Here is a 72,089-nt window from a genome sequence, read left to right as displayed (position 1 = left end):
ATTTTGCATTGTACCTTTTTTGGACTGATTCGAATTCAAGATGGCCGATGGGCGGCCATGTTGAAGTTTGAAAGTAAAAGTTTGTTACCGTTATTTCTGGGGAAAGTACAGTATGTATTTTTCTCAAATTTCATATGCAAGTTGCCCTTGGTCCCTTATTATGCATTTTACCTTTTTTTTTGACTGATTCGAATTCAAGATGGCCGACGGGCGGCCATGTTGGAGTTTGAAAGTAAAAGTTTGTTATCGCTATTTCTGGGAATATACTTGATGGATCTCTCTCAAATTTCATATCCAGGTTCCCCTTGGTCCCTAGTTGTGCATTTTACCTTTTTATGGACTTATGGACCGATTCAAATTCAAGATGGCCGACAGACGGCGATCTTGGAGTTTGAAAATAAAAGTTTGTTACCACTATTTCTGAAAAAGTACTGGATGGATCTTTTTTCAAATTTGTACCGCGTTTAGATTTGTTTTGATTAACTGAATAATTGGTGGCCTGACAAAGGTGTTCAATTTGATCTCGATGAATGTCAAATTGTATGAATGTTTTGTTGAAAAATCTTCTAAAATCATTTGTGTGTGATTTTGTTAGATTTTTTGTCGAAATAATCACCATGGTGGTAGAGTATCACCAATTTCACCAAAACTGGTGGGTATTGAGTGTTTTTGTTGATAATCTAAAATATTAAATCCTCTCAGAATAATATTTTACAGCTAAATCCTGGAATGAGCTGACCACGCATGGCTGTACTGGATTGGAGGATCATGGCTGTAGGTTGCAGTGAGGTACATTTGTACCGAGTTTAGGTTTGTTTTGATTAAATGAATAATTGGTGGCCTGACAAAGGTGTTCAATTTGATCACGATGACAGTTGGACCGAAAATATTGGATGGATCAAAAATTTCATTTGATTTTGCATTGTACCTTTTTTGGACTGATTCTGCCATGTTGGATTTTGAAAGTAAAAGTTTGTTATCGCTATTTCTGGGAAAATATTGGATATTTCTTTCAAAAATTTCATTTGCAGTTCCCATTGATCCCTTTTTGCATTGTACCTTTTTTGGACTGATTCGAATTCAAGATGGCCGATGGGCGGCCATGTTGAAGTTTGAAAGTAAAAGTTTGTTACCGTTATTTCTGGGGAAAGTACAGTATGTATTTTTCTCAAATTTCATATGCAAGTTGCCCTTGGTCCCTTATTATGCATTTTACCTTTTTTTGGACTGATTCGAATTCAAGATGGCCGACGGGCGGCCATGTTGGAGTTTGAAAGTAAAAGTTTGTTATCGCTATTTCTGGGAATATACTTGATGGATCTCTCTCAAATTTCATATCCAGGTTCCCCTTGGTCCCTAGTTGTGCATTTTACCTTTTTATGGACCGATTCAAATTCAAGATGGCCGACAGACGGCGATCTTGGAGTTTGAAAATAAAAGTTTGTTACCACTATTTCTGAAAAAGTACTGGATGGATCTTTTTTCAAATTTGTACCGCGTTTAGATTTGTTTTGATTCATTGAATAATTGATGGCCTGACAAAGGTGTTCAATTTGATCTCGATGAATGTCAAATTGTATGAATGTTTTGTTGAAAAATCTTCTAAAATCATTTGTGTGTGATTTTGTTAGATTTTTTGTCGAAATAATCACCATGGTGGTAGAGTATCACCAATTTCACCAAAACTGGTGGGTATTGAGTGTTTTTGTTGATAATCTAAAATATTAAATCCTCTCAGAATAATATTTTACAGCTAAATCCTGGAATGAGCTGACCACGCATGGCTGTACTGGATTGGAGGATCATGGCTGTAGGTTGCAGTGAGGTACATTTGTACCGAGTTTAGGTTTGTTTTGATTAAATGAATAATTGGTGGCCTGACAAAGGTGTTCAATTTGATCACGATGACAGACCGACAGACTGCCATGTTGGATTTTGAAAGTAAAAGTTTGTTATCGCTATTTCTGGGAAAATATTGGATGGATCTTTCAAAAATTTCATTTGCAGGTTCCCATTGCTCCCTAGATTTTGCATTGTACCTTTTTTGGACTGATTCGAATTCAAGATGGCCGATGGGCGGCCATGTTGAAGTTTGAAAGTAAAAGTTTGTTACCGTTATTTCTGGGGAAAGTACAGTATGTATTTTTCTCAAATTTCATATGCAAGTTGCCCTTGGTCCCTTATTATGCATTTTACCTTTTTTTGGACTGATTCGAATTCAAGATGGCCGACGGGCGGCCATGTTGGAGTTTGAAAGTAAAAGTTTGTTATCGCTATTTCTGGGAATATACTTGATGGATCTCTCTCAAATTTCATATCCAGGTTCCCCTTGGTCCCTAGTTGTGCATTTTACCTTTTTATGGACCGATTCGAATTCAAGATGGCCGACAGACGGCGATCTTAGAGTTTGAAAATAATAGTTTGTTACCACTATTTCTGAAAAAGTACTGGATGGATCTTTTTTCAAATTTGTACCGCGTTTAGATTTGTTTTGATTAACTGAATAATTGGTGGCCTGACAAAGGTGTTCAATTTGATCTCGATGAATGTCAAATTGTATGAATGTTTTGTTGAAAAATCTTCTAAAATCATTTGTGTGTGATTTTGTTAGATTTTTTGTCGAAATAATCACCATGGTGGTAGAGTATCACCAATTTCACCAAAACTGGTGGGTATTGAGTGTTTTTGTTGATAATCTAAAATATTAAATCCTCTCAGAATAATATTTTACAGCTAAATCCTGGAATGAGCTGACCACGCATGGCTGTACTGGATTGGAGGATCATGGCTGTAGGTTGCAGTGAGGTACATTTGTACCGAGTTTAGGTTTGTTTTGATTAAATGAATAATTGGTGGCCTGACAAAGGTGTTCAATTTGATCACGATGACAGACCGACAGAATTGACTGCCATGTTGGATTTTGAAAGTAAAAGTTTGTTATCGCTATTTCTGGGAAAATATTGGATGGATCTTTCAAAAATTTCATTTGCAGGTTCCCATTGCTCCCTAGATTTTGCATTGTACCTTTTTTGGACTGATTCGAATTCAAGATGGCCGATGGGCGGCCATGTTGAAGTTTGAAAGTAAAAGTTTGTTACCGTTATTTCTGGGGAAAGTACAGTATGTATTTTTCTCAAATTTCATATGCAAGTTGCCCTTGGTCCCTTATTATGCATTTTACCTTTTTTTGGACTGATTCGAATTCAAGATGGCCGACGGGCGGCCATGTTGGAGTTTGAAAGTAAAAGTTTGTTATCGCTATTTCTGGGAATATACTTGATGGATCTTTGTTATCTCTCAAATTTCATATCCAGGTTCCCCTTGGTCCCTAGTTGTGCATTTTACCTTTTTATGGACCGATTCACATTCAAGCTGGCCGACAGACGGCGATCTTGGAGTTTGAAAATAAAAGTTTGTACCACTATTTCTGAAAAAGTACTGGATGGATCTTTTTTCAAATTTGTAGTTGCCCTTCCGTTTAGATTTGTTTTGATTAACTGAATAATTGGTGGCCTGACAAAGGTGTTCAATTTGATCTCGATGAATGTCAAATTGTATGAATGTTTTGTTGAAAAATCTTCTAAAATCATTTGTGTGTGATTTTGTTAGATTTTTTGTCCACCATGGTTTATCACCAATTTCACCAAAACTGGTGGGTATTGAGTGTTTTTGTTGATAATCTAAAATATTAAATCCTCTCAGAATAATATTTTACAGCTAAATCCTGGAATGAGCTGACCACGCATGGCTGTACTGGAACTGTTGTAATCATGGTTGTAGGTTGCAGTAGGTACATTTGTACCGAGTTTAGGTTTGTTTTGATTAAATGAATAATTGGTGGCCTGACAAAGGTGTTCAATTTGATCGCCATGAATGTCAAATTTTTGAAAGTAAAAGTTTGTTATCGCTATTTCTGAAAATGTTTTTCAAAAATTTCATTTGCAATTCCCATTTGTGTGTGATTTTGTTGACCTTTTTTGGACTGATTCGAATTCAATGGCCGATGGGCGGCCATGTTGAAGTTTGAAAGTAAAAGTTTGTTACCGTTATTTCTGGGGAAAGTTTTTCATATGCAAGTTGCCCTTGGTCCCTTATGATGCATTTTACCTTTTTTTGGACTGATTCGAATTCAAGATGGCCGACAAAAGTTTGAAAGTAAAAGTTTGTTATCGCTATTTCTGGGAATATACTTGATGGATCTCTCTCAAATTTCATATCCAGGTTCCCCTTGGTCCCTAGTTGTGCATTTTACCTTTTTATGGACCGATTCGAATTCAAGATGGCCGACAGACGGCGATCTTGGAGTTTGAAAATAAAAGTTTGTTACCACTATTTCTGAAAAAGTACTGGATGGATCTTTTTTCAAATTTGTACCGCGTTTAGATTTGTTTTGATTAACTGAATAATTGGTGGCCTGACAAAGGTGTTCAATTTGATCTCGATGAATGTCAAATTGTATGAATGTTTTGTTGAAAAATCTTCTAAAATCATTTGTGTGTGATTTTGTTAGATTTTTTTGTCGAAATAATCACCATGGTGGTAGAGTATCACCAATTTCACCAAAACTGGTGGGTATTGAGTGTTTTTGTTGATAATCTAAAATATTAAATCCTCTCAGAATAATATTTTACAGCTAAATCCTGGAATGAGCTGACCACGCATGGCTGTACTGGATTGGAGGATCATGGCTGTAGGTTGCAGTGAGGTACATTTGTACCGAGTTTAGGTTTGTTTTGATTAATTGAATAATTGGTGGCCTGACAAAGGTGTTCAATTTGATCTCGATGAATGTCAAATTGTATGAATGTTTTGTTGAAAAATCTTCTAAAATCATTTGTGTGTGATTTTGTTAGATTTTTTGTCGAAATAATCACCATGGTGGTAGAGTATCACCAATTTCACCAAAACTGGTGGGTATTGAGTGTTTTTGTTGATAATCTAAAATATTAAATCCTCTCAGAATAATATTTTACAGCTAAATCCTGGAATGAGCTGACCACGCATGGCTGTACTGGAACTGTTGTAGTTGATTACCTTCGCCTTGCTGCCCTGGATTGGAAGATCATGGTTGTAGGTTGCAGTAAGGTACATTTGTACCGAGTTTAGGTTTGTTTTGATTAAATGAATAATTGGTGGCCTGACAAAGGTGTTCAATTTGATCACGATGACAGACCGACAGACTGCCATGTTGGATTTTGAAAGTAAAAGTTTGTTATCGCTATTTCTGGGAAAATATTGGATGGATCTTTCAAAAATTTCATTTGCAGGTTCCCATTGCTTCCTAGATTTTGCATTGTACCTTTTTTGGACTGATTAATTGGTGGCGAATTCAAGATGGCCGATGGGCGTTGAAGTTTGAAAGTAAAAGTTTGTTACCGTTATTTCTGGGAAAATATTGTATTTTTTCAAAAATTTCATTTGCAGGTTCCCATTGCTTCCTAGATTTTGCATTTTACCTTTTTTGGACTGATTCGAATTCAAGATGGCCGATGGGCGGCCATGTTGAAGTTTGAAAGTAAAAGTTTGTTACCGTTATTTCTGGGGAAAGTACAGTATGTATTTTTCTCAAATTTCATATGCAAGTTGCCCTTGGTCCCTTATTATGCATTTTACCTTTTTTTTTGACTGATTCGAATTCAAGATGGCCGACGGGCGGCCATGTTGGAGTTTGAAAGTAAAAGTTTGTTATCGCTATTTCTGGGAATATACTTGATGGATCTCTCTCAAATTTCATATCCAGGTTCCCCTTGGTCCCTAGTTGTGCATTTTACCTTTTTATGGACCGATTCAAATTCAAGATGGCCGACAGACGGCGATCTTGGAGTTTGAAAATAAAAGTTTGTTACCACTATTTCTGAAAAAGTACTGGATGGATCTTTTTTCAAATTTGTACCGCGTTTAGATTTGTTTTGATTAACTGAATAATTGGTGGCCTGACAAAGGTGTTCAATTTGATCTCGATGAATGTCAAATTGTATGAATGTTTTGTTGAAAAATCTTCTAAAATCATTTGTGTGTGATTTTGTTAGATTTTTTGTCGAAATAATCACCATGGTGGTAGAGTATCACCAATTTCACCAAAACTGGTGGGTATTCCACGTGACAAACAGCGGAGCTTTTTCAAATCGGCCTGCAAATCACAGGGAACTCTAGCAATTGACCGAGTTAGGACTGTGACGAAGTTGGTGTGAAACAGGAGTAAATGATTATATTCTTCCGATACGGTACAAAACTCGTTATTCCATACATTTAGACCCTACACTCATGGGGTGAGAATCTTAGGCTGTGATAGATCGACCGAGTTCATAATTCCGGTTGTACTAGAAGAAGGGCTGTGCAGCGGCCCACCCAGGCAGCAGAGAGGGCATCCTGTTGGGTTTGGATTAAGATGGACGAGAGTAGCTGGAGACCCACCACCGACGCGCAGTGACTGATCACCACTGTGGACCCCCTCCACTCACAGAGTGTACCGAGTAAGGTGTCGGTCGAAACACGCGATGAAGGATGGCCTCGGCTGAGGACGTCGGCGGTGTAGCAGGAATTCCATCTAGCTGGTTGTACGTACCAGAACTGAGGTAAAGATAATTAACAAACCAGTTCATGAGACAATGATGAATGGTAACTCTTTCCTACACCAGGGAAGATCTGAAAAAGATCAAGGACATAAGAACCTATAACTGACCACCTTAGGCCGGAGGATCTCAACTGAAGGAAAGATTGTGAATATGACAATGACATACCCCTTGTATAGACTACTGATATTAACACCTGTGGTGTAATTTGATGTAACACATGTAAAAATGATGTTGCAGAAATATATTATGTAAATTAATGTGATTGTAATTATTGTAGGTGAAATAAAATGTCCGGTGGAAGGACAGAAATCTCAAATCCCGTGTCGGCGAGTCACACTTGGCACGTTAAATAGAATAGGCTAGTTAGGTATATGATAGTTGTAGTGGTAGGTTAGGAATTCTGTGACACTCCAAATGATTTTTTAGATTTTTTTCTCCCTTTCTTAAAGATAAATTGTTTTGGGCTCCAATCTTTGTAATAAAACAAAATCGGTTATATCATTTCTGTGAGAAATTGTAAAGCACTAAAATTAAGCAATGGCAGTTTGCCTATAATTTTGCCTCTCCTTCTAATAAAAAGATCTTCTGTATTTGTTTGGGTTTGCATGAAACTGAAATGATATCCATGTTTGCTACTAAAAAAGCATGCCATGTAGTAAAACTTTTGAAATTAATAAATCAAAAATAGTACCGGTTATATCTTTGTCTTCGACATTGCGTAAGCAGTGAAATAGATTGAATTCAACGTGATCAATGCCACAATGTCATAGGTCAAATAATGGCAAATGTTTTATTTCTTTAAAACTTTAGAATACTTACAATGTTATAGATAATTACAGAATCATTTGGGCAGCAAATGTGATAAAAAAAACTCGCATAAAGTACAGGCATATGCTGCACTGCAATCGGGTTTCAGTAAAAGGAAAATTAGGAACCCAATTTACAAATGCAAAAAAAGTTCTGAAATATTTGTTAAATTCATATTTAGATTAGAATAGAATATCATTTATTTTAGAATAGATTAGATGAATAAAACTTTTTTTTTAATGTTGCTTTTTTTTGCTAGCTTAAAGTAGTGGTCCTTTAATGAGGAGGCCTCCACGTGGCAAGGACTGGAAACAGCTTACACTCATTATTGTTAGTAGGCTGGCTGACATCCTCATGCAATATGTTGAATTTTAGGAACAACTATAAATGTAAGTAGTTTCTATAGACATGAAATACTGGGATACATTTGACCCGAGGATGAATTGCTGCATAGATCAAACACCAGACTGATAAATTGCAGTTGAGAAAGGAAATAAATTAGCTGGTTTTTCATGCTGTTGGTCAAAATAGAATGAAACGACACCAAAATGGTATACTCTTTACTTTGAATTTCAGGTAATATTTTCAATAGTAGATATTTCTGCTTCAGGAATCATGGTTTTATTTCAGGAATTACATCCTTTACTAACAATCAATACACACAGCATTCATCATACATATTTCGATAGGTACATTAAGTTTCAACAAGAGGCCCATATGACCTGTATCACTCACCTGGATATATATATATGCCTACAGGTTGGATACTTGAATTATATATATTATATATTAATCTATTCAACTTATTGTAGGATTAGTATTGGGAAGTAGGACACTGTAGCTAAGTCATGGTTCTGTAGTAGATCAATTAAATAGGCTAATTATTATTGGTGATAGGCGAGGAGTGCAGTAGCTCAGAGTTTGTAGAGCATGTGGTGTAAATTATACTATCAGGCGGAACGGGAGTAGCTTCCTTGATAATCAAACTTATGCAATTGCCCATTCGGACAGTGACCACTAGGTGTTAGAGTAATTATCAAGGGCTATTTCCAGTAACAACCTAAGTAGGGGGAATCTCAACCTCGCACCTCTCGAGCGTGGATGGTTATACTTCCAACAATCATATCAGCTTGCAACAAGTGAAGTCTATATCAAGGGAGAGCGGGACAGAATCGGTAGATGTTATACATAGATAGGGTCAACCTTCTGGTATATATTATACATAGATAGGGTCCATCTTCTGGTACATATTATACATAGATAGGAATCCACGTCCTGGCACATCTTACACATAGGGGTCCACTCCCTGGTATATATACATAATAGTCCATCCCTTGGTACATAATTATAGAAAGGTGTCTGTCACCAGGAACACATTATGGATAGATGTCTACCCCCAGGTACATATTATGGATAGGTGTCTACCCCCAGGTATATATTATGGATAGATGTCTACCCCCAGGTACATATTATGGATAGGTGTCTGCCTCCAGGTACATATTATAGATAGGTGTCTGCCTCCAGGTACACATTATGGATAGGTGTTTGCCTCCAGGTACATATTATAGATGCTAGGTGTCTGCCTCCAGGTACGTAATATAGATAGGTGTCTGCCCCTAGACACATATTATGGATAGATGTCTGCCTCCAGGTACACATTATGGATAGGTGTCTGCCCACAGGTACACATTATAGATGCTAGGTGTCTGCCTCCAGGTATATATTATAGATGCTAGGTGTCTGCCTCCAGGTATACATTATAGATAGATGTCTGCCCCTAGGTACATATTATAGATAGGTGTCTGCCTCCAGGTACATATTATAGATAGGTGTCTGCCCACAGGTACACATTATAGATAGGTGTCTGCCCCTAGGTACACATTATAGATGCTAGGTGTCTGCCTCCAGGTACGTAATATAGATAGGTGTCTGCCCACAGGTACACATTATAGATGCTAGGTGTCTGCCTCCAGGTACACATTATAGATGCTAGGTGTCTGCCTCCAGGTACATATTATAGATAGGTGTCTGCCTACAGGTACACATTATAGAATTATTGAAGCACCCTTTGTACATATCATAGACCAGAGTCAATTCCGTGATACGTTATGCATGTATTCTACTTTGGTGTCTTGGTGCTTGAGGGATAGCGCCTGAAAAATAAACATACAGCACAATTCTGTGATGTGCAGGTTTGATGACGATTATGTGAATGTTTCCTGGTCCTCACCATGTGCAATATGTAGCTGGATGTGCTTAAAGCTTGTTAGTATGTCTGGTGGTCCCAATGTGTAAGAAGACAGTTGCCCATCTGTAACAACTGTACTTTGGTCTCCATGTAAATTTTTCATTTGTCCATATTCTGTTAGTGTTTCATTGATGTAAGTTTGTAAATATTCCTTTGAGCCGTTTTTTGAGGTGAATGTTTGAGTATTGCGGTAAACCACATGATCTGTTGTATATCATTTATCTCGGTCAATTTTGTCGTTTCTTACGCCACCTCATAGAGTTGGCACTTTTGGACCCAAACATCACTGCTACAGAGTCCTGGCTAGACATAGCAGCTGTGTGCTGCAACACTATCCATTTTCATTGGTATTAAGTCTTAAATTAGCAAGTACATAGCAAAGACTGAAATCAAATTATAGAAATATAAAATAGTTTGTTGGCAAATATTTTATAACATTATGAAGTAAAAATGACCAAACTAAAAATAAAAAAAATACAGGTCAAAGAGAAATTTTGAATATATAACTGATGGCTGTTTACTATGATACATGAAAGCATTTTACTTTGACAAAAATTAAATGAAATGTTGTAATTGCTTGAATTAAGGTCAAGGTGTTTTGAAGAGTTTACTCATAATGATACTCATCATGACACTATGATGCAAAAATGAACTAGAATGAAATGAGTTGACTGACTAGAGGTCAAGGTCCTCGATCGTTTATTGATACTTCTAGTGGTAGATATGCACTAAATACATTAAAAAGCACAGTGGACCTGGATCAAAAGTGCCTGATCAAAATTCAAAGTCAACAGGTTCAAAGCGAAGGTCACATTTTCTATCTCTAACATCTATAATAACATATATCATATCTATAACATTATGAAGCAAAGTTGATGAATCAGAAGTCACTTAATTAAAGGACAAGGTCATAATGTTAAAGGACAAGGTCATAATGTTGAAGGCCAAGGTCAAATATTGAATATTTTTTACTAATAAACACTTTATGACATGTAAAAGATGTCAATGTTAACATTCTTTTTCTTTAAGTGGTAAATAATTCTGTCCCAGTATTATTTAGATTAATCAAAGATGATTTTAATCAAATAAAGAGTTGCCAGGCAACGTGAGGATGTTAAAGACAATAAAAATCACCAAGTAAGGCACATTTAATCACACGAAGAATCACTACCTAGACCACACAACAATCAATAAACATGTATCAAATGTGCAATAAAATGTGCATATAACTTATAAAATACACTTTGTATTTTGCGCATGTAATTCTAATTCTGTTGAACCTTCCTGATAAGCCCATGCTTCAGTGTAACCTTCCTGTTAAGCCCATGCTTCAGTGTAACCTTCCTGTTAAGCCCATGCTTCAGTGTAACCTTCCTGTTAAGCCCAGGTTTCAGTGTAACCTTCCTGTTAAGCCCAGGTTTCAGTGTAACCTTCCTGTTAAGCCCATGCTTCAGTGTAACCTTCCTGATAAGCCCAGGTTTCAGTGTAACCTTCCTGTTAAGCCCAGGTTTCAGTGTAACCTTCCTGTTTAGCCCAGATTGCAGTGTAACCTTCCTGTTAAGCCCAGGTTTCAGTGTAATTTTCCTATTATTAAGCCCAGATTGCAGTGTAACCTTCCTGTTAAGCCAAGGTTTCAGTGTAACCATCCTGTTAAGCCAAGGTTTCAGTGTAACCATCCTGTTAAGCCAAGGTTTCAGTGTAACCATCCTGTTAAGCCCAGGTTTCAGTGTAATTTTCCTATTATTAAGCCCAGATTGCAGTGTAACCTTCCTGTTAAGCCAAGGTTTCAGTGTAACCATCCTGTTAAGCCAAGGTTTCAGTGTAACTTTCCTTTTATTAAGCCCAGGTTTCAGTGTAATTTTTAAGCCTTTCATGTATCTGTTAAGCCCAGGTTTCAGTGTAATTTTCCTATTATTAAGCCCAGATTGCAGTGTAACCTTCCTGTTAAGCCAAGGTTTCAGTGTAACCATCCTGTTAAGCCAAGGTTTCAGTGTAACTTTCCTTTTATTAAGCCCAGGTTTCAGTGTAGCCTTCCTATTAAGCCAAGGTTTCAGTGTAACCATCCTGTTAAGCCTAGGTTTAGAGCCAAGAGTTATTGCAAGGCCTGTTTCTGATATGTTAGGACTATAGGTAAGTTGGTTTGTAACACGGGGAAAGTCAGTTACTCTGTATCAATGTCTAACAACAGATATCTTGATTTGGATTACAATTTTCTGATGTAATTTTCAGTGAACTCAATAGAACACTCACAAGACATTGATATTGATTTGGTTGATGATATGAAGAAAATATCAGTCGTTAATTTCATTTTATTTTACAAATATGAACACATACATGTACAATGATCAAAAAATAACATACATTCATATCGGATTGATAACAAACCATGGTTAGGATATGAGTACCAGTCGCTGTGAATTTCTGCCTGGTCACAACAATAACCCGCACCCAATGTACAGATGGGGGAGTGGAGGGGGTTATCATTTATGTGGTAGTAATTACAACACCCAACTACTTCCAGTATCCAGTTTACATTCTGTTGTATTTGGTATAGGTGTTTTGGCCATCAACTTTTCAAAGATAATACATATTGAAGATTAATAAAAGTGTATTATCAGCTGATGGAAAGGGAGATGTACGGGTGGCATTAAATGTCCACCTTTACATAAGTAAGGATGTGGTTACTGTGTTGAATGACAGAACACATTGATGGCACTGTGATGAAAATATGATGAATGAGCAGTAGTAAAGAAAATGAAATGTCATCATTATGCTGCACTGTCTTTCAGAGTTTCATCTGGATCTGTCTTTGGTGTAGAAAATTCAGAGAAGTGAAGAGGATTGGAAAAACCTGCAGCTCCATCATTTGTGTCCTGAAGAAAGGAAACTTAAAATGTAATTGTCAATCACGTTGTAGTTATCTTATTTCATTGTCAACAGAAATCAAATAAAATATAGTTCAAGTCAGCTAACGATTCCACAATTTTACTTATTGTAACCAGATAATAATTATGTCATTCATACATATTTCTTGATCGTGTCTGTTAAAATTCAATTACATGTGTGATGCAAAACCAATACCCGGGATAGTGTGTGACTGCCGCAATTGTGAGAAAATATCTTTACTATTACGATATGAAGCATTTTATTCTAAACCCTATAAAAACAGGTGAAAATTTGTCAAATTTGATCTGACTGTTTTGTAACTCTGATCTCTAATCTGTCCTATCAAAAACAATACATGTTTTTTTTTTCACTTATCAGAGTAGAATAAAATGACGGATAATAAAACTGTCACTTTTCAACCAAGATCTTTCTATTTTATCACACTACCATGATCCATATCATCCTTCTACCATTACCAGGATAAATTCATATCACTCGTCTACCATTATATATCACAACCATTCCTCTACCACGACATGTCCCAACCATTCCTCTACCACCATATATCCCAAAGATATATCTACCACAATATATCCCAACCTTTCCTCTACCACGATATGTCCCAAACATTCCTCTACCACGGTATACCCCAACCTTTCCTCTACCACGATATGTCCCAAACCTTCCTCTACCACGATATGTCCCAAACCTTCCTCTACCATTATATATCCCAACCATTCCTCAACCACGATATATCCCAAACATTCCTCTACCACGATATGTCCCAAACATTCCTTTACCACGATATAGTCTCTACCACACATGGGAGATGGAGCACACATATTATAAAACATATGTAGTTTTTTTATATTCACCTCTTTGACCTCTGGAGAGAAAGCTGTTTTGGCAACACCGCCTGTTCCATGTATAAACTGTCCAGTATATCTTTTGCGCATCAACAGAAACACCGCTGTTACAGCAATTAAGGCCATGATAATCAAACCTAACACAATGCCAGCCATTGACCCTTTACTCAGGTATATAGCGGAGCCTACAAAGAATATGTGAAAGTGATATAACATGTCAATACTGAGGAACAGAGGATACACTCGCATTCTGATATTGTCGAGTGATCACAAGCAGTTTTATAATGTCTTATCTATAGTAACCTAGATTCCAGCTCTTGATCGATATCAATGACAGCAGAGCAATGTCAAACAAGAGACGGAACCAATGTATGCTCCCTGAATACATGCAAGTTCCAAAAGGGTTAATTTTGAAAAAATTTAAGTATGAAAAATACTATGGGCAAAAACTCCTAAATCATACAAAAGAGAGTTATGGTTCTTGTATACTGCAAACTACTCCTAAGAGATCTATCTACTTATGAAGTTTCATGCTGATACCTCTTATAGTTTTTGTGATATGCTCCAGACAAAATTATGATGGACAGATGGATGGACAAACAGATGTAAGGGCAAATTGACAGACGGGCAGGGAGCATAAAAATAATGTATAACTGCTAAATTGACACGAGGAGTACCGGTAGAGTTACTGCTTGTAGGTGGAAGCAATACTAGACAAAAATATGATATCTCTCTGAAGAGAAACAATTCTGATTCACAGTAACATGAACATTATCAGACATACGTCGATAAGAGTGGGAACAAAGAGTTTCCGTGGTAAACAGCATGTGAAAAATTCAACTTACGATCATTGATTTTACTTCTAAATAGATTTTTGCATCAAAGTACATTCAGTTCAATGGGCAGACATTAAAACTCTTTTCAATACCAATTAAACTTGTAGGTACTATCTTTGCCATGCAGATAAAAGCTGCATATTGATAAAACAGGTCAATATATTCACAAAGTAGATATTAAGAAATCAAAGTGACCAGAGTTTGATGATAACACTGACAACAGAAAAAAAGGATTCCTTGTTAAAATGTTCATTCCCTGTAAATTTTCAAATACTAAATTATGGACAACTGTGAACGTAAACTAGATTAAAGCTATTTCAATGAGTTAACCACACTTAAGTACACTTAAACACACTATCAAACATTTTATTGATTCAAAATAAAATCAAAGTCACAAGAAATTGGTGATTATGGATGTTAACTTAGCTGGAAAAGTATATAATATAATACCTGATGATTTGGTGGAGGTATGGGCGGAAACAGAGCCAGACAACTGAGTTCCTTTCGCCAGTGAACAATCGGTACCATGGAAACCATCAACACACAAACACAACCCCTGTAAATAAATAGATTCCAACTAAAACTGTCACCCTGATGATAAGTAAAACCCTCCAACCAAATTCCATCCCCATCCCACTGAGTTAATACTTACAATGTTTTAATTACCATGTACTATAAAAGCTATTGGGCATTACATCAGTATATTTAATCTTTAATTTGGTTACCATGGCAACCGAATCACATCAGATATTTTGGAAAACGGTACCATTGTAATTATCATTCTTTAAAAATCATTACCTATCATTTTTCAGAATCATCAGACAAATAATTTGTATCTCAATTTTGCTCCTCGAATTCCCTTTCATCTGACCCTGCAGAATAAGGTCACTTTGCACCATTGTTGCAGCTATCGTAAATGTGCATGTGAACACAAACAGAGCAGCTGCTAGCTAGTTTCTTTCTTCACCAGGCAACAAAACATATAGTCCATAATATGCTTCAATCATCACAATATGCTAATTTTGAAATTTTGCTTCCATTTTCAATGAATAGAAATGAGAATTTTATAATGAACAACTTTGTAAAGTGTTATCATGCAGCATTGACAACACTTCCAAGTTCGTAATTCAGTCACATCTCATGCAAGTCTCATGAAGTTGTGGGAATTGATAATAGTTGACATAACTATGATTTGGGGAATATCAGAGGTTTTTTGTCAGATCTTGTATTTCTTAACTTTTTACATAATACAGATATTTTGTGTACAATAGACATATACAGGCTGCAGGTTACAAAACGATGCACCGCTGCATCTTTTCTCCCAGAATCAAAGAACGCAACCCATTTTTTCCATCTGAGATTACCAGTTTCCTTGAGACGGAGCAAGGTCTTACTGTAAATATACAGTTATGACGTAAACACAACCAAGATTTCAGTCCTTTTATCAATGAAACACACTTATATCGTAAACATGAAGTTAAAAGTTTGAACTTCACGACATACAATCCAGTCAGATATCAACTTTCTGTCCCAATTTTGAGATTAAATTTTCGAAGCTCAGACATCAATTTTCAGAATAATACCTATCTACTTTGAAAGAGATGCCCAAACATCCAGTCCAAGGACTACATTTGTTAAGTAACAAAGGTGTGCAACACAAGTATCCATATCAACAAGGCAAAAACCGCAGCAACACTTGATTGTAAGCTTAACAGCCTGGAACTGTAAATCACTCACCTTCTTGTTACAGACGCCTCCATTTAAACATGCACCCGGGAGACAATTACACGTGCCAGTAGTAGAGAAACATGTTGATGAACAGGAGGTAGGACACTGCATGGTACAACCACTGCCCCATAATCCTGGTGTACAAGCTGTGTGGAGGAACCATACAAATATTTAGGCAATGGAAATAAAAGAGTAGACATACTTTAATTGTTGACATAGTGTTTTGTTTGAATGCCATCACTGGACTTGTGATAGTACTGTCAGAAAAGTAAGGAAAGTATTGGTATAGAAAGCACCACACTTAAAATGTAAATTATGCTTCACCTATTAATCAGCATATTAAGACTGTTGTTGAATGAGAAGTAACATTCATGCTGAGAAAGGTGTGATTACTTACTCTCATTACACAATGGACCAGTATATCCTGAAGCACATGAGCATTGGCCGGTGACACTATCACAAGATCCGTCGTTCTGGCACGGCGGACATGTCTGCGCACAGTTGACACCAAACTGACCCTCAGGACAAGCTAGAAAATTCAACACGATACTTTGCAAATGCACACATTTAGGTAACAGGTATGAATGATATAACTGCATCATGATGACAAGCAAAGCTGACAATACTTACCTTAATCTAAACATATCCATATTCAGAAAATTTCATGTGACTGCATTTGTGATACCATATTCCTGAAAAAGCTTGGCTGATAATACCCGAGTTTCTCTTCATATATTCCTTACCAGTCAGGCAGACAATATTCAGGTTTGTCACAATGTATCCTACACCAGTCAGGCTGACAATATTCAGGTTTGTCACAATGTATCCTACACCAGTCAGGCTGACAATATTCAGGTTTGTCACAATGTATCCTACACCAGTCAGGCTGACAATATTCAGGTTTGTCACAATGTATCCTACACCAGTCAGGCTGACAATATTCAGGTTTGTCACAATGTATCCTACACCAGTCAGGCTGACAATATTCAGGTTTGTCACAATGTATCCTACACCAGTCAGACAGACAATATTCAGGTTTGTCACAATGTATCCTACACCAGTCAGGCTGACAATATTCAGGTTTGTCACGATGTATCCTACACCAGTCAGGCTGACAATATTCAGGTTTGTCACGATGTATCCTACACCAGTCAGGCTGACAATATTCAGGTTTGTCACAATGTATCCTACACCAGTCAGACAGACAATATTCAGGTTTGTCACAATGTATCCTACACCAGTCAGACTGACAATATTCAGGTTTGTCACAATGTATCCTACACCAGTCAGGCTGACAATATTCAGGTTTGACACAATGTATCATGTCATACAGTCAGACTGACAATACTTACGTTTATCACACCTTATTCCTGACCATCCAGGCTGGCAAAGGCAATCTCCATTCACAGGATTACATACACCTTCATTCTGGCAAACACATGGCTGAGCGCAGTCGAAACCAAAGTGTGTAGACTCACAAACTGAAGAAAAAAATCAAATCAAGATCCAACTGAAATTCAACACCCAAAACACAAAGGTTAAAGGAAAACCCAACATGTTTTATACAAAGTGTAAACAAAAGAAAGTTTTGTTTCCATAACACCATTCCAAATCAAAGAAATCACTCAAACGCTGTCTTGCTACCACAAAGTGAGGCATCCTGAATAGAGAGTACGAAAACTGTATAAAAAGATTGATCAATAGTACGAAAACTGTGTAAAAAGATTTATCAATACAAAGCAATAAATTTAACTGTGCCATCAACAAGTTTTTACTGACTTTCCATTTTATGACATCCAAAGGCATTGTTACCTCAGTTTTTTAATCCTAAAGAGCATTCATTAGTACCATGACAAGTTGGCAAAATTCCACCGACAATATATCTTCAATAGTTTCTTAACATTTGCAGAACTATATACATATGATTAGCAGCACCGTTTATAATGTACTTGATGTTTCTCCAGAAGATTCCAATGTCGAGAATTATTAAAATTCAATGATTGAGTGAGTGCACCCCCTCCTGTCTTTTTATAAAGCATTAATCTAGGCCGGTTTGAATTTCCCTTCCTTGCTTTCTAAGATTCCAAACTTAAGGCACTTTGTATCACTGACTTGTTCTAGAAAGCAAGCATTTGTATCATACAGTTTATCATATACCTATACAGTATTTCATACAATTCAGGGCTCTCACACCCCATGTTGGGACTGGGGCCCGGGGCCCTTAGAATTGGGAAAAATAGCGGCGTTTTCCTTAGAATTGGGAAAACTTGGGGTCTAAATTGGGAAAAAAAGATACTATTTTGCATTGGGCCGACTATTGGCCCCAAATCTGGCAGATCGATAGCCCTGCAATTGTTTATGTGTTGTTCTGGAAACTAAAAAAATCATATTGTTAAACCTTCCTTACAGTATATATTACAGAAGAATGTAACAAAATGGAATTTCTACTTCCAAGAGGGATATCATATAAAGAAAAAAAAACATCAAGAAAATACCAACATGGCAACATAATCATAATTCCAATTCCATAAAACTAGGGCAAAATATGAACACAACAAAGATTTACGAGAAGACACCTGAAAAAGTACAGGGAGAAGACCAGGTGTTCCGGAAGAGTGAGCAACTTCTGCTTCATTGACAATAGCTGTCATGTAAACTTTGGTCAATCCAAGTAAGTATTGTCACATTATATTCAATGTAAGAGTGTTCAGATGCATTTCTCCGGTCATAAACATACAATTAGTGGGTTACAGTGTGGTCAAATATTTTCAAGTAGTGATATCTATTACGAATGGGAACCGGCCAGACTTATAACCAGATAGACGGGATGTTATTTTAATTGTAAGTCTGTAGGAATAATTCCCTTGGCATCACAATGATTATATAAATTCATGGCCGTTAGGTATATATATAGTTTGTAAAGTATATCTTAAACTCAAGTACCTTTCCCAAAATAGGAATACCAGCAGTAACATCATTATCTTAAATAAAAAATCCCATATAATTTTGCCACCATATGAAGCACTTGTTCAGGTTATGTACCAATATCTATGATACAGTTTTTTTTCCAGAAAGGAAATTAGCTTTGAGTTCAGTCTCCCTCATATGTGTGAATTAAGTATTAATTAAGTCTTTTACACTAAATCATCATTTAAACTTTCCTTCTTCCCCCATGATTTATTATCAGATGAGTTTAGCTTTATGTGTATGTTTCCAAGCCTATACACATTAAAAGTTCAGAAAGTTGATCCTTTTAAGTTCATAACAATGAGTGGGTGAATTTTACAATGATGGCTACAAATGGAAGTATCATTATCTTTCGTAGTTTTCAATTACACTAATGCATATTTTCTAACACAAATGTCAATTTCACATGCAATATACATGAAACTAAATGGGAATCATGCAAACATTTTAATGCAAAAATGTTCACAGATAATAAATATTCAACACCTAGATGATTATTTGTCAAAGATATACACTTTAGTAAAAGGAATTGGTCTACTATGATACGATAATGTATGAATAATTAATCGGGGAGGACATGCCTGCTGTTACATTCAAATGTCTTTATGACGACAAAACTTTTTGATTTGACAATAAAACAGTTCCATTTGACAGGCACATAATTTTCCTGATGTAGAATGGTTTTGCATTATCAAATTGCTGAGAGCATGGAGCATCTAAATAAAGCAATAATGCAAGCAGTTATCAGAATATACCTTTATAATGTGTAAAAATAATCTATTCTCCAACTGGAAATTACCAGGAAATGGTATTTTATATATATACCATGACCGATATCACTGTAAACTTGGGTGAGACTAACATTTCAAAAAATGACCTTTAACTTTAACCTATCACTCATTTGCATGTTGAAACACTGGTTGATTGAAACTATCACAAAAATGAACAGTGACTAGAATATGTTCACGTCGCAGATGGATGATGTGTTATGTCAATGCCAGGTGGGCTAAACAATAGATCCTAGAGAGAAATTTGTAACAATTGTGCGATGTTTCTTTTCTTTGAAATTGGTTCCAAAATCAAATACAAACATCTTGAGATTAATGTGTGTGGATATCTTGAGATTAATGTGTGTGGACATCTTGAGATTAATGTGTGGACATCTTGAGATTAATGTGTGTGGACATCTTGGGATTAATGTGTGTGGACATCTTGGGATTAATGTGTGTGGACATCTTGAGATAAATGTGTGTGGACATCTTGAGATTAATGTGTGTGGACATCTTGGGATAAATGTGTGTGGACATCTTGAGATAAATGTGTGTGGACATCTTGAGATTAATGTGTGTGGACATCTTGTGTGTGATTAATGTGTGTGGACATCTTGAGATTAATGTGTGTGGACATCTTGAGTGTGGACATCTTGAATGTGTGTGGACATCTTGAGATTAATGTGTGTGGACATCTTGAGATTAATGTGTGTGGACATCTTGAGATTAATGTGTGTGGACATCTTGGGATAAATGTGTGTGGACATCTTGGGATAAATGTGTGTGGACATCTTGAGATTAATGTGTGTGGACATCTTGGGATAAATGTGTGTGGACATCTTGGGATAAATGTGTGTGGACATCTTGGGATAAATGTGTGTGGACATCTTGGGATAAATGTGTGTGGACATCTTGGGATAAATGTGTGTGGACATCTTGGGATTAATGTGTGTGGACATCTTGGGATAAATGTGTGTGGACATCTTGAGATTAATGTGTGTGGACATCTTGAGATTAATGTGTGTGGACATCTTGGGATAAATGTGTGTGGACATCTTGAGATTAATGTGTGTGGACATCTTGAGATTAATGTGTGTGGACATCTTGAGATTAATGTGTGTGGACATCTTGGGATAAACGAAAACTATATCCAGTAATTCTCACTGATTTAAAGAAATAAGATAAATTAGAACAAAGTCCATGAAGGCAGTCTGTTAGCCAGTATTTACAGAAAGTCAATTCCATATTTAAATGATGTTTTAGTCAGATTCAAAATAACAACCAGGGACAAATATCTGGAATGTAAGAATATCAATCAATTCAGAATTCTCAAGAAGTTGCAACAAGCTTTAACTGTTGAAATCCAAGATGGCTGTGTGTCTGTGTTAACCTACATGTTTATTTTATCATTGCACTATGATCCTCTTAACAGCACATTTACAAATCAATGAACCTTTAACAATTTTGATTGTTGTAATCAACAGTCACTAAGGACAGTAACTAGTGGTTCTACACTAGGGTAGCTTCTAGAAGTCCCTAGCATGGATTTCAAGATACGTACGATATAAAAACGAAACAGAAACAGTTCAAATTAGTACAGGTTGCATTGCCTCATGGACTTCTTATATCAATTTTTTTGGCTTCACTGTTTTAAGATTAAATTCTAACCATGCATATCATTTCAAAAGGTAACTTACTTAAATATGATCTTTGGAGAGACATGTCATAAATATTTCCAGCTTTATCAAAATCATCATTGCTATTTTTTTTTTTGGCAATAGGTTAAACACCACCATTGTGATGGCAGACATTGGTAAGTCAATGTTGGACTGAAATGTCTATAATATTTGAACCTCTTCTACACAAAATCCATGAAAATTCAATATTGCTGTAGAGATACACAAGTTAAATGAATTCACTATTTGAACTGATCGACTCCTGAAATCATTAATCCGCTTGAGGATAAATGTGGATGAATATTTTTTGGTTTATATTGTTTTTTTTTAAAGTATGTCAAATCCACTTTTGGTGCAATACTTTTCTTTAAAGTAAATTAGAATTAAAGCTGGTAAACCCCTGAGGAACCAGCATTCATGTTGACATTTGCTGCGTGCAGCAGGTTGGCTGCACAATCTTCTGATTTATTTCAGATTACCATAAATTTGTTTGAGAGCTCTTCTTATTGGAGGTTGAAAAGTACCTATATCCCATAGTTATCATGCATTATGAGTGGGCAAAACAGTCACTTTGCGGAATGAGAATCACACATAAATGTTAGAGTTAGTGTTCCTGTTCGAGCACTGAAGTGTACTGCCCATCAAGCCTATAAGATGCTGATTCCCAGCATCTAAAAAGAACATATAGCAGTCAGTTCAACTGCTAAAAATGAAACTGAACCTGAACCACACCCCCCTCCTACTCCCCTCCTTATGGATATTCAACTACAAAACTACATATCTATGGTCAAATATAAATAGATCGAATTGCATGATTTCATTCATACATTAAAAGACTGACCTAAGACAAGTGACTAATTCAACATAGATTTTCTCGGTCAGTGTGGTGACCTTTGACCTTGAAAAACTTACCTAACTCACACTGATGACCTTTCCTTCCCGGAGAACAAGAACATATCCCATTTCTAGGATCACAGGTTCCTCCATTGCAATTACAGGACTGCCCACAGTTCTTACCAAACGTGCTGGCTGGACAAGCTGAAACAAATGGCCTGAATGTCACTTCATCACAATAACAGAATGACTCTTTCTAAGTTATACAATTGTCACTCATGTGTCCCTGTCAGGGCCCTGAACTCCAGGTTTATATAAAATATTTTAGCAGATTGACACTTTTGATATGACCATATAATGATATACTGCCAATTTATCCGATGACAAGAACGCTTTCATCCCAATTTGTCGATGGATACAAAATACCTATCAATGATACTAGATTCAGTGTAATATCACTTACTTTGTAACACTGATTCATATATTGTGTTTGATAAAGTTCAAACTTTCTTAGTATTTTGCAATATAATAGGTTCATTATTCCTTAAGATGCTGTTTTCCCAAAAAGCACATCGTCTCAAACAAATGATTTTGTCTACACTTTGATTTACTGCTAATATACATTTGTTACTATTACTTTCATTAAGAGTTGTTCACCAAACCACTTCAGTCAGTAACCTACACGACCCTGGTGTCCAAACCACTTCAGTTAGTAACCTACACGACCCTGGTGTCCAAACCACTTCAGTCAGTAACCTACACGACCCTGGTGTCCAAACCACTTCAGTAACCTACACGACCCTGGTGTCCAAACCACTTCAGTCAGTAACCTACACGACCCTGGTGTCCAAACCACTTCAGTCAGTAACCTACACGACCCTGGTGTCCAAACCACTTCAGTCAGTAACATACACGACCCTTGTGTCCAAACCACTTCAGTCAGTAACCTACACGACCCTGGTGTCCAAACCACTTCAGTCAGTAACCTACACGACCCTGGTGTCCAAACCACTTCAGTCAGTAACCTACACGACCCTGGTGTCCAAACCACTTAAGACATGATATTTCTACATCAACCTACTAATCCTTCATTCGATACACCATAACCGGTGGCCAATGTGGATATTAGTGCAGGACATGCATGTTTTAATTTCAAAACACTTATTCATGCTGGACAAAATGTTACAAATGTACTTACAAAACTGACAGTTGGTACCACTGACATTGACTTATCAGTGTTTTACTGTACTTACAAAACTGACAGTTGGTACCACTGACATTGACTTATCTGTTTTACTGTACATTACAAAACTGACAGTTGGTACCACTGACGTTGACTTATCTGTGTTTTACTGTACTTACAAAACTGACAGTTGGTACCATTGAATCCTGGTAGACAGTCACATGCTCCAGTAAATGGATTGCAGTTGCCATGGTTACTGCACTCACAATTCATCTTGCAATCGAGACCCCACTGCCCTGGATTACACACTACAAAGCAAAGTTAAATGACTACATTAGAAAGATCGTAAAATCTTAAATTAGATCATAGAAAAATGTGTCTTTCACTGAGAAGAGGTCTGTCTTTCACTTTACAGGTAGACTCATATTCTTAAAAACTAAATTCTCATATTTAGATTTACAATCTACCATTGCTATAGGTTTTGAACTTGTTGATTGTTGTGACGTGCTCATTGTAGTCTATTTTTCATCAGAAATCATTTTGAAATTTTGCCAGGATTGATCTTGATTAAACTTGAAGTAGATCCTGATAAATCAACTGAGCATATTTTTTACAGCCCTTCACACCAGCATGCTACTTGTAAATATCAAGAACTTGTACTGTTCAGTTATTCAAAAGAGGTCATCAAAATATACAAGACATTTAACTCTTTAACTTTATAAGCAGTCAAAGTTATTCATTTAAGTAAACTTGGAGCATACTACATGCTACATGTCATGACATCTATTTTCCATTTCGATATTCAGAAGAACTCATTTGAAGATTTCAACATATTTTATCTTTTTGAACGGTGAAGAAGGCCAAGGTCATTCATCAACTTTAAAGCCCTTCACTAAAACTTGCCACTAACCATATGTCATGATCATTTTTGTTATTGACAATAAGTCTTCTAAAGAGAAAACATTACAATGAACACCACACAACCACATATGCTCACTTACTGGACGGGTAAGGCCATTTGAAGCCAATCCACTTACCTCTCTCACACATGTCGCCCGTGTAACCAAGACGACACTGACATGAACCATCAATTGGACTACATACAGTAAATCCATATGGATTACAACGACAGTGATTGGTACAATTTTGTCCATACATTCCATCTTTACAGCTTTCCCGACAGTAAACTAAATTTACAAAAAAAGGATTTTATTTGTTTCAATGATATGAACTAATATAACTACATATATTATCTCAATACTGAAGCATGACTTTGTTACAACAAGTTTGTTTATTAAGCAAATATTTCCTAAATTTTTAAATAACTTTTTTGAAGTCAGTTTATTGAAACTTTATTTTACTTTTCATTGCTTTAGCATTCAATTTTATGTTTTGTTAGCAGGCTTAAATCTTTCAATTAAGTACTGAAAAGACCTTGAGATGAAAAAACCAATTATCATGTAGATACAAATATCCTTTACAAATGCTGCTACACATTCTTATCAAATGTCTTTTAAACCATCTGTAAGCAGCCTTACCTCCTGCAAATCCAGGCTGACACTGGCATTGTCCAGAGACAGGATCACAGCCATTACTGTGGGGGCTACACTTACAGGCATTGGAACAGTTGTATCCCCATTTACCAGGAGGGCACTGCAAATAATGACAAGGGCCGTTAGAGACAGGTTATGCTCCCCAAATGGGATAAAATTTAAGTATCAAAAATAACAAAGGGCAATAACTCCTATATTATGCAAAAGAGAGTTATAGTTCTTTTTCATTGCACTTCTCTTTGTTGAGATCTATCTACCTCTCAATTCCCTTGTTGATACCTCTTACAGTTTCTTGTGTTATGTTACGGACAAAATTATGACGGATGGACAGACAAAGCAGCGACTATATGCTCTCCCATCACGGAGCATAAAGACAGGAAAACAAAGAATTAATATTCATGTCATATATATATCACATCATCTATGAACTGGATGAGTGCCATCATTACCATACAATAGACAATTTCATATTTTGCTTGACATGTTATTGGAGTCAGGAATCATTGAATGCTGTAACAAGTTGACATCTGAAATATTTTTCCAATCTTTGTTATGTCATGCTTCACCTTTCTTTTGTACCTAATAGTGAAATTCTACGGTAGACGTGATCAGATAAATTCTATTAATCTGTCAAAACCTGAATCTATACAGTACTTACCAAAACACATCTCCTCACTCTTAAAGATATCATCTTATTCTCTTATATTTTATTGTCTGGAATATTTCAGTCTTACATAAACAATGACTGCCTGATCAACTGGATGGTTTATTGACTTGAGAATATATTGTATATTACCATTTGATTAACATGATGTCATTTCTGTACTTTTACAAATGTTGTTTATAAATCCCGATGTTTGGTGTTGACTTATAAAACTTGATGATAAATGTTGATAAATCCCAATGTTTGGTGTTGACTTATAAACTTGATGATAAATGTTGATAAATCCCAATGTTTGGTGTTGATTTATAAACTTGATGCCACATTTTATCTATATTTTTTTATGCGACCAGTGTGTGAAATGTCATTATACAAGACAGTGTTTCAAAGCTGTTTTGTATAAATTAGTTGTGCTCAACTTTTCCTGCCTTGATATTCCATCTTACTAACCTGTAAGTGACATTTTGTACTGGTCCATCGTTTGACCTTGACATTCTGCCTTACTAACCTGTAAGTGACATTTTGTACTGGTCCATTGTTTGACCTTGACATTCTGCCTTACTAACCTGTAAGTGACATTTTGTACTGGTCCATCGTTTGACCTTGACATTCTGCCTTACTAACCTGTAAGTGACATTTTGTACTGGTCCATCGTTTGACCTTGACATTCTGCCTTACTAACCTGTAAGTGACATTTTGTACTGGTCCATTGTTTGACCTTGACATTCTGCCTTACTAACCTGTAAGTGACATTTTGTACTGGTCCATTGTTTGACCTTGACATTCTGCCTTACTAACCTGTAAGTGACATTTTGTACTGGTCCATCGTTTGACCTTGATATTCCATCTTACTAACCTGTAAGTGACATTTTGTACTGGTCCATTGTTTGACTTTGACATTCTGCCTTACTAACCTGTAAGTGACATTTTGTACTGGTCCATCGTTTGACCTTGATATTCCATCTTACTAACCTGTAAGTGACATTTTGTACTGGTCCATCGTTTGACCTTGACATTCTGCCTTACTAACCTGTAAGTGACATTTTGTACCAGTCCATCCATCAGGACAATAACAAAATCCGTCAGTCTGTCGACAAGTCCCTCTCTCACATCTGAATTTGTTAAGATATGAATAAAGTAAGTAAGGCGTCTCGCCACAGCCAGAAGAAAGAAATAAAGTATATGATTCTGTCCTTAAAGACAGCATGAATGACTTTCATCTCAATTTCTTTTACACTAGCATTTTATATTTCAAATGATGTCTGACCATCCAACTCAGTATCTTGTCCGCAGACAATCCAAACCATTATCAAATGTAGAATAGCAGAACTATTGTATGAATCAAAATATAACTTGTACATAACCTTGAGGACTGACACAGACAAAATGATAACATATGCTTTAGGACTGACACAGACAAAAAGATAACATATGCTTTAGGACTGACACAGACAAAATGATAACATAAGCTTTAGGACTGACACAGACAAAATGATAACATATGCTTTAGGACTGACACAGACAAAATGATAACATATGCTTTAGGACTGACACAGACAAAATGATAACATAAGCTTTAGGACTGACACAGACAAAATGATAACATAAGCTTTAGGACTGACACAGACAAAATGATAACATAAGCTTTAGGACTGACACAGACAAAATGATAACATAAGCTTTAGGACTGACACAGACTAAATGATAACATAAGCTTTAGGACTGACACCGACTAAATGATAACATATGCTTTAGGACTGACACCGACTAAATGATAACATATGCTTTAGGACTGACACAGACAAAATGATAACATAAGCTTTAGGACTGACACAGACAAAATGATTAAATTCTTGCTCTATAAGATGTCACTGTTTGTGAAGGATGTATTTATGGCGAATGATATAACAGATCAACACCATCTCTGCCATATCTTATACTTACGCACAAGTCTGGGAACAGTTTGCACCAAATTTGCCGGTTGGACAGGGCGTGGTACAGAGTATACCCTTGTAGCCTGGTACACATTGACAATGTCCTGTGGCTGGGTCACATGTCCCTGTGGAAAATCTTCCACACGCCAAACACTCCCGCCGACAGTTAGAGCCATAGGTGTTGTTCTGTACGTTGAAATTTGGAAAACAAATTAAGTCTGTGAAGTAACTGCTGATGTATGAAATAAGTTAAGGAAACTCAGGCTAGCTAATACCTTGCTATGTTCAGGACATGAAAAAAATATAGCTACTTAGATTTTCTCTAAATTACTGCTGCTTAACTTTTAAAAAAATACAACTCTTTGCTATCAATTACAATGGAAAGGCCTTTTTTAAATACTCAATATGCATTATTTGGATTAAGAATGCTCAAAAATCAACTAAGAATCAAAAGCACAGAGTCATAAAACCATAATAAAATCTATTGCTTTTGGAATCATGTGAATGACCTTCCCAAAATAGCTATAATAGATATCAAGGTGTATAGAAAACATGCAAGTATTTCAGCTGTAATCTGCCGATTTGCTGATATTTAATAACTTACATAAATACTTGAATTACATATTCATTAAATTTCTGCCAGTGAAATATCGGAATACGTCAGTTTGATAAAAATGTATATCATTACTGCAGTCATGCTATATGAAATCTTATGATACTACAAATGATGACATACATGTAACTTTCCAGTGATGTTTAAAATTTGGTAGTTTTGAATAAACCAGAGTGTATTCTCTGATTTGATATATAAACATAGTTTTGTAAGGGATTCTCACCAAATAACAGCATTAACTGGTAGAATACAAGGTAAAGCAGCTTATTCAAAATGGTGTTGAGCATGACATCAAACCATCTGACGTGAAAAAACATTTTTAACATCACTTTTTTAAATATATATATAATTCGTATGACAGTATACATCTATTTTTCAATGGTACTTCAGCCTCCTGACAAATGTAGATATTCTGTCAAACTCGTAAATATCAATGATACTGAACAGGAAACCATTAAATATTATCTAAATAAGTATATACTTACAGAACAAGGTTGGTCACAGTGATCACCATGGAAACCAGGATCACAGATACAGATGCCAATTTCCTGGTGACATTTGCCATGGTCACAGTGGCACGTTTGATTACATCCTGCCCCAAAGTGATCTATCAACAAATCAGTTATAAAAAAGCGAGGCTCGATGAGATTCGATATAAAATTGTGTTCATTCATCATCAAGGTACCCCCTTCTAACAATGCATTGGTTTCTTTTAATGATGAAGCATCACACGGTCATGATACTCAATAATCTAAGAGAATGTGTGTGGTCAATTTTCAGTATTTTAAGACAGTCACAGTTACATTCCTGCCAAACTTGACTGCATAATTCATTCAACTAAATTACCTTTAACACACTATTTGTCACATGGACTTCCCTTTCAGATACACACGGTATTATACCTACCTGTAGGACACTTGGTCACACTGACTTCCTTGCCAGCCTGGACTACACACAGTATTATACCTACCTGTAGGACACTTGGTCACACTGACTTCCTTGCCAGCCTGGACTACACACAGTATTATACCTACCTGTAGGACACTGTTGGTCACACTGACTTCCTTGCCAGCCTGGACTACACACAGTATTATACCTACCTGTAGGACACTTGGTCACACTGACTTCCTTGCCAGCCTGGACTACACACAGTATTATACCTACCTGTAGGACACTTGGTCACACTGACTTCCTTGCCAGCCTGGACTACACACAGTATTATACCTACCTGTAGGACACTTGGTCACACTGACTTCCTTGCCAGCCTGGACTACACACAGTATTATACCTACCTGTAGGACACTGTTGGTCACACTGACTTCCTTGCCAGCCTGGACTACACACAGTATTATACCTACCTGTAGGACACTGTTGGTCACACTGACTTCCTTGCCAGCCTGGACTACACAGACACTGACCATTGCCAGAACAATGTCCATGGAAACAATCACACTCGTTTTGACATCTGTCACCATAGAAGCCTTCTGAACATTGACAGCTGGTTCCCTGTTTTAAAAAACAGATAATATATTTATTTTTTTTCAAGAGAATACAAACATGTGAACATCATCCAATCAATTCCACACAGAAAAGAGTGAGAATATTTTGTTAGTTACATCATTACCAGGCTCATCATCCTTGATATACCCTGCTGCTCAACAGATCAGGTGAAGACCTACATGAAGACTCTTTAGTATGAAATGGATTACATTGGGTACCTGTCCAAACAACTACTTATGTTATCAACAAAATTATATAATCAAGTAATGGAACCCTTTTGAGCGATAACAATGATATTTTCTTTGGAACAGACATTACCACCTATTGTCATTCTGTTTTACTGATTAACCCAGAATGAAAAATGCCAGGAACATGGGGGAGACCAACTCCACATATAGAGCTGGTCCAGAATTGAAAAATGCATGGCCAGGAACATGGGGGAGACCCAATCCACATATAGAGCTGGTCCAGAATTGAAAAATGCATGGCCAGGAACATGGGGGAGACCCAATCCACATATAGAGCTGGTCCAGAATTGAAAAATGCATGGCCAGGAACATGGGGGAGACCCAATCCACATATAGAGCTGGTCCAGAATTGAAAAATGCATGGCCAGGAACATGGGGGAGACCCAATCCACATATAGAGCTGGTCCAGAATTGAAAAATGCATGGCCAGGAACATGGGGGAGACCCAATCCACATATAGAGCTGCTCCAGGTTGTACTTCTATAGAGATACTTATCATATTTTGTTGTAAAAATCCTAGACGAGTTTTGATTTCTGTTTAAATCCAAAACTTAACATGAACTATAAAGGACCATCCTAAACTTTCAGTACGGACAAAAACCGAGGAAGGACAGGTTGACAGATGAATGATGCACCTTGGTCAAATGGTGATTTGAAAAGTCCATTTCTGTTTGATATCAAAACTGAACATGCACAATATTGGAACAACAAACAGAAGAGCATTATTATGTTTTAAGTAGGAGAAACACAGTGACTAATAGATTATGTATTACAGTTGAATTTTGGAAAGAATAACCAATAAATGATGGTAGGCAAATGTTACATGTCCAATACTAAAACTAAACTTAAATACGTACAGGGCATGAGCGACATTGACCAGTGCCTTTGTCACAAAATCCATTCAGGCAGTTAGGACATACTGTCGAACAGTTGCCGTAATAAGGCTCCTGACAGGCATTCTCACATCCTAGTCCTGTCCAGCCTGCAGGGCATGTACATGCACCAGTCACCTAGGAGAATCAGTAAGGTCAAGGGTTAAACAATCCAGAGGTCAAAGTAAAACTTCTGGGCTTTAGGAGTTAGAGGCTGATTTCATGAATACTACTTAAAAAGTCATGGCCCATGTTAACTTTTATTTCTGACCAACAACTTGTTTTACATGGAAAACTTTAGAAATCAATTCACATATATTTCATTATATCACATATATATCTGTATATAATCACCAGTTGTTCATTTTAAAATTTGAATTTGATTTATAATGAAACATACAGGGCAAGCCCTGGCAGGTACATAGACTTATGAACAACATGGAAATGGAATGATGTAACAAATGTAAGTACAAAAAACAAACATAAAATGAATTGGGGGTATAATTTCCCAGAATTAAATGCCCAAACGAGCGTAGGTACTATTTACAAGGTAAAGAAATAACAAGTGAGAGCCCCCACGAAGGTCTGACTTAAAATGTCAATAAATCAGAGATGAGACCTGATTAAAAAAGTCACAGGGTTTTTGCTCATCTGCAACAGAATTTTGCAGTATTCTCTTGAAAGGATAGCTTTGCAATCATTTTCAATTCATTCCACCATGGAAAGTTCCATATCTACAGTGTATATATTCTTAATCATAACTTGAATGTTTACGGTCATGGTATCAAAGGGGTAGACACACTAAAATAAGTACACACAGCACTTAATTATAATTAAAAAACTTTTCTGGAGGTCGAGGATAGAAGGAGTCTAATATACTGTTGATACATGTTTCAAATTCCCTCAGTTATTCCCAAGGATTTTTCCAGGTCTTACTTTATCACAGGGAGCCTCGTTATGACAATTACAGGTGGATGTACAGCCTGGACCGAAAAATCCAATAGGACAGGAGAGTTTACAGTCATCGCCGAGAAAACCTGGTTTACACGTACACAGTCCAGTATCAGTTTCACATTTCTCTGTCTGATTCATCTGACAGACGCAGTGTTTTTGGCAATTCACACCATACCTAGAACAAAGATTTAATGTGACAAATTAACAGAATCCTTTAGAACAGAACCCAAAATTATATTTAGAACATATATCTTTGAAAATATTTTTACTTACAACTGATTCACAGGATATATTAGAATGACCTTGACCTCAACCCTAATCACTATATTTGTCAGATTGATTTGCGTTACATTGTGGAAGCTTCAATATCTCTACTAGCCATGGTTACAAGCTATCTGTCATAACACTTACGTTCCCTGAGGACAAGGTTGGTCACAGTGAGGTCCAAGATAACCTGGTCCACAAACACAGGCTCCGGTCTGGTGGTCGCAGTCAAAGTCAGCGAGGCAGTTACAACTCTGTGCACAGTGCTTCCCGTAAGTATTATAGGGACATAGCTGTCAACAATGAACAGGTTTCTTAGAAATATATTTAGCAAATATAACAAAATCATTGCCACTTGGACACTATACCTGCCTTATAGAGGAAAAATATAAGAGTATATGCTGATTATAGAACACGGATTATCTTCCTTGTTGATGGATATACCACTTATTCTAAATACAAGTTCAAGATTTCTGAAACTGCCAGACAGGATTACTGACATGCAATGTATGTGCAACACAATCTTAAGGAATAGGCCTTGAAAGAGTCTTCCTGATTAATGGTTGGTTGTAATTAAGTATTTTAAAATTCACTTCCATCAACAATTATTTTTGAACTAACAAACTATTTCCAGTGAAAGCATCAGACAAAACAAAATGTCTGGACAAAGTGTTTACCTTTTCACAGGTGTGCCCTGTGTAGCCACTGTCACAGTCACACACGCCAGAAATCGGATCACAGCGTTGGCCATTACAGTCACAGATGTACATACAATTTGGCCCAAACACCCCCGGTTCACATGTGTCAGCACACATAGCTGTGGATAAACAAACACTGTCAGTGCAGAACGCTTTATAAACACATATACTTGTGAAACAAAGTGGATTGAACGTAAGTATCTCTTTCACACACTCATTATAAAACATGTACAAAGGTCATACCTTCATGACAAAGAAATTGTCAAATTTTCGAGCAACTTGTCCCTTTATCAAGACACAAATATTACATAAATTACATCACATACATAGAACATAAAACAATATACTTGTGAAACAAAGTAGATTGAACGTAAGTATCTCTTTCACACACTCATTATAAAATATGTGCCTCTTTCACACACTCATTATAAAACATGTGCCTCTTTCACACACTCATTATAAAATATGTGCCTCTTTCACACTCATTATAAAACATGTACAAAGGTGATACCTTCATGACAAAGAAATTGTCCAATTTTCGAGCAACTTGTCCCCTTATCAAGACACAAGTATTACATTAATTACATCACATACAAAGAACATAAAACAAATACAAAGTTATAAATCCAATACGAGAACAATGGTGTAAATTTAAGTGTCTCGATAATCCCTTTATATATATATATATATATATACACAAGAGTAAAAAAGCATACTTCTCAAACTATGGTTGACGGACAGATGGATGGACAGAGAAAGCGGCAACTATATGCTTTCCCTTTGGTAGCATAAAAAGTATTAAGTATATATCTCAATGAGACAAAGATGACAATGATACATTTTTAATTGTGTTGAAACCAGTAGAAATATTTACGTAGTTTGTATCCAGGTTTGCAATCACATGTTCCTGCAACTGGGTCACATGATCCTTGAACACATTCACACACCGACGAACAGTTCCGGCCCCATACTCCTGGTGGACAGGGGAAATTACAGTTATGGCCGTACCATCCTGGCTGACAACTACAATCAACATAATATCAGATTACATGTGCTGCCTATTATCAAGATGTCAGGAATTAAAAAAACATAGATATGATATATGGTATCTTGCACTTTATTATTCACTGGCTCACACTTACAAAATACTGGCCATTTTCCTGAAGAATGTGACGAGACTAGTCACTGAAACACCTGTGTCAGTTTGGTATATGAACATCTTGTCATATAAATGGTGCTTTCTACGACAGCAAAATACTCCCTCAGTGATAATTTCATTGTTTTGTTAAGTATATAAATATATTTCATCTTTCAAATCCAGATCATCTACTTACATACACTTTCCTGTGGCCTTGTCGCAGTCGGACGCACCTGTACAGTTACACAAATCTGTAAAGAATGACAATCAGATCGTTCCTTATTATCAATGGAAATAATACATCATTATTTTAACATCTTCATATTCACATTTGCCAAAAATAATAATTTTGATACTAGATTCAGTAGATTTACACTGGTTGAGACAAAAACAAGTATACACAACTATTTACTAAATATTAAAATAAGTCTGAAAATCCATATTAAGATATTTCCTGAATCATAAACACTGTTTGACCGGGTGGTATGGTTAGTTGTAATTTATGTCAATAATCTTAAATGTTAAGCAATGTTGAATTCTTCAACTTATTCGTCATCATTTGGTCAAAATTCAGTCTCTGTCTTACCCTCAAACTAGGCAATGATATATCCTTGATTCAAACCAGTTGGCCTAGTGACGGTCACTTGTTAATGAAGTCATTTTTGCACAATTCTGCGTTAGAATCATGTGTTCTGTGTTATACAGACAACTATATTCACAGTACAATAATCCCACAACCATTGTAGGTATAACCTCAATAAAACCGATAATAAGCAAAACTGCTGCTGGAAACCTACTCAGGCAGTTGGTTCCAAAGTGTCCATCAGGGCAGGGCGTTTGGCACTGAGTGCCATGGAAACCTGGTTTACACTGACACTGGCCAGTCTGAGGCAGACAGGATATGGTGTTGTTCTGATTACAAGTACAGTTTCTCCTGCAGGCACTACCCCATGTCCACTCTGTACATACCTGTAACACATCCACGTGTTATCAACACTATTGTACATTTCACACACCTGCAACACTTTCACTGGTTATCAGTTATTGCACACTTCCTACACCTGTAATATATCCACCTGTTATCAACACTATTGTACAACTCACACACCTGTAACACATCTATGTGTTATCAACACTATTGTACAACTCACACACCTGTAACACATCCACGTGTTATCAACACTATTGTACAACTCACACACCTGCAACACATCTATGTGTTATTAACATTGTTATACACCTCACACAACCAACAGGTTATCAACACCAACATTAACAACAAGAAAACATCAACATGTGACCAGAATCATAATCTAAACTCTACCTGTATCTCTCGAAACCTCGTCGTTGGTTTGTCAGTTTTCAATATATCTTATACAAAAATCATGATACTAGGAACAGGCCTCAGAATATATAACTTCATTGTAATATGTAAACCCAAAAGATTTGCAGGGATTGCATGTTGCTATTCATATATAAAAAATTCACAATAAGGAAATCAAAATCCTGACAATTATCATATAGCGTGGTGGTAAGCTGTCAATGTTGACATAGTTGTAGGAAAAGATCAAATTAAATACAGCCGCCGATATAGGAAAGCCTGTCACGCCCTGGATTTCTAATTCTGGTAGGTATTCTCAAGTAATTCAAAGACAAGACCTCATCAATGTACCCGATACCGAAATTGAAAGACTTTCAAGGGCATTCATGGTCTTTGCAATTTATTGTAATAAGCGCTTTGATAAATTCAGTCTTCTACATATCTAAACATTGTATATTGTATATAATGTTCTCTTGGACTTTTTGTGAAACATTATCATTTCAAATCAAATCTACACATAATTGAATGTCTTTCACAACTTTCCAATTAACGGATCTATAAAAAGTTAGGTCAAGTATGAATATCAATTAATTAAAATGCTATACTGCAGATAGGATGAGGAAATATAGTCACCAATATGGATGCCAAACTCACTCTGTCCACCACACAAGTATAATAACAGTAACCCTGGCTTGATATATATCTATGTAGAACTCTTATAGTTTCATGTCTGAGAAATGTAACTCAAAATAGATGCCTTAAGTAAGGATTAGTCCTGTCATATATTCTACCCAGAGTATACAGCGTACCTCAGCACAGCCAACACCAGTGAATCCTGATGGACAGTCACAGTGAATCTGCCAGGAGGTGACAAACTCGGTAGTCAAGGAACACTGCCCCCATTTCGGCTAAAACGAAGACAGATTAATTGTAGGTATCCATTGCCGTAACTGACACAATCAGAGTGATATCACGATCCTTTGTTTTATAAAACCTTATCTGTGTAGATCTTTTTGATCTTTGGATCAGCCGGGAAATTTCCATAGATGTTCTTAAATTATGTTATACAAAGCCCACTTTTACAGTAAATGTAGATAAGGACGGTTTCTGTTGTATGTATTAATGAACGGCAGACATCGTACATAAAACCAAGGAATCAGGTCTATAGAGAGAAAAAGGAGTAAGTGCAGTAAAATTTCTTCATTTTAATTACTTTTCCTTGTGACATCATTAGTACACATAATTTTAAACAATGCCCAGTACAAGCCAAACTTTCTAAAAATAAATGAGTACCAGAAATATATATGTAGGCAACTTACAGTGTTTGAATTCTGATCAGCAGTAACACACCAGGGCTCACACTTCGACACAGCTCCGGAGTGACCGACAGCTGGACTACCAGGGGGCGGGCCAAACACAAGAATTCGATACGTGCCACCACACATCTGCGTACGATCTCCCGTACAGGGGGTGTTACACTCGCTGTCAATAATGGAATAGCTCATGTTACATGGTATTCAGGTTGCGGGATGAGTGCAATGTTACATGGTATTCAGGTTGCGGGATGAGTGCAATGTTACATGGTATTCAGGTTGCGGGATGAGTGCAATGTTACATGGTATTCAGGTTGCGGGATGAGTGCAATGTTACATGGTATTCAGGTTGCGGGATGAGTGCAATGTTACATGGTATTCAGGTTGTGGGATGAGTGCAATGTTACGGGATGAGTGCAGTATTATATGGTATTTGTAAGACAGTTAAGGGTGTTTCATTTGTTGAGTATGCAGAATATTTGTTGTAAGAGAGAAAATTTGGTTGTATCTTATGAATTGGTGCAGAAGAAGGGCATTTGAAGAAAGAAGTTGCAGCCATTTTTGATTTGGAAATGTTCAAAAAATAGACAATGGACATCTTAGGGCCCCAAGGTGATTTATGTGAGAGGCAAAGGCTGCCATCTTGGTTTTTTTCCACACCAGACTGTTGAAAATGACTAAGTTCCAAAGCCCGGAAAACCAAGAAAAAACATCTGGAATGAATCCATAATAAAAGGTGCACATCTGCAACACATATATAAACATCCTACAAAGTTTTAAGCTTCTATGTCAAAAACTCCAGTAGTTCATTCTACAAAACTGGTACCCCTTTTCCCCACCGGCCATTCACCATACTATAACCCGGATTTGCACTAGGTGCAACCCGGCCAATAAATAGCACACGTCTTTATATTATTTTTTTTGAATATAATATAAAACTTTTAATGAATTATATAAGTATTTAACTTCTCACAGCCAATACAGTTATGAAACAAACCTGTCGGGTCGCTTAAGCTGCATCTTTAAATGGTTGTCACAGTAACACTCGTTGTGATATTCGGTGCCGGAGTACTTGTACCCTTTGAGTCTAGAATAAAAAAAACGTAAGGAGTAGATAACTGAGTAGTTAAAAAATTAATATAACTTTATGAAAATAATGATTAGATCAATTTGATATTCACAAGCCAAGTTTCTTACAAACAGGTTGCTGCTGAGAGGTGAAAGATATTTATATAATAATATTTCCTTACATCAGGTATGGTTAACACTTATTTTCCAGACAGTCACATTCCCTTCTAATTAATATTGACTCTCACCGCAAATCACCTATTGTCAAGAAGCATGCAAAGATCACTGATAAATCTAAAAGATATGTGTACAGATCTAAACTGTGGCCGTGTCAACTATTAAATTTTCTAGCGATACCTACAGCCTCCCATCAAAACTACACAGCAGGACATTAAGTATATTAATAGGGAATTTGGTCACTAATGCTGTATCTATATATCTACAGTGTTATTGCTTTTTTCTCTCTCAATTCCGACTTTCTGAAGTTCCAGCTTGTCAATATCAGTCAATCCACCATTTTATTGCACTAATTAACACTTCCTCCTTGGATGATATTGTTCTCGGTTGGTGTGACAAACTCATCCTTGGACATTATTATTGTTCTTGGTTGGTGTGACAAACTCCTCCTTGGACGATATTGTTCTTGGTTGGTGTGACAAACTCCTTCTTGGATGATACTGTTCTTGGTTGGTGTGACAAACTCCTTCTTGGACGATATTGTTCTTGGTTGGTGTGACAAACTCGTTCTTGGATGATATTGTTCTTGGTTGGTGTGACAAACTCGTTTTTGGACGATATTGTTCTTGGTTGGTGTGACAAACTCGTTCTTGGACGATATTGTTCTTGGTTGGTGTGACAAACTCGTTCTCGGATGATACTGTTCTTGGTTGGTGTGACAAACTCGTTCTTGGACGATATTGTTCTTGGTTGGTGTGACAAACTCCTCCTTGGACGATATTGTTCTTGGTTGGTGTGACAAACTCCTTCTTGGACGATATTGTTCTTGGTTGGTGTGACAAACTCGTTCTTGGATACTGTTCTTGGTTGGTGTGACAAACTCGTTCTTGGACGATACTGTTCTTGGTTGGTGTGACAAACTCCTCCTTGGACGATATTGTTCTTGGTTGGTGTGACAAACTCCTTCTTGGACGATATTGTTCTTGGTTAGTGTGACAAACTCCTGATTTTACCTATCAATATGCTTTTATTCTAAAGTAAACAATGACTCCTCCTACCACTATCAATATTATAGTAAAGCTTGACATGTTTGATGCTCATAACACCTGGTGTTCATATTTTGTCCAACTTGTCAGTATTTTTAATATATATCCCATCAAGGCCCTTTGTCTTGAAAGAGATATCTTTAACGATACCAACATGTATGTTAGAGTTATCTGTCCTTGGTAGTTTAAAATAGTACATCTGTAAATGTAACATATTTTAATGACACTTACTTGCGAGGAGGTCTGTCACTCGACAGATTTTATATAAATATACTGATACACATTCACTGCAGTGACATTGTATTCTATCATCAATACCTGCATGCTCTGATGCACTTGTCTTGAGTCAAACGTTGTTTGTCAGTGCTAGACAGAGTGACTGGGACTGATAACATCCTGTAGGTAGTATTGTCCACAAAGCAGCCGCGCAAAACCTCGTTACCATACTGCGTAGATGATAGGTCAATAAGTTTTTGGCCAGCCTGACTCAGATCCTGTAGGATTAATCAGAAATATTCTTTGTTTTCCAATTCAGATTTAAAAATGAAAACTTTAACAGAACAAAGTGTCGATGATGACAAGAGTGGTCAGTAACACTGGATTAACTTACCTGCCAGGCAGCTAGAATGTACATTATTTGTTAGTACCAGGTTTACTACCGATGAAGGGAAGGTGTGAACGTTTCAAGTACTGTAGTACTGAACAAAGTATTGATAGTATTGTACTGAAGTACTTCACCAATCGAATTCCTTAAATTTATGCAACAAGCTCTCTGATTGGCAGAGCCAAGTCTAGATCGATTGTGGGTGGAGCCAGGTGAAAAAATACTGTGCAGACATCGGCATTTTACAAACACTCGACTGTCGCGAGAGGTTAATTGGAAGAGTCCAAGTCACAGGTGGCTTCAGATCAGACCTAATTGGGTTGTCCCATTTGTTTCGTTCTACACCCAATGATACCTTGCTTTTCCATCGATGGTACAACGAGAAAACGAAAGTTACTCAGTACTAAACTAATTTACGTACAAAATATATATCAACAGGTTAGATCACTGGGACTGGAGAATTCATAACATCTTAACAGTGAATATAGTCATATAGTCATTCTGTACTAGTTTTATTTATTTATTTTTTTGAAAGGGAGGGGGGGGGAGGGTTGGCTCAAAATATTTCGGTTTAAGCCCAAGCTCTATTATATGTAACAAAGAATTACGAATTACCTGGGACCTCATGATATATGCCGATAATTCATACTGCATTAAAAAATAAAGGAATTCTGCGGTCCCATATATTTTTTATTTTATTTTTTATCTTTCCATCGAAAATTATACATATCCGCAACATGTGAAAAAACTTTGAAGTTGGTTGGGCGGAATATCTAGAGCATTTACTACTGCAAGGTCCAGAAATTCTGACACAAGTCGGGTATTTGCCCGAAGCCTCTGTCTCATGACATTGAATACATATTCAGTTACGTTGTATTCCGGGGAATGAGGCGGCTGAAAAACCAGGGACACGCCATATTCTTTCAGCATATTTCTTAAAATGCGCTCTCCCTGTCTATGGTGATGGAATCCACAATTATCCATCACAACCACATCGCCTTGTACAAAAACAGGATTCCCCATATCGTTCGTATCGGACATAATTTCGTCGAAGAAAATTTTGCGTACTGTTGTCGTCGTCGGACATTTTTCCAGCGATTACTTAGTAATTGTTATGTAACTGGTAGTGTACATTAACTCCGCCTACCGGAACAAATTGGGTGTCAGATCAACTATTCAGGTTGTCTAAACTCCGCCCCCGACCAATCACAGAGGTCGTTGTATACTTGACTCGGTTATTTGAATACTTCAATACAATAGTATCAATACTTTGTTCAATACTATAGTAAGTGTGTCGTTCACACCTTCCCTTCATCGGTAGTAAGATGGTACTTGACATTATTAAGTGAATAGCACATTTGAATACAAATTTAGAGTTAGGTAGAGCAGAGGTGAGCAATGAATTCAGCTGTGTCATACAGCAGTTTCGTCCTTCTAGGACTCGTCAGTGATGATACATCATACAGCAGTTTCGTCCTTCTAGGACTCGTCAGTGATGCTACATCATACAGCTGTTTTGTCCTTCTAAGACTCGTCAGTGATGCTACATCATATAGCTGTTTCGTCCTTCTAGGACTCGTCAGTGATGCTACATCATACAGCTGTTTCGTCCTTCTAGGACTTGCTAGTGATGCATTGGGCCTAAATTTGGAAGCTTACAAATTGAATAAGAAAATTCCAATGTGATTGAAAAAAATGTCAAACTCTAGATAGGGAGGTGCACTATCCTCAAAATTCATTAAATGTTGTGATTTTTCTATATCTGATGATTTTGAAAGAACATCAAGTACAGAGTATTTTCTGAAACATGCCACTATTTGCATGAATCAAAACGTGGCATGGGCCGCAAACTGCGGGGACTAGAAGTGTCACCACTTGTTACCATCTGATTGTCCCATTAACATAAACAATTAGACCAATACAAGTCCAGGTCTGTTACGGTAGCAATCATGTATACTACAATCAATGGCAGAGGTAAGGAAAATACAATGGGCCAAATGGTGCTTTGAATAAAATTGTCAAATAAATAATAAACTGGTTTATTTTTGTGCTAAGTTGACTTACCATAAACTCATTTTGAAGTGTAGCAGAAGAGTATATTTTGGAGACAGGACTGTAGTATCTTGTATTTCCTGTATATGTGATATACTCTAACCGGACACGCCCACTTCCACCTGTTCCCCCTTTATTATTGAAAGGGGCATAACCTCCGACGCCTCCGGACACATCGAGCCTCCATCCTCCCCTCTCACCTGAACAAGACATTGGTGCAACAGTGAAAAGTCAATAGCCAGAAATTTATATGAAACAGTTCATCTCAGATATCACCTCTGACATCCAGCCTAAACACATCCTCGATACTCAAGGGGTTACAGTTACTTTCGCTCTCTGTACCCCTGGAACATGTAATGGCAAAATTGAAGTTTGTGAACAAGACAAAAAGACGAGTTTGATCCTTTGATGTATATCAGACGAATCTCAATGTTGCATAACGCTATATTGTAATGGATTTGAAGTTGGGTGTTGCTCCTCTGTAATCTTCAATAATGTCTCCTCTCAGAACCAACCAAATTACTTTGTATGTGCCTTCACTTTTGTCATCAAATGTTCCAGGGGTGCAGACAGTGAAAGTGATGATTACTTCTGAAGTATTGAGGATTGTCATCATATTTCTGTTGATTGATGTCTGCCTTTTAACAATAAAATCACAGACATTTTGTTTCTGATGCATGATTTGTATGAGACTCCTTCTGTCCACAATATTACAATAACCGTTTGTTCATTATCCAATTAAGGTATACTGTAGTAGAAACAAAATACACAACATCAATATGTAAAATCTAGGAAAAGTTTTATCATCGTTATGTTCAGTCTATTTTATAGGTGCCTATCATTTTAGTGTTTAACTTAAATCCTTTATTAAGGCAAAACTCTGTTATTTTGGGATATAGGAGGATGTTCACCCCTCCCCCTCTCCCTTCCATTTTGTTTGGTTCACCTCTGTATTTTGGTATATAGCATCACAATATAAAGTTATTTCACTAATGTTTTCATGTTTCATGGTAAAAAATTCATTTCAAGGAAAAGAAAATATTTCATTAATTTGAATTACAACATATTTTGAATTTGAACATACAAAATTAAAAAACATTTTGCATCATAGTATGTCAATGTTGTATAGAGTACACCATTACATGATATAAGTAATAATGAATTTATGTACCAGGATTCCAAGGATTTGGGTTGAAAAGTTGAACAAAAATGTACTAAAAATCCAACCCTATCTGGTAAATATTCAGACAAGTACAGTCACAAAAAAAATAAAACTGACAATATAAAGATCCCTTTGGCAATTTCATTGTTTGCACTTTTGAATGGTGTATTTACCAATATTATAAATACTTACTTATGGCAATAGATTTTGCCGATATAAAGATACTTCCGCCACTGCCTCCGCCCCCGGCTCCAGACTCGTCCCAACATGCAGTTACATTGAGACTAGAACATTTTCCTCTGCCAGTTCGAGAAGAGATGGAGGTGCATGGAGGAGGACACCAACTGTTGATGGTTTTAAAACAAATTGGTTTTGAAATCACATAGTCTACCTTTATACATCTGTATAGGCATAGACTTTTGAAGCAATATTACAATACTAAAATTAAACCGACATTATTTTGCAAACTGTCTAACCATGCTTTATCACCAAATAAATTTTTGTGCGTAGAATAATGTAGAGCAGTGTACAGATCGCCTGATGTTCACATGTTTTATTTAGATGGCTCTAAACCAGCAACCACGTCTATGTAAACCAAAATTTGAAGTAATGATAAATTTCTGCTCCCTTTTTTAATTGCAAAGCTCTAAAATGGCACTGTAAAGCCTTATTTCCACATACATACAGATACTCGATATCAGAAGAAACCAAGTATTGGCATGTTCTCTACAAAGCTTGCAATGACTATAGATTTTGGTTTATAAGGAGTCAGATCACCCTGACGTGGCTCGTTTGATTCATGAAAATATCAAAACAACTACTAATACAAATTCAAACATTTCTGCCTTTTTTCAAAATGTCGGATAAAAAACACTTATGACAATAAAATGGTCTTTACTTATCCATTGGAGGAGAGGATGGGAGAGCATGTACTAGGAAACTTCTCAAAAGTAGAGGTAACAGGATTAGTGAAACAAACACTATCATAAATTGCATTGAAGTATTATGTATGCATTGTTTTGTAAACTCATTGCGTTCCAGACATGAGGTCAAGATCATTAAAGGAATGAGAAAATGGGGCAAAAATCATTTGAAAAACATTTGTTACTGGTTTTAAAATTCTTGTCATACAGTCATTTCCCTGAATGAACTGCTGTACACCTTTACAATGGTTACTTCACCTGTATGTACTGTACACCTTTACAATGGTTAATTTACCTGTATGTACTGTACACCATTACAATGGTTACTTTACCTGTATGTACTGTACACCATAACAATGGTTACTTTACCTGTATGTACTGTACACCTTTACAATGGTTATTTTACCTGTATGTACTGTACACCATAACAATGGTTACTTTACCTGTATGTACTGTACACCTTTACAATGGTCACTTTACCTGTATGTACTTTACACCTTTACAATGGTTATTTTACTTGTATGTACTGTACACCTTTACAATGGTCACTTTACCTGTATGTACTTTACACCTTTACAATGGTTACTTTACCTGTATGTACTGTACACCTTTACAATGGTCACTTTACCTGAATGTACTGTATACCTTTACAATGGTTATTTACCTGAATGTACTGTACACCTTAACAATGGTTATTTACCTGAATGTACTGTACACCTTTACAATGGTCACTTTACCTGTATGTACTGTACACCTTTACAATGGTTATTTACCTGTATGTACTGTATGTACTTAACACCTTTACAATGGTTCTCTTACCTGTATGTACTGTACACCATAACAATGGTTACTTTACCTGTATGTACTGTACACCTTTACAAAAGTTACTTTACATGTATGTACTTTACACCTTTACAATGGTTATTTTACTTGTATGTACTGTACACCTTTACAATGGTCACTTTACCTGTATGTACCATACACCTTTACAATGGTCACTTTACCTGTATGTACTATACACATTTACAATGGTCACTTTACCTGTATGTACAGTACACATTTACAATGGTCACTTTACCTGTATGTACTGTACACCTTTACAATGGTCATTTCACCTGTATGTACTGTACACCTTTACAATGGTTATTTACCTGTATGTACTGTACACCTTTACAATGGTCATTTCACCTGTATGTACTGTACACCTTTACAATGGTTACTTTACCTGTATGTACTGTACACCTTTACAATGGTTACTTTACCTGTATGTGCTATCACCCTGTCCAGGCTCCCCTGTTGCTGTAATTTTGCCTGAGATCTTCACACTTAGCTCCGCTTTCAGACTGATGGCTCCTCCACCATTCCCTCCCTTACCACCTGCATGAGAATAAATTCCATCATTCAATGAATTTCATAATTCTTATATACTTGATAATTTTAGAATAATGTCAAATATATATGTGTATTCTGAACCGAGGCACAATTTGACGATTTAAAGCTTCGCATGTAGGTTACAACAAACATCACTGTCCCAGCACCCCAACATATTGTAATTAAACTGATGAAGTTGATTCAATATTCAAGGGCCTGTTCCTATTATCACAATTTTCATGCATGAAGTCATTAACTGATAGAAAGACTCATTACACAGCGTTTCAAAAGGTGTAGGTTGATGAAAATTATGGGAAAGTAAAGTGAGGGTATGTTTGATTGATCAAGAATTATACGGCAGTTGTCATCGATGAAGCAGAAAACACTTACTCTTTTGAAGCATCTGGTTTTGTTCTTGAATGTTTTCATGAGTTTCCATGTAAATCTTTCTTTTGTTCAAATTTTCCGTGGTTTTATTGAATTTGAGTTTGGATTATGATTTTGGTGGTGATCTCTAACTGTTTTTGTCTGATGACTCACCTTAATTAGTATAGATATCTACGAGGAGGGTTAACAGGTGAACAGGGAGGTCTGTACAGAAACTGTATATCTATTTACAAGGAGGGGTATAAAGGGGAGGTTTGTAGAGAAACTGTATATCTATTTACAAGGAGGGGTATAAAGGGGAGGTTTGTATAGAAACTGTATATCTATTTACAAGGAGGGGTATAAAGGGGAGGTTTGTAGAGAAACTGTATATCTATTTACAAGGATGGGTATAAAAGGTAGGTTTGTAGAGAAATTATATCTATTTACAAGGAGGGGGGTATAAAGCGGAGGTCTGTACAGAAACTGTATATCTATTTACAAGGAGTGGGGTATAAAGGGGGAGTTTGTAGAGAAACTGTATATCTATTTACATGGAGGGGTATAAAGGGGAGGTTTGTAGAGAAGAAACTGTATAGTATTTACCAGGAGGGTGAACAGAGAGGTCTGTACAGAGACTGTACAGTATTTGCCTGGAGGGTGAACAGAGAGGTCTGTACGGAGACTGTATAGTATTTGCCTGGAGGGTGAACAGGGAGGTCTGTACAGAAACTGTAAAGTATTAACTGGAGGGTGAACAGACAGTTCTCTACAGAAACTGTATAACATTCACCTGGAGGGTGAACAGAGAGGTCTGTACAGAAACTGTACAGTATTTACCAGGAGGGTGAACAGAGAGGTCTGTACAGAAACTGTATAACATTCACCTGGAGGGTGAACAGAGAGGTCTGTACAGAAACTGTACAGTATTTACCAGGAGGGTGAACAGAGAGGTCTGTACAGAAACTGTACAGTATTTACCTGGAGGGTGAACAGAAAGGTCTGTACAAAAACTGTTGTATTTACCTGGAGGGTTAATGGTTAGGTTTGTAGCACTGCCCCCACTACCGCCTCCAGACCCTAAGTACAGGTCACTAAGTGTTTCATCTCCATACACTTGGCCAGAGCTTCCATACCCATTGGCCTGATTTCCAATGTTCCTATTATATGACCTGAAGAGACAAAACTTGATCAAAGATTGTACAAAAAACACAAGTCAACAGCACATTCAGCACAATTTGGAATTAGATTAAGTTAAGCAATTGAATTGCACACAAATGACAAGTCCAAGACACATGTCGATTTGATCTTCTATCATTAGATACAAGCCAGTGAATACTTGTGTGAATAACTATCTTTTCATAGTAACACATGAATCTTTTGCTTAACATGATAATAATTACAATTTGATTATGGTAAACCTGTATGTATACACCTATCACAAGTGGGATCATGATTCGACTCTGAAATGTATTCCTACAAATATGTTTAATAGTGAAACTGGCGTTCAAAATTGAAAGTTCCTTGTGCAACACCTTGTGGACAAGACTTGTTTGATGCTTTGATGTACATCAAATGAATCTCGAGGTCACATAACTGTATATTGTAATGATTTTGAAGTTGGGTGTCACTTCTTTGTAATCTTCAAAGGAATGTATTAGCCTATGATTGGTCAGTTTTTCCCCCCTGAATCCAGTCTAGACCAATCAAATTACTTTACTTGTGCCTTCAATTTTGGCCATGTAGTGTTCCAGGGTTGAACAGTGCGATACTGATCATAACCCCTGAAGTATCACTGATGCCTTGAGCTTTAATATATAGTCAAATAACAGACAGTTCCTCTGGTCAAATATTTTTAACAAAATATCTGTAATATACAGTATGTTAGAAGACTTACGCTGGGTTACCATATCCTCCCCCTCCCCCTGGTCTGCCACGATGGTCTGATGATTTGGTGCCTCCCTGTCCCCCTCCTCCGCCTCCCCTGTTGTCACTGGTTTTTGTCTTTCCTAAACCTGGAAATACATCATGGAATATATCCTCTTGTAAAACCTTAGCCTCAGTTAATTGACTAGCATTTAATTATTGATATCACACACTGAAAAAAAATAGCTCATACTTATTACAAATAGAACTATTACTGGCCGATAGCTACTCCATGGACATTGTCCATGGACTTTGACGTGTCCATGAAATTTACAGACAAATCCAGGAAGTTCATGGACATTGTCTATGAAGTGCATGGCTTCTCTATGGACATTGTCCATAGAACTTTATTGTCTGTGTATTTCCAATGGATAGTGTACAGCCGGATGACACCGGGAAATCAACCTTCTAGGCTTATGATCTTTCAACAATCTGTGAGTGTGGTTATAAATTTTGTATATGGTCCTTCTATATGCCTTACAACAAACTAGAAGGGCATTGAGTGACCATCAGGGATGTACCTTATATAAACTCTAAGACAGAATTACACCCTGCAATGTAAACTATACATTGATTTAGGAGATGTACATGCATATGCCCTAAGGTATAGCTCCACCTCTACATAAATAAATTTACACTAACATACCTGGGTAGGACTCCCCTTGTTGGCCTGAAGCCCCTGTCCCAGGTATAGCTCCACCTCTATACATAAATACATTTACACCAACATACCTGGGTAGGACTCCCCTTGTTGGCCTGAAGCCCCTGCCCCAGGTATAGCTCCACCTCTATATATAAATAATGATTTTACTCCGACATACCTGGGTAGGACTCCCCTTGTTGGCCTGAAGCCCCTGTCCCAGGTATAGCTCCACCTCTACATAAATACATTTACACCAACATACCTGGGTAGGACTCCCCTTGTTGGCCTGAAGCCCCTGCCCCAGGTATAGCTCCACCTCTACATAAATACATTTACACCAACATACCTGGGTAGGACTCCCCTTGTTGGCCTGAAGTCCCTGTCCCAGGTATAGCTCCACCCTACATTTATAAATTGAGGGGTTTTTTCACCCCTCTAAATAATGATTTTACTCCGACCCCTCAAGGACTCCCCTTGTTGGCCTGAAGTCCCTGTCCATGGTATAGCTCAACCTCTATACATAAATACATTTACACCAACATACCTGGTTAGGACTCCCCTTGTTGGCCTGAACCTCTATACATTTACACCAACATACCTGGTTAGGACTCCCCTTGTTGGCCTGAAGCCCCGGCCCCAGGTATAGCTCCACCTCTACATAAATACATTTACACCAACATACCTGGGTAGGGCTCCCCTTGTTGGCCTGAAGCCCCTGCCCCAGGTATAGCTCCACCTCTACATAAATACATTTACACCAACATACCTGGGTAGGACTCCCCTTGTTGGCCTGAAGCCCCTGCCCCAGGTATAGATCCACCTTTGTATCCAGCTGCATGAGCATTTAGTGTGCCAGCAATCAGAATATTCTGTATGATCAAGTCAGACATGTCATGAAGAGTGAATAGTAACATTCTGATGGTGTCACATATAAATCACACTACACGCTCCCCATAATTTTCTTATGTTTCGTATCAAATATGTTAAACCTTACACTGGTGTTAGGTATCTGATATAATTGATAATCGGTTTTCATTTTTTCAAGTGATGCATTTTTTTAGATAATATTTAATCCTCAAATACAACAATAATCCATCTTTACAATATTAGTTCAGTTTTATTTGAACATTTCAATATTGTTTTGGCCTGACTTTTACACTTATCATATACATATTTGAACCAAATAATGTGCAGATGCGACTGACCTTGGCTTGGATCTGGAGTGTGCCACCTGTTGATCCATTCCATGGTTTAACAAATACAACAGTGTTTTCTGGTACTGTGAACTGGCTGATATTACAATGGCTACCTAAAAAATGAACAAAACTTGATCAATTTTACCATAGACTGCCCTCTTTGGAGCTCCAGCACATTTCAGATGGCACTGTATGGTGAGCATTATAGCTCTATTTAATACAATAATCTTTCCACTATATAAACTCCTTCATGGCTGAGTCACCCACAAAATAAAGTTGGAGTCTGAAGTGTTATGCACATTTTTGTTATTTCGTTAATTGATATTTGCCGTTTTGCTTCAGCGATTACATATTCTAAACAAGAGTATCAGTGAAACTGATGAATCCTCCCAGAAAACGACTTTTTTGAACACAAAATTCAATCAAAGGGCAATAACTCTGTAATTAAGAAGTTGCAGGCCCTGAATTTGGTATACTGCACATTCTCTTAGTAAGACCAATGTACACATCATGTTTCAATAACATGTAAATTATGTAAAAGAGAGTTATGGTTCTTGTATACTGCACTTCTCCTTATCAAGATTTACAAGTATCTACCTTAATTCATGTTGATACCTCTTACAGTTTTTGTGATATGTTCTAAACAAAATTATGACGAATGGATGGATGGACGGACGAACAGACAGACAGACAAATGGACAAAGTGACTTTATGCTTCCTGAAGGGAGAGCATAGAATATGTGCTGAATTTATAAAACTTACAGTTATGTGGCAGATGTCTTCATTTGGGAGTCAATGTAAGTCAAGATGAAGTAAAACTCTTGACTGCTAACATCTGATTATTTTCTATTGATTTTTTTTAAAGCATGATTATTCACATAATACAATAAGTCTGAAGTTTGTCAGCTTATCAACAGAAAATATGTTACTTCCTTATGTGCTCTTAATGTATAAAAAGACATCCCTCATTTCTCTGTCTAAACCTACATGATATCATGTGACTATGTATACCTGAGATGATAATGGTACTAGATTGGTCTAGGATCCAATCCTCTCCGCCGTGATCTAAACCAACACAAGGGGGTGGTAACACCTCTCCCAGCTCCCAATATCCAACCAGGCCTTGTGTCTGAGCTTCATTCTATCAAAATACATTATGATTTCAACTTTACACCATTTCACTGCTTGGTGTGTCATTAAGGATAGAAAAGTAATGTAACGTTTGAAAGTTTGTGTAAGGAACCCAGTAAGGGTTACTAACGGTCTGAAGAGAAGCTGGTTTATCATTCCATCAATAAAAGTTTCAGGATTTTGAACCTAGTCTACAAAAAGGCCTATTTCTGTACATTTAGGGCAGCAAAGATTATAAGGCAATGAATGTTGGAAATCCCAGGGAATTACTGGATTGCTGTATTGTAACCATGGTAACATTTGAAATAATTTTGTTGCATTCATAAGTCAAATTGTGGCTGTATATACTTTTGGTTTTAAATGACCTCAGTGATTTCCTACTTACTGTATAGTAAGCTGCACTCTGTGTTTCCATACTTTTTTTCAAATCTGATGGAGACAAAGCCCTCTTCCAGATCTTTACTGACTGAAATTCAAATAAAAAATGAAATCAATAAATAATGCTTTTATATGTATGTCTCATACGCCAATATATCAAGCATCGTCTATTCTAAAGAATAAAACATTGTAAGCAATTTATCACAGAATGCAGGCGATATTCCTCAGAGTGAATAGTGTTACTTTGAAATTTCAGTTCAGAAATAATTACTAAATGTTATAAAAAGGACCTTGACTTAATTGTACCTTCATCAATAAAAAAAGCCACAATATTGTGGAGGTGACTCTATTTTAAATATGATTACTTTGATCATGCCCTTGAACCTGCCCTGTTCACAGCACTCCTCGCCACCTATCCACAATCCTCCTGTTGTTGGAAGGGCGTTGGGGCTAGCCTTTAAAAAAAGACCAATGTTTTACAGTTATATGATTGACTTTTACATGAAATATGTAGAATATCATTAAAAAGCATGTTTCTTTTTCTTGTTTTGTCAATAGAGGGATGATATTCATAAAAAGAAAGTTTGAGAAAAGGATTTACCTCAATGACTGTATAAAGAAATTGTAACGAGAGAAAAAAATTTAACAAAAACTCAAATGCAAACTTGATTCATGGATATATTGAAAATATTCATTATTCAAATCTCACAGCAATTGAATAAGTTTTTTGATAACATTGATTATTGTTATTGGCAGTTATAACAAGAGGAACTGATCTTCAGGGAGATCCACCATTGGGTGGTAGGACATGAAACACAAAATGTTGTTATGTTAGCCTGATCCATCCCTAAGCACTTGGTACTAACCCGTATAGATCTCAGTTTCCCATTGACATAAAGTGTGACATGAGTGTCGTTTTTTATTGAAGCAATAAGATACCACTGCCCCGTTTGGATCTTGTCCACAGCCGACAATCCTCGTGTACAAATACTATCAGCACCTTGTCCTCGATAATACGCCCAAAAATTCTCAAAATGATACAGCCCGAAGTCTTTACAGTCTCCAACACCACCTACAATAGTCTAAATACAGAGATATTAAATCAACACAATGATAAAATGCACAGTGTAGCATGGTATTGTGAAGCATGGGGAAATGAACTGGGGTCAAAATACCATAATGGTGAAGTGAACAGCAATTCACTTTACCACGGGCTTCACATTACAACAGTTTGTTTGTTAACAGAGGTTGCTGATTAATATCCAACCATCAGCTGGTTATATTCTTCATTTCATACAGTTGTAGCTCATGGCATGGGCAGAAAAATTCAAGATTTTTTTTCTTTTTTCTTTTTTTTTTAGTTTCTTACAAGATCTTCTGGTCAGGACTCGTAGTTTTTGTATGGCATACACAGGTATAGGATCATTGTTTCATATAAGTTTAACATATCTGTCATCACCTCTTCCAACCCCAAATTTTGTAGTTAATATCAAAACTTATTTCTTTCTTTGATAACTACGCTTTTTACCAACCCTGAACCTCATACACATACCCATAGATAAGTGACCTTCATCTCTTCGAATTTAGAGTACGAAATTTATTTTATTGAAGACCTTATCAAAACAGGTTACAAAGAACTTTTCAAAGTCCTTCCTGAGTTTCGCTTTCAGATATAGTGTTAACAGCCTGTCTTTCAACAACAAGTTACTTATTGACATTGTCCATCGTATAAACCAATCAAAATTGGAAATCAACGACATGACAGACTCTTCTACATCAGACGCTTATCACAATCTTTTCCTACATCAAAACCTGCAAGGACAGCTTTACACCAAGCTGTTTGACAAGTGTGATTATCTTAATCTGCTTATTATGAATTATCCATTTATGGATAGCAACACCTCTGCAGCAGCAGCTTATGGAGTCGCGGTTAATTCAATATTCAAGAGTCTATGCTTAATATCAGACAGAAAAACACACAATACAGGGTTTCGAGAGATGCAGGTTGATGAAAATTTTTGGGGAAGTTGGTTGTTATTGTGATCTTATTTTAGAAATATTCAATTCCTTTGTACAATACGAAGCTGGAATGTTTGATGCTTGTTAGTTTGCCTGTTGGGTCCGTTGTTCTATACCTTATTATTTGGAAACAGGACATTACTTGAATTGACCAATATTTACATGGCAGGTGTTATGGATGAAGCAGAAGACACTTACTATTCCCAAACACTTGGTCTTATTCTGCTTGTATATTTTCAGGAGTTTTCGTGTAAATCTTTCCTTTGTTCATATTTCATCCTAGTTTTATTGATTTTGAGTTTGGATTATGATTCTTTACACATGTTGGTATTTTCTTAGTCAAATACCATGTACATGTTTATTTCGCTGTCGGTGGTGAAAGGAACAAAGACTATAGGGATAAGTAAGATATGAAAATACTTCCTGCCATTGTAGACTAATTATTATTGATAAAAATCTTTGAGAGAATGGTACCAGACAAATACATGTTTCATGTTGTGAATAACTAAATGATATAAGCCAAATGTTGTTCTTTACAAGATTACAGATCCAGTTTGATTACAGGACAAGTAACTCACACGTCTAGTTACGTCAGCCACGTCAGGTCTCACCCAGGCAGCAATGGTATACTGGGTCCCTGGACTCCACAGGCCCAAATCTATATATCCATCCCTCTGGCCATCAAACTTTGTACCACAAGCAAAGGGAGGACCAACCTATGTAACAAAGAAATATGTGGCATCACGTCCTGTAAAATATACACACGAGACTTTAAAACATGACTGATATCTCAGATCAATGTAATACAACATGAAAGGTAACCCCGTACATCCCAATTGTCAGCTGAGGCTGGTGACACAACGTTGAAGGGAATCTGATCACAAATGCTGCTTCCACAAATAAACTCTTTAGGAAGATAAAACTTGTGTGATAACAAATATTTCACCTTAATATTGTCTTCATTCTTTGAAAACCAATCAATAGAAATGGTTGGGGAAATGTATGAAAAATATCACCTGATTAAATAATATAGAAATTTACTTTTCTAAAACAAACATATATCTCACATTAATAGTCGTCATTCTTTGGAACCATAGAAATGGATGAGAGCTTTAGGGTAGGAAGTTATACTATTCTATACCAGGGTATGTGAATTTCAAATCTGAAATCAAACACCTTGATTAATAAATTAACCTGCGGGCATGATAATATACCAATCCTCAGAAACAAGTGTATTTTTGAAGACTTACACTGTTCGATTGGATACAGGATCCGTAAGAATTTGTTCCGTACTGAAATGGAAATACACAAGTGTCTCCAGCGTTGTCTCCTCCATACGCCTTAATTTCCTCCTGAGGAATGGCGCTACATATTCCTGTTAACAGTAGTATTCATGGTAAATTAACATCTGATGTGTAAATGTTCTATAAACAGGAAGTGTTTCGCTCTTGATTTGATATGAGATATTCATGATGTCCTATCAATATCTCTATTCTGATGTTTTCTCCTGTAATTAATTCTCCATACCATTTCTATTTTAAAGCAATGCCATTGGGTATAAATACAACAAATTAAATACCAACATATTAACAGAATCCTAATTCGAATACAAATGCAATAAAATTGAGGCAAAATAACAGTTAATGAAAGATTGATGCATCCTTGCCTTTCTTTTCTAACACTGTTGGGTACTTTCAATAAGTCAATTAATTTCTGTTTATTTAAAAGACAAGACATCACCAAGATTTTAATTGAAAGTGAAGGCCTTTACAAAGTCTTTGAGACCTGTTTTGACAACCTCTTTGATAAATTCAATTTGGTATTAAATCTAAAACGGGTCATGCAAGAAAGAAACAGTTTGAAAGTAAGTCTATATTGATAAAACCACTGACGGTGCGACTTAAAAACGATTAAATGTCAAAATAAAAAGTCACATTGACTATCATATCTCACAGTTAAATGTGACAGCTTCAATACCTGGTCAACCAAATGTATCGAACATTGATCAGTATAAATTAGAAAAATGAACTAAGAAGATGATAGATGTGGTAATTTAACATGTACATGTTGTAATGGTATCAGAAGAGTGATTCCTAAATGTAATGAGTAGTGATAGACACCATAATTAGTTTAAAAAATGAAATTCTAAAACAAAAATCCATCTAAAAACCTTTGTGCATCATACCTAATACAGATCAAATAAGAATAATAACTCATCAGTGATTAATTTGCTAAAATTATTTAAGTGTGAGAGAGCAAAAAGTTCACGTCAATCCGCCTTTTTTTTACTGTATTGATACACAAATGTAATAACCTGTCAGGTACATTTGAAGGAAGCGTACCATCTCCAACTTACCTCCAGCACCGCACGCAGTTACGTTGTTGTGTGTTTCATAGTAGCCACAATAATCAAAGTTTTCACACTTCTCGCCATAGTAACCTTGGGTACAAATGCACTCTCCAGTGATCATGTGACAATGACCTCCATTTTGACACCCACAATCAAATTCTATAAAAGATTGAATGTATCTTAGCATTTATAATAAGAAAAGAGCATTCATCAAATGTACTTACAATTGAACCTGGTCCGGAGAGGACAGGACTGACAGTTCTCACTCTCACATTTGGCTTTCGACGTATGACAGAGATTGTACTCACTTTAACATGTGAAGATTACAGGACTGACAGTACTCACACTTACATCTGGCCTTGATTATGCAAGACTTACACTATCTATCAGAATTGTCACTATACTCACACTTACATCTGGCCTTGATTATACAAGACTTACACTATCTATCAGAATTGTCACTGTACTCACACTTACATCTGGACTTGATTATACAAGACTTACACTATCTATCAGAATTGTCACTGTACTCACACTTACATCTGGACTTGATTATACAAGACTTACACTATCTATCAGAATTGTCACTGTACTCGCAATTGAATGAACATATAGGATGACATTATGGTATACTTACTCTTACACCTGGCCTGAAGGGTACAGGACTGACAGCTATGCAATAAACTACATGTGCCTGTATTGTAGCGGATCTGGGTGGCTTCTCCAGTAGCCGTCATAAACTTGTGGTTACCAGAGGATACAGGATAGTAACCTCTATGATAAAAGAATAGGAATGTACAATATGCACATAAATTAATATAATGTATGATATGTACATAAATTAATATAATGTACGATATGGATATAAATTAGTATGTAAGTTAGTAATTAGAGGAAATTACAAATTCCTTTATCTGGTTTCTTCTCTTTTTTAAATCTATAAGACATCTTAACCAGAAAAGGGTTATTGTTCATAAAGTCTTTGCAAATTCTAATCAGACTTAATGGAGTTAAGCTATGTTATTGATTTTTTCGTGCTTCAATATTTGACAGATTTCAGAATGGTATGTTTATTTTGTTCTGACTAATATTGCATTGAATTTTGTATTTAGTGAGATGTTCTTGTTTGAAACAACAGACGTTCATGTGATTCATTTTCTATCTTACAATAGGTGGGTGTTATTCCAATCGCAATACATCAATTAACCCTCACAGCTATAATGTAAACAAACCAAAATACAAAAAAGTATGTGACATTTACCAATGATACTGGTTATTTGAACTTCACAATTACTTCTGTTGCTGTAGTTTTAATCTTGATTCTCAGCTTTCAAACGAAAAGATGAAACTAAAAATATGTTATTGATGTGGTTTTAGAGCTGGTGGTCTGACCGTCACATTTATTCTTGGACTAGATAGTTGACCGTGAAATAGATCGCGGGGGAAAATATATGACCTTGACATTTACTTGGAGACTGGAGGTCTGACCTTGACACTTGTCTGATATCTAATCTTGAAATTATTCAGGTTACTTTAATATTAACTGAAGGAATTACTTAATGGTGGAAAATGTGACACTGACCTCAGAATTAGGACCTAACCTTAACACTACAGACAGACAATGTGACCTTGACATTTACCTATCCCTGTAGGTACAGCCTGTGAGGTTAGAGCCTGGTGGACATTTGACCATACCACTGCCTTCTACATTAAACATGATGATGTGGTTACCAATGCCTGGTCGACAGGTGGTCAATGGCTGAAATAATAAAACATATTTGATCTTAGTCGAGACATATTCGTTCAATCACTATAAATACAATGCATACGGGATATTTATAAATCAAAACTATACTCCGTCCATCACCAATGAGGATAGATCAAGGCTCACAAACAGAGACCAGGTCACACAAGTCTATAAACAAAGAGGACATTCTCTTGAGATCAGCACAGAAATCTATTCAGCTCACAGTAGTTTTTGAATGGTCTGACATTGTTCTTTGTTAATTAATGGTTACATGACTGAAAATAAATACATTTTTGTCATCAATGAGAACGGAAAATACATATTGGAAAGAGCACATCATCTATACATCATCACCTACCTTTACTACACCTCATCATCTATACATCATCACCTACCTTTACTACACCTTGTGATCTATACATCATCACCTACCTTTACTACACCTTGTGATCTATACATCATCACCTACCTTTACTACACCTTGTCATCTATACATCATCACCTACCTTTACTACACCTTGTGGTCTATACATCATCATCACCTACCTTTACTACACCTTGTGGTCTATACATCATCACCTACCTTTACTACACCTTGTGATCTATACATCATCACCTACCTTTACTACACCTTGTGATCTATACATCATCACCTACCTTTACTACACCTTGTGATCTATACATCATCACCTACCTTTACTACACCTTGTGGTCTATACATCATCACCTACCTTTACTACACCTTGTGATCTATACATCATCACCTACCTTTACTACACCTTGTGATCTATACATCATCACCTACCTTTACTACACCTTGTGATCTATACATCATCACCTACCTTTACTACACCTTGTGATCTATACATCATCACCTACCTTTACTACACCTTGTCATCTATACATCATCACCTACCTTACCTCACCTCATCATCTATACATCATCACCTACCTTTACTACACCTTGTGATCTATACATCATCACCTACCTTTACTACACCTTGTGATCTATACATCATCACCTACCTTTACTACACCTTGTCATCTATACATCATCACCTACCTTTACTACACCTTGTGGTCTATACATCATCACCTACCTTTACTACACCTTGTGGTCTATACATCATCACCTACCTTTACTACACCTCATCATCTATACATCATCACCTACCTTTACTACACCTTGTGATCTATACATCATCACCTACCTTTACTACACCTTGTGATCTATACATCATCACCTACCTTTACTACACCTTGTGATCTATACATCATCACCTACCTTTACTACACCTTGTGATCTATACATCATCACCTACCTTTACTACACCTTGTGATCTATACATCATCACCTACCTTTACTACACCTTGTGATCTATACATCATCACCTACCTTTACTACACCTTGTGATCTATACATCATCACCTACCTTTACTACACCTTGTGATCTATACACCATCACCTACCTTTACTACACCTTGTGATCTATACATCATCACCTACCTTTACTACACCTTGTGATCTATACATCATCACCTACCTTTACTACACCTTGTGATCTATACATCATCACCTACCTTTACTACACCTTGTGATCTATACATCATCACCTACCTTTACTACACCCCGTGAGCCATACACTTTGCACTTGTCTCCTTTGAAGGCAGCCCCATAACAACTTCTGTCACATGTACATTTCTCGGCAATCATTCCAACGGGGCAAGTTAGGTTTGTTGTAATAACCTCTGTTGAAAGATAGAACATTTTTATTTGTTGAAGTATTTCAATATATCCAAAATGATCCGTAGACATGACATGTATGAAATGATTGTACACAAAACACACTTTAAAACCTACGATTAGGGATGTCACACATTGACCCTGTGTAGCCAGAGTAGCAGAGACAATGGAAACCCGAGGCTGATGAGGCAACACATTTTCCTTCATTCTTGCAGGGTGATATTCTGCAAATTAAAGGGAAAAGATTTCCCATTAAATCATGAATCTCAAATTCACTACTAATGTTGTCTGAGCAATGTGTCTACAGTCTAAAAATAATGTTTTGGAGCAATGTGTCTACAGTCTAAAATAATGTTGTCTGAGCAATGTGTCTACAGTCTAAAAATAATGTTTTGGAGCAATGTGTCTACAGTCTAAAATAATGTTGTCTGAGCAATGTGTCTACAGTCTAAAAATAATGTTTTGGAGCAATGTGTCTACAGTTAAAATAATGTTGTCTGAACAATGTGTCTACAGTCTAAAATAATGTTGTCTGAGCAATGTGTCTACAGTCTAAAAATAATGTTTTGGAGCAATGTGTCTACAGTCTAAAATAATGTTGTCTGAGCAATGTGTCTACAGTCTAAAAATAATGTTTTGGAGCAATGTGTCTACAGTCTAAAATAATGTTGTCTGAGCAATGTGTCTACAGTCTAAAAATAATGTTGTCTGAACAATGTGTCTACAGTCTAAAAATAATGTTTTGGAGCAATGTGTCTACAGTCTAAAATTAATGTTGTCTGAGCAATGTGTCTACAGTCTAAAAAATAATGTTGTCTGAACAATGTGTCTACAGTCTAAAATTAATGTTGTCTGAACAATGTGTCTACAGTCTAAAAATAATGTTGTCTGAACAATGTGTCTACAGTCTAAAATAATGTTGTCTGAACAATGTGTCTACAGTCTAAAATAATGTTGTCTGAACAATGTGTCTACAGTGTAAAAATAATGTTGCAAGAGCAATGTATCTACAGTCTAAAATAATGTTGTCTGAACAATGTGTCTACAGTGTAAAAATAATGTTGTAAGAGCAATGTGTCTACAGTCTAAAAATAATGTTGTAAGAGTAATGTGTCTACAGTGTAAAAATAAAGTTGTAAGAGCAATGTGTCTACAGTCTAAAAATAATGTTGTAAGAACAATGTGTCTACAGTCTAAAATTAAAGCCCCAATATACGTAACATTCACCAAAAATTTAGTGTAGAATCACACATAATTATTGAGATATTCTCTGAGATGTAGTTAAAATCAAGTTATTCAAACAATAGTTACCATGACTTTGTGCATAAAGTATTGATGCATGAGCAGTTGAAACTCACTATTTGTAAACACACCCCCATTTTAAACACGCCGCCATCGAAATTACGATTGTTGCCGAACGACATCGGAAAGTTCATGACCTGATCTCGCGAGAGTTAATGGTTTCTACTTATAGAGGAAGCACATGCAGATATGTCTACGGTAAGTTTTTGTTACATATATTACGGGGAAAATAAGATAAAGTTTGTTTTTTTATAGTGATTTTTACATATATTGGGGCTTTAATGTAGTCTGAACAATGTGTCTACAGTTTAAAAATAAGGTTGTAAGAGCAATGTGTCTACAGTCTAAAAAATAATGTTGTAAGAGCAATGTGTCTGCAGTCTAAAAATAATGCTTTGGAGCAATGTGTCTACAGTTTACAAATAAGGTTGTAAGAGCAATGTGTCTACAGTCTAAAATAATGTTGTCTGAACAATGTGTCTACAGTCTAAATTAAAGTTGTAGGAGCAATGTGTCTACAGTCTAAAAATAATGTTGTAGAAGCAGTGTGTCTACAGTCTAAAATAATGTTGTAGGAGAAATGTGTACAGTCTACAATTAATGTTGTAGGAGCAATGTGTTTACAGTCTGAAAATAATGTCACAGAAAAAATGAGTTAATGCTTAATTGGAAAGCCATGTCTCTGGAACAATCTGTCTTCAGTCTAGTTGAAAGCCATGTTGTGGTAACAATGTGTCTTCAATCTATTTGAAGGTCATTTTGTAGTATCAATGTGTCTTCAATCTATTTGAAGGTCATTTTGTAGTATCAATGTGTCTTCAGACTATTTGAAGGTCATTTTGTAGTATCAATGTATCTTCAATCTATTTGAAGGTAATTTTGTGGTATCAATGTGTCTTCAGTCTATTTGTAAGTTATTTCATAGTTATAACATGGGATCTCAATTAGAAATATTCAAGTTTTACATGTGCCATCAATGAAGCAGAAGACGCTTACTCTTCCTAAACACCTGGTCATATTTTCCTTGTACTTTTTCAGATGTCTCAATATAAATTTTGCTTTTCTTCTTATTCCGCCCTACTTTTATTGAATTTGAATTATGCTGACATGTTGGTATCTTTCTTGTTGTTTCCATAGAAATCTATAATAACAAATTTGTCGTCTAACAAGCTTCAAACAAAACATACTGACTATGGCCATCATATACACATGCCTAAACACAGGATCAACGATATGATAAGACTTGTTTACATCAGTCGCTCACCTAGCTCTTTTCCTAAAACGAAATCAACAGGCACTCCTTTTGACCATATCATATGACAAGTGTGAATTTTCCATTTCTTTTGAGAAACATCCATCCCAAATTATGATCTTTCCATGCTGCAATCATTTGATATACAAGGGCTTGTTCTTGATATCATGATTTTCGTGCAAAATGTTGACAACTGACAAATTCACAAGACAAATAATTGGGAGGTTATATGGTTGTCATAATGGCATTCTCAACCCCAATCAGCTGTCAAGCTTATTGCTAGACTGACAGGTTGGAACAAAGGGCAGTAACTCTGGAAGATCATAATGTCATAATCCTATCAGTGGGAAGTAATTAATTTCCTGATGTGATACGAAGTTGGACATGTTTGTTGCTTGTTTGTGTACCTCTTTGTTCCATTGTTAGGTATCTAGTTCTTTCAATGGAAACATGACATTACTTACTTGGATTAACTGAAATTTATGTGGCATGTGTCTCCATGTCAATCTTTCTTTATTCATATTTTGCCCTAGTTTTTATTTACATTGAGTATGATTCTGATGACTTGTTGGTTTTTCCATTGTTTTTGTTGTTGACTATGGAAGGCATAGTTACAAACTGTCTTCATTCTAATAGCAAATCTTCTCATAGGATAGTGCCTATTGTTGGATAGAACAATACATCGTTGGTTATATTTGCTCTCTTCCTCCATAACTTGAACATTATTTCAGACCTCAGAGTAGAGTGAATTATTATACTGTTAAACCGACATTAAAGTGAAATCTAGAAAGTGTATACAAGCATGCAGATTTTAGACTAGACTATATAAAGATGATGAGCTTACGGCTGCAGACACGGATGTGAGGGAACCACCTGTAGGGCGAGTATTGGATTACTAGGATCAGAAACAGTTGCTGGGTAACAACCTCCAGGAAATCCTCCACATCTACCTTCAAAAATCTGTCGCACACCTGTCATTAAAAATTGAAAAATTGCATCTGTTATGAAAATAAATTCAAAATTATACATCATATCAATATGGGAAAATGGACATCAGTAGAATGTTTGAAGTGCACTAACCTCAGAACATACAAGTACTTAACATTATTGTAAATGTCTGCCCATGTAATACTATACCCTTGCATTCAAAATTCTCATAATGAATTTTTGCAATTTGTGTATCTATTTATTTACCTATGTATTTATTCCTTCAATTGTCTTAATTGTGGGGGTTCGTGAATCTCCATGTATATATATTTGATGTTTTCCTTTCAGCAAATGATGATTTTCCACTCTTTAGAACCCCAGAATCACTAAAGAGCTGTATGACAATTTTATTTCCAGTGTACATTGTACTATTTTGTGCTGAAAAGTGGGGGTGGTTTTTTTTAGGGTTTCCCCACACAAACATGTACTTCTGTTGGTGAAGTAATCATGAAGTGGAGCCAGAAGGCTGTCAGTCAGGACCCTTGAAGCACTACATGGCCAACCAAGCACATGATCTTCCAAAATCCCGGACAGTAACTCTAATTACTCGAACTTCTCATTAAAGGGAAACAACTCATGATGTTACATTTACTACAGTTGGATTGAGAGGTAAATACCTTACCTGTTCCATACACTGATACTCTCCAAGTTCCTCCACATATTTCTTTTGAGTTTCCCCCACACGGACTGTTACAGTCAGATTCAGTAGCCAGTGAGTGGCGGTCGTGATTGTCTCCACAGAAGCATTGTGTTCGATACTGTATCAACAATATCAAGATTAAGTATAACAATTAAAAAATTTAAAAAGAGAAAAAAAATTTAGACAAGTTACTTCACTTCCTTTACCACTACAAATGTCTAAATATGTGTACGTGTCATAGCATACACACAGTTTTGCTTATTTTTCGAAGTATTGTTCTGAATGAAAATTATTCTTGGTTTTTTCCAAAGCAATCTTTGTTTGCAGAAAAAAATTTTTCTTGTTAAAATGCAAAAGAATGGTAATAAGAAAAATAACCAAAGATAATTTTTTTCAATATGATTTGACAGTCACAAATAAGTCCATAATTATGAAAAAAGCTTTTCTGATTTTCATCCTAATGTCATTTTGTAGTATAGTCAAGAGACAGACAAAAATATCTATTTTGAGGTTGGTCCTAAAATCCAGAAGAAATATCCACCATGTCAGTATTCATGTCTTTCAGATCTTTGGTGATAATTCATATAAAATTTTCTTACAGTACACAGGAACTAAATATACAGAAATATACAGAATCATATTATTTTGAAGCATTCCACTTTTTGAAAAATAAAGTTTAACTTTCATTACATAGGACATCAATACACAAAAGTCTATGATGTTGGAACTGGTTTGATATTGAATCATGCCCTACAGGAGTTTTATATATCCATAGTTACGTATCAAACTAAAAAGATTGAAACTGGAAGCAGAGAACAAAGTATATTGATATATCAATGAGATCCACTATTTAACCAATGTGTCTGTTTTTAATCAACAATCTATTTTGATTATCTGCTGCTTCGGTTGCCATGTAAACTAAACAAAACAATATTCAATAATCATGCAGTATTCATACCTGTGTACCAGCATACCAGAATCCAAGTGTCTTACAGTGCTGTATACATAGCTCTGTGGTCATGTGAGCATTATTCTCAAAGTGTCCTCCCATCAGTCTGTCGTCCGCGTCCACGAAACATCCAATGTAACCTCGTCAGCAAAGAATCACAAAAATTGTACTTTACATATCAATAATATATTCTCACAACTGTTTCTCCTTTACATAAAGGTTTGTAGACACCAGGATAAAGGTTTGTAGACACAAGGATAAAGGTTTGTAGACACTAGGATAAAGGTTTGTAGACACCAGGATAAAGGTTTGTAGACACTAGCATAAAGGTGTGAAGACACCAGCATAAAGGTTTGTAGACACTAGAATAAAGGTTTGTAGACACCAGGATAAAGGTTTGTAGACACTAGCATAAAGGTTTGTAGACACTAGCATAAAGGTTTGTATAAAGGTTTGTAGACACCAGGATAAAGGTTTGTAGACACTAGCATAAAGGTTTGTAGACACTAGCATAAAGGTTTGTAGACACTAGCATAAAGGTTTAAAGGTTTGTAGACACCAAGATAAAGGTTTGAAGACACTAGCATAAAGGTATGAAGACACCAGGATAAAGGTTTGTAGACACTAGAATAAAGGTTTGTAGACACTAGGATAAAGGTTTGTAGACACCAGGATAAAGGTTTGTAGACACCAGGATAAAGGTTTGTAGACACTAGAATAAAGGTTTGTAGACACCAGGATAAAGGTTTGTAGACACTAGAATAAAGGTTTGTAGACACCAGGATAAAGGTTTGTAGACACTAGAATAAAGGTTTGTAGACACCAGGATAAAGGTTTGTAGACACTAGCAAAAAGGTGTGAAGACACCAGCATAAAGGTTTGTAGACACTAGCATAAAGGTGTGAAGACACCAGGATAAAGGTTTGTAGACACTAGAATAAAGGTTTGTAGACACTAGGATAAAGGTTTGTAGACACCAGGATAAAGGTTTGTAGACACTAGCATAAAGGTGTGAAGACACCAGCATAAAGGTTTGTAGACACTAGAATAAAGGTTTGTAGACACCAGGATAAAGGTTTGTAGACACCAGGATAAAGGTTTGTAGACACTAGCATAAAGGTTTGTAGACACCAGGATAAAGGTTTGTAGACACCAAGATAAAGGTTTGTAGACACTAGCATAAAGGTGTGAAGACACCAGGATAAAGGTTTGTAGACACTAGGATAAAGGTTTGTAGACACCAGGATAAAGGTTTGTAGACACCAGGATAAAGGTTTGTAGACACTAGAATAAAGGTTTGTAGACACCAGGATAAAGGTTTGTAGACACTAGCATAAAGGTTTGTAGACACCAGGATAAAGGTTTGTAGACACTAGCATAAAGGTGTGAAGACACCAGCATAAAGGTTTGTAGACACTAGCATAAAGGTGTGTAGACAATAGCATAAAGTTTTGTCGACACTGTGAGATTGATGATACGAGTCTGTGAATTTTTCATCTTACTGAAAATTAGTGTTTGGGCAGATGAAATAAAAATATGGAGTTTGATAAATATCAGATGAAATGGAAATGAATGGAGGATTCTTTTAGCATATATTTTTTACACATTTGCAAACATTTGTGAAAACAGCTTTTTATAAGTTTGATCACTGATGTAGATTAAGATTCTATTTTCTATATGTTATGATTATGTTGATTGATATTTTATCTAAATATTTGGACATTTACAGGATATATCTCCTGTGATGTCACAACAGGAATAATGTAAAGCTTCAGCCAATCATAGTTCTGCTAAGTTACATTGTAGGAGATTAGTAACAAAAAGTAAATGTTGGATGTTCGTTTTGTGAAAGCGAGTATTCACCGAAATCCATTTAGGTTCCGAATTGTATTTAAAGGATAGAACATATAAGTACTCACTATTGTTTGTAACGTGTGCTACACCCTTTGCTGTGCTGCCTCCCACAAAATTTCCCTGCCATGTCCATTGTATGTTTTTGGCAATAGTGAATGGCGTTCCGACAAAATCAATTTTGAATGTGCCTCGTGGTGAACAGTTTGGAAAAGCAGAAAACTTGTCACTTGCGTCTCCGTACCTATTAAATTAAATACCAAACTGAGACAGAATATCACTACTATAAATAGACCATTAATTGCTAATGAAAAAGCAATTATTTTATTAATACATGGGATGATTAATCAAATTAATTGCCATTAATCTTCATTAAGAAAAACATTTTAATGACTATTATTTTTTTAATGCAATTAAAGGTGTACATAACTAATGAAAATTAATGACATCATTACTGACATGTTCATTACATTTTTTGTTCAGCATATTTGGGAGCACATCATTACATTTTGAAAACACATCATGAATTTAAGTTAACAAAAAGTAATTCCTTTTTATGACTATTTAATGATAAAGACAAAACTGTACATTGGAGTATATCTGTCAATATCACTTGCAAATGTGTTTTGATACACTAAGAACAGATTTTGAACCGTACATACATATGTACATGTACATTTAAAATGTTAATTCTATAAAGAAATTAATCAGGGCTCTCGATCTGCCAGATTTGGGGCCGATATTCGGAAAACACCATTATTTTTCCCAATTCTAAGGGCCCCGGGCCCCAGCCCCAAAATGGGGTGTGAAAGCCCTGTTAATAGAGATTTACAAGTCTTACTTATTTGTCTTTAACATGCAATTTATATCTCAAGCTCTAGCACTAGCTTAGCTCTAATAAAGAAATGAAATCTGATTTACTCAAATCTGTACAAACAAAAACTCAAATGTCTTAAAACAATAAGATGTTCCTCCGAAGTTTATATTGCAGTTCTAACATCATCTATCACAAAAAGCAATATTTTCAAGTGTTAAGTCATTCAAATAACTCCTCAGTTTTTCCGACATCTTCTTCACAAATTCCTTTTTCATATGAGGCAGTACCTGTATTTCCTAGATCTTACTGACAACAAGACACAAAACACTCTGATTCCACTGTTTCTGTACTACCAGTGGTAATCTCCTCTTCAAAGATGTATAATTTCATGTTAGCATTTAGTTGACAGTCCTTGTCGTTTACCTTGCATGCAGATCCACACAAGTTTTCTAACATTTCTTCTGCATATTTCGGACTTTCCTCACTTTCACTTTTTGTCATTCACATTCACAGAGTATGCATCCTCCTGCGTTTAAATAGTTTGGGTAAGTTTACCCTACATGGGCTGGTCAATGACTGAGAAAGTCCAAACGTTATCATTTTGTTGAAGGAGTGTCCATGTCTACAGTCACATTTTTCTAGAGGAGAATCACTTGCATGACCTGTGTTGTCAATCTGTTTTACAACTTTGCTCTTTGTTAGTCTTTTAGAAAAATATGTTATCAGAAATTTTGGGGGAACGTCCCCTAGACATCGTTCTATGTCTGGTTGGTCTCATTGCTTCCTTTCACTGGACAAATTCTACATTTCTGTCTTCAAAATGATCTGTGAAAAAAACAGGTTCATAACTAACTATGATTCACTTCCAAATATCATATTACCAGTTTTAGTTTTTTTAAGTACACAACATCTCCAGGATTAAATGCTGCTTTGACGTTCTCAATCTTTGATGATTTGCTCTCATTACTACTGATAGTACTTATGTCAGAGTCTGTTGAAGAATTTGATGTACCTGTACCGGTATTAACACTATTCTCAGATTCTGATTCCTGGATCCTTGAAGTCTGCATCAAATGGTCACAAGCAAGTTCTTTCACATACTTGCTTTTCCTCTTTCCTGTCAACTTGTCAAGAAGATACTTCCTCCTATTTTGAAGCTCTTTTAATCTAACCAAAATTTCTGATCTTGAACTCTTTAAGTTCTGGCACATTTCCATTTATTATGTTAAAAGATACATCTTTTTTCCTTTCAGGAATTTCAGTGATCGGCTTAGGATGATTCCAAATTTTTGCTGCACTCGAGCATCACGTAACAAACAGTCGAAATTTTTTTGTGCTGGAGAGCATTTCCTCAACACTACACTTTGCCGTTGGAGTATTCTGATTAAGATCTTGTGAACTTAAGCTAACTTCATTATTGTTGTCTGATACAGATTCACTATCATGATCAACTACCATGGACAAACAAATAATTTGCCTTGCTTTCCTTCTGTCAGAGAAATTCTTAAATAGATCCTGAATGTCCCCTTCAGTGAATGTGGACAAATCCTCCTTTGAAATATTGTTCTCTGGAAATGCAAATGAAATAAATCAACTGTTATGTCCTCCAAAAATATAAATTATTAAACATGTAATAATGTTCTGTAAACATGATTCAGTGAATGTGTAATTTTTGCCTTTTCATTGCAGTTTCCATGAAACATGAAAATCATGTCATGACTGATCGCTATTAAAAAGATCAATGAACAACTTGCTCAAGAAAGTGATACATTAGGCCTAGTTTGAAATGATTTCTAACATTTGTTTTCATTTTTGATAATAGCATAATTTAGTACTTTTGTTATGATTTAGGACTACTTCTTTTTCCCTTTGAAAACATTTTTTGGAATAGTTTTATTTTTGACTTGCAGTCATGAGGATTAAAATACTGCTTATATGTATAACAGACTGGTATCAAAGCATTCTAAATTTGGCTGTGAAATCCTGAAGTTGTCTATCTAGGCCTATCGATCAGGCAATGTGCACGCAATGGTTGGACATCGCTTGAAAAAATTATGAACGAATAACGAAAAAGGGAATTGATCGTAACCCAAACCAAAATGAATTAAACAAGGGCAAAATATGAACAAAATATACATCAATTTTTAAGGTAACTCCGAGGTCCCCGCCATTCATAATTTCAAATGAGACAACTTTCATCCATTTTCATTTGGATTGACATGTGTTCACCGACGCACAATCAAATTGTGTATGCCTGCTATATTTCTACAAAAAAACTTTACAATCGTTACCTTTCATAGCGTTTTGTCCTTTCTGTCGTAAATACATCCATTATCGGTACTGTAGTTCCTTTGTTCCTGGCGCGATTTCACTGCTCAAAACTCGCGGGCTCTGAATTTGAGCTGAATGCAAAAAGTTGTTGTGATTGGTTAATATTTCGGAACTCCTTGTCGAAAAGAAGAGTCCCGATAAGTTTTGATTATGTTTTATTTCGGTAATTGAAAATACCAAGAAGAAAAACAAGATGTCCGATCGTGCCAGAATCCAGCCGATCATTATGTCAAGATACGGACAACTCATGGTTGAATCGCCCTATAAAAGTTTCGACTTTTACATCGATTCGTCATCTGTGGATGGGACGACTTGTCCGCTGTCGTCGTCCCCACGTCAAAAACGGAATAAGTTGTAAACATCTACTATCTAAATATTTACTCTTTACGTGTGTTAAATTGCATTCACAACTGTCGCTATTCATGAACACTTACTAACAGTAATATGATACATTCCGACGTAATTAAGTGCCGATGCATGCCAACATAACCAGATTTTACGAAACATGAAAAAATACCTACTTGGTGGTTTTAAAGTGGAAGTACATTTCATAGAAATATTGATAACGCTTTTCTTCAAAATTACCCTAAAATATTTTTACCATAACTTTCATATGATTATAAGCGGAGTACAATATTAAACAAAAGTTTGAAGTGTAGTTTATTAATTTCTAGAATTATCAAAAAGTTTCCAAATTTGGGTAGCGTCATGTTATGCCCTATATAGAAAAAATACAAAGCACGTATGGATGCATTTAATTTCTGACTTCGTCTTAAGACACAAAGAGTTTGAGTATGAAATATTACATTGCAGACTTATCTAATTATAAAACTTTGATATTCAATAATAGTTGAACCAGGACACTGCAGATCCAGTAGCAAAACATAATCAGGATTATGAGCATAATGCAGATGTTAAAGAAGATCATACCTGTTCAAAAACCAGGTGATATTTTAACGATGCTAATTATAAAAAATAGTAAAGCTTATGTAAGCAATACACTAATATTTCTGTATGTGTATATATGTACAGGCTACAGCTCAATAATTATTGATGGACAATTGATTTGTATAATCTTGCCTGCAGCAGTTTCTGAAATAATTATACATTAAACATACATACCCTCAGGCCTCACACCCACTCACTCCCTCTTATAATTATCCTGGTTAAGCAAAGCATTAGAAATGGTTATACATGTGTAACCCTGGTAACTACTAGCCGCAAAATACTGCTCAGCTAAAGAGAATTTCTCTTTAGTTTGATTGGTTGAACATCAGACTAGTAAGCCAGGGGCCCCGTGTTCGATTCCTAGGGAAGGCATTGAAATTCATAATGACCTCAGTTACACATGTTTTGGTGGTGTATATTGTTTCATAAATATTTCATGTCGTGATGCATGATCATTTAACTTCCACAATTTTCATCATTGTAATTGCGGTGGCTGCACAATTGACAGTTCAGAAGCAGATTGTGCTATGGACAATCTGGAAAAATCCAGTGCAGTACATGAGACTTACACACTTATCAAGGAAGAAATCTTATCCAATAGATTTGATTATACTGGTTCAGACCGTCCATCAGCAGTATTTAATAAAGAGGAATCTGATTATAAAGAATATGGAGTGACAAATGCAGTTCAGGAATCACTAGAGTCAATGCAATATAATAAAAGTGTATAGAAAGATGGAATAGCCATTGAAAAATGCCCAGTTATACAAGTATAACCATTCAACAGTGGCTAGCAATGAAGTTCCACTTGTTTTCATTTCATCCATCCACAGGCACAATTTTCCAATGAACTAAGGATGGATAGTTTTCTGAACTTGGGTAATATCACTGGTGAAAGAGGCTGTTCTAGCTATAAGATTCAGTTTCTTACAAGGATGAAAGACGAATGATTAAACTCTTTGTGTGTCCAAAGTAAATATATAATGTTTGCCAAAATGACTACTTGTTTTTACTGATGGTGAAAAGGGACAGCAGTGTGCAGTGTGCAATTCAATAAAGAAAAAACAGTTCATTTATCTCCCTTTAGGACCCCATCTCCCAGATACATTTATCTCCCTTTAGGACACCGTCTTGCCAGATACATTTATCTCCCTTTAGGAACTCTCCCAAATACATTTATCTCTCTTAAGGAACCCCATTTCCCACATACATTTATCTCCCCTTTAGAACCCCATCTCCAAGATACATTTATCTCCCTTTAGGACCCCATTTCCCACATACATTTATCTCCCTTTTAGGACCCAATCTCCCAGATACATTTATCTCCCTTTAGGAACCCATCTCCAAAATACATTTATCTCCCTTTAGGACCCAATCTCCCAGATACATTTTTCTCCCTTTAGGACCCATCTCCAAGATACATTTATCTCCCTTTAGGACCCCATCTCCAAGATACATTTATCTCCCTTTAGGACCCAATCTCCCAGATACATTTATCTCCCTTTAGGACCCCATCTCCAAGATACATTTATCTCCCTTTAGGACCCCATCTCCCAGATACATTTATCTCCCTTTAGGACCACTTCTCGCCAGATATTTTGGAAAAGAAAGCCTAGCAAAGTTAGTACAAATTCATCCACGAGACACTTGCCAATGCATGCACTCTGATATGTGGGATGTTCATGATTTTCCGTTGTGGAAAGCTGTGTATTCTCGTAATGGTCATTTTGAAGGACGGAGGAACGGGACATGCAACAAAGGTGTACTGTATTCAATGACACTAATGATTGATGTATACACTTCTTAATTTGCCGCGGAAAACGAGGAATGACTTTGGAAATATTCTACTTGTTGGAATGATTCCAGGAAGTGGTAAGGCTGAAGCATCAAAGTTTGACCCAAACCTTGACATTTTAGTTGATGAATTACTGCGTTTTACCGATTAAAAACCTATGACAGTTATTTGAATGCTCATGTGCAAGTGAAAACCAAGTAATTAAATGTATTTTTTAGATTATCCAGAATTATCAAAATTGTTCAACCTGCAAGGAAGTGGAGGAATTTCTGCATGTCATTGGTGTCATGCAAGGGGAGAATATTACTTTATATTGAAGAAGGTAATATATCCATGTAACCATCATTACCAAGCTTAAAAGTATAGATTTCCACGACTCAGAGATGAGAAAATGTGACAAATCTTCTACATGGATAAACAAATCCATGATTGCTAGTGCAACATGCAAAGGGGCATATACTTTGAAAAGACTAACAGCAAATTATCGCATAGATGAAACACAACCTGACGCATGCCATACAGTTAAAGATGTTACACAGTCTGTTATGATCATCAACAAAGGGATGAACTTGTCCGAGATAGTCGGAAGAGTAACGTGGCCGCCCAGTAATTGACGATAAAGTCGATGATAGATGTTATGCCTTTAAACAGTCATACAAGCAGAAGAGCAGTACATCTACTGAAAAACATGCAAGAGCAATCTACAGGTTTGTGATGACAGAAAATGAAATGAAAGTAGCTGATGAAAGAGCAACAAGTATTCGACCTCCTTTGGATTTTGGAGTTGAATATGCACTTTTCATCAGAAAAAATAGCAGTTCTCTGAAGTCACATGACTGGAAGCAATTAGCATGTCATGGAATTCTTAA

General features: G+C 36.3%; 1 protein-coding gene across 1 annotated transcript; it reads right to left on the bottom strand.

Moving 5' to 3' along the window:
• Positions 1–12,398: 12,398 nt before the first annotated feature.
• LOC132550023 (uncharacterized) lies at positions 12,399–67,357 on the bottom strand. Its single transcript, XM_060214022.1, has 48 exons — positions 67,050–67,357; positions 65,398–65,573; positions 63,488–63,618; positions 62,512–62,647; positions 61,747–61,873; positions 58,466–58,572; positions 58,223–58,353; positions 56,498–56,616; positions 55,495–55,631; positions 54,864–55,016; positions 53,758–53,882; positions 53,086–53,223; positions 51,355–51,570; positions 50,854–50,943; positions 50,496–50,576; positions 49,991–50,120; positions 48,989–49,092; positions 48,550–48,652; positions 47,112–47,229; positions 46,241–46,386; positions 44,740–44,854; positions 42,747–42,898; positions 41,405–41,592; positions 39,055–39,230; positions 37,443–37,532; positions 36,452–36,614; positions 35,942–36,040; positions 34,609–34,780; positions 34,008–34,062; positions 33,548–33,696; positions 32,653–32,792; positions 32,123–32,268; positions 31,694–31,886; positions 30,743–30,895; positions 29,496–29,643; positions 28,623–28,744; positions 27,535–27,710; positions 26,621–26,702; positions 24,915–25,029; positions 24,414–24,563; positions 23,556–23,684; positions 22,272–22,397; positions 17,299–17,427; positions 16,344–16,475; positions 15,956–16,092; positions 14,669–14,774; positions 13,392–13,567; positions 12,399–12,503 (listed from the first exon to the last, which is right to left on the bottom strand). The coding sequence occupies exons 1-48, from the start codon at positions 67,355–67,357 to the stop codon at positions 12,399–12,401; spliced, it is 6,600 nt and encodes a 2,199-aa protein (XP_060070005.1).
• Between the last annotated feature and the right edge of the window lie 4,732 nt (positions 67,358–72,089).

The sequence above is a fragment of the Ylistrum balloti genome, unplaced genomic scaffold (genome assembly GCF_031769215.1).
Source record: "Ylistrum balloti isolate Yb309-2 unplaced genomic scaffold, AGI_CSIRO_Ybal_v1 Utg369622, whole genome shotgun sequence".
Taxonomy (NCBI): Eukaryota; Metazoa; Mollusca; class Bivalvia; order Pectinida; family Pectinidae; genus Ylistrum; species Ylistrum balloti.
Note: the sequence above shows the minus strand (reverse complement) of the source record. Positions and strands in the feature narration are given on the sequence as shown.

What these genes read in the sequence shown, in the direction of transcription:
- LOC132550023 (XM_060214022.1), bottom strand. Translation starts at nt 67,357, where the DNA reads ATGTGCCAGAACTTAAAGAGTTCAAGATCAGAAATTTTGGTTAGATTA. An exon ending in ACAAGGGGAGTCCTACCCAG is followed by an intron (nt 47,230 to 48,549) that starts GTATGTTGGTGT and finishes ATGTATTTCCAG; the next exon opens with GTTTAGGAAAGACAAAAACC. An exon ending in TGGTACCAACTGTCAGTTTT is followed by an intron (nt 22,398 to 23,555) that starts GTAAGTACAGTA and finishes CATTTGTTTCAG; the next exon opens with CTTGTCCAGCCAGCACGTTT.